The sequence below is a fragment of the Aegilops tauschii genome, chromosome 7 (assembly GCF_002575655.3).
Source record: "Aegilops tauschii subsp. strangulata cultivar AL8/78 chromosome 7, Aet v6.0, whole genome shotgun sequence".
NCBI lineage: Eukaryota > Viridiplantae > Streptophyta > Magnoliopsida > Poales > Poaceae > Aegilops > Aegilops tauschii.
The window spans coordinates 228,033,804-228,103,125 of NC_053041.3; the positions used below are offsets into that span (position 1 = coordinate 228,033,804).

Consider the following 69,322-nt stretch of genomic DNA (forward strand, 5'->3'; position numbering starts at 1 on the left):
TGACATACTTGCATGGGGGTAGATACAGGTCCAGCACCCACAGACGTGGAGAAAAATTATTCGGTAAATCTGAATGATATTAAGCTTGACCCCACATGTTTTTCTCCTCTCCCTCTTATGTACCACAGATGACAGTATACTTGTATAAATCCGTCGCTCCGGTGCCGGTGGCCCAGTCCGATGGGGGGGGGATCTTGCTGCCTCCGCTCTGATTAGTGGTAGAAATTAGGGTTTGTTAATTATCGCGCGTGCGACACTCAGTCAGATGGTGGCGCTTCTTCGAGTTTTTCTTTTGAGCTTTGATCATCCTCAAGTTCGTCCGTCTGGACGTAGTCGACGAAGCTTCGGCTTAGATTTTTGTATTTTCCTTGAGACATTGAAGTTGGAGTTTCTCGTCATGTGGCGAGATTTGGTGCCAAGTATTTCAGATATATGCAAGGGTTTATCGGAGACAACTACAACTTTAGGGTACTAGTCCTTAGGGACACATACACGAAGACTTCCCGATTGTCATTGTAGAACGAGAAGAATAGGCTGTGCAATCGCAATGCATTGATCAGTGCACCAGGCACGTATATATGAGTACAGAGGGGGGCCACAACCTCGACTATACAGAGAAAACAGGAGGTGGGCCCAATACAATATACTCAACACCCCCCCCCCCCCCCCCCCGCGCGCGCAGTTGAAGCGGCGCCAGTGACGCAGAGACTGGAACGAAACTCCTCGAAGGTGGAAGTCGGCAGTCCCTTCATCATCACATCGGCGAAGTGTTGTGCAGTCGGAACATGGATGACCCGAATACGTCCAAGGGCCAACTGCTCGCGCACAAAGTGAATGTCCAGCTCAATGTGCTTAGTCCGGCGATGATGAACGGGGTTGGCGGAGAGGTACACCGCAGAGACGTTGTCGCAGTAGACAACCGTAGCCTGGGAGACATCATGATGCAGCTCCTGAAGTAACTCTGGTAGCCAGGTGCACTCGGCAACAGCGTTAGCCACAACTCGATACTCATCCTCCGCGCTGGAGCCCGAAAACGAGGGTTGTCGCTTGGACGACCACGAGACGAGTGAAGGACCGAGGTAAACGCAGTAGCCAGAGGTGGACCGACGGGTGTCAGGGCAGCCGACCCAATCCACGTCGGAGTAGGCCACCATCTCCAGAGAAGTGGACGCCGTGAGGGTGAGTGATACGTCTCCAACGTATCTATATTTTTTTATTGTTCCATGCTATATTATATTCTGTTTTGGATGTTTAATGGGCTTTATTATACACTTTTATATTATTATTTGGACTAACCTATTAACCGGAGGCCCAGCCCAAATTGCTGTTTTTTGCCTATTTCAGTGTTTCGCAGAAAAAGAATATCAAACGGAGTCCAAACGGAATGAAACCTTCGGGAACGTGATTTTCGGAACAAACGTGATCCAGAGGACTTGGAGTCTACCTCAAGAAATCAACGTGGAGAGCACGAGGCAGGGGGCGCGCCTACCCCCCCCCCCCCCCCCCCCCCCGCCCACGCCGCGCCCTCCACCCTTGTGGGGCTCACGTTGCTCCACCGACGTACTTCTTCCTCCTATATATACCTATGTAGCCCCAAACCATCAAATGCATTCACGAAAACCTAATTCCACCACCGCAACCTTCTGTACCGGTGAGATCCCATCTTGGGGCCTTTTTTGGCGTCCTGCCGGAGGGGGCATTGATCACGGAGGGCTTCTACAACACCATAGCCTCTCCGATGATGTGTGAGTAGTTTACCTCAGACCTTCGGGTCCATAGTTATTAGCTAGATGGCTTCTTCTCTCTCTTTGGATCTCAATACAAAGTTCTCCACGATTCTCGTGGAGATCTATTCGATGTAATCTTCTTTTGCGGTGTGTTTGTCGGGACTGATGAATTGTGGGTTTATGATCAAGTTTATCTATGAACAATATTTGAATCTTCTCTGAATTCTTTTATGTATGATTGGTTATCTTTGCAAGTCTCTTCGAATTATCAGTTTGGTTTGGCCTACTAGATTGATCTTTCTTGCAATGGGAGAAGTGCTTAGCTTTGGGTTCAATCTTGCGGTGCTCGATCCCAGTGACAGTAGGGGAAACGACACGTATTGTATTGTTGCCATCGAGGATAAAAAGATGGGGTTTATATCATATTGCATGAGTTTATCCCTCTACATCATGTCATCTTGCTTAAAGCGTTACTCTATTCTTATGAACTTAATACTCTAGATGCATGTTGGATAGCGGTCAATGTGTGGAGTAATAGTAGTAGATGCAGGCAGGAGCCGGTCTACTTGTCACGGACGTGATGCCTATATACATGATCATACCTAGATATTCTAATAAGTATGCTCAATTCTATCAATTGCTTCACAGTAATTTTTTCACCCACCGTAATACTTATGCTATCTTGAGAGAAGCCACTAGTGAAACCTATGGCCCCCGGGTCTATTTTCCATCATATTAATCCTCGTCAACAAACTATTTCTATTACCGTTTATTTTGCTTTCTTTACTTTTAGTCTTTATCATAAAAATACCAAAAATATTATCTTATCATCTCTATCAGATCTCACTCTCCTAAATGACCGTGAAGGGATTGACAACCCCTTTATCGCGTTGGTTGAGAGGTTCTTATTTGTTTGTGTAGGTGCGAGGGACTTGAGCGTGGTCTCCTACTGGATTGATACCTTGGTTCTCAAAATTGAGGGAAATACTTACGCTACTTTACTGCATCACCCTTTCCTCTTCAAGGGAAAAACCAACGCAGTGCTCAAGAGGTAGCAAGAAGGATTTCTGGCGCCGTTGCTGGGGAGATTCGCGCCAAGTCAAGTCAAGATTTGATTTCCCGTCAACGAGCCATTTCTGGAGCCGTTGCCGGGGAGTCTACACAAAAGTCAACATACCAAGTACCTATCACAAACCCTTATCCCTCGCATTACATTATTTGCCATTTACCTCTCGTTTTCCTCTCCCTCACTTCACCCTTGCCGTTTTATTCACCTTCTTCCCGTATGCCTTTCTGTTTGTGTTTCCACGTGCCTTCTATTTGCTTGCATCTTTGCTTGCTGAAAACCTATTGATATGGATCCACTTAAAGTGTTCTACGTGGATCATCTTCGATCCTTATGCGCTCGTGCTGAAACCCCAACTAGCCTAGTTGATGGGAAATCTTTAAATGAGCATGCTCATTTTGTGCGTCACCGTTTGTCTGAAAAGGGTATACTCTTATGGAATCAAATAAACAAATTTTTGTGTTATGCTTAGAACCTTTGTGAAATTTGTGATATTACTTGTTGCTCTAAGAACCCTAAAAAACACCTCCCCTACCTATGTGAGTTTAATGAAAATGAAATCTTATCTTCTTATGTAAAGGGTGTTTATAGCTACTATGATATTGAACAAATTGAAGAATTTGTTGCTTTTAAGGGTTCTTTTGAAGTTGCTTCTTTGATTGAAAAGTATGATATTACTCTTTACGAATCTGAAATTTTTTGTCATACTTGAATATTGCTATGAAAACTATGCTCATAATGTCTATGTCAAAGAATTTATTGAAAGAATGACCGTTGCTTCTAAAGAAAATAATGATAAACACGAATCTATAGATAATTATGATTCCGATGATTTGATTGAAATATCCCTTGATGAGCATGATGCTTGCTATCCTTGTGGCCATGATGCCAATATTTATGAATATGAATTTGCTATAGTTCCTTACGCTAAACATGAGATCGTTGCTATCGCACCCATAGTTGGTAGTTCCTTCGGTAAAAAAACATGATTGCAATGATTTTACTATAAATTCTCTTGATGTCAATTATGCTAATAATATGCAAAACCCTAAGCTTGGGGATGCTAGTTTTGCTATGTCTACTACTTGTTGCAATGATCATGATTGGGGTGATTCTTCTTTTGATCTTGAAAATTTATTTAAGCCCCATGATGAATATGAGATTGATAATAGTGTTTGCAATAATATTGAAAGTGGGTTTGGAAGAGTGTCAACTTTAGATCCCACATATTTGGAGAATGTTCAATCTTATGAAGTTTTTGATAAAAGTGGGTTTGGAGAGGTCATGAGTTTAGTTAATGTTAATCCCACTATTTTGGAAGAGTGTCAACTTTGCATGCATGTGGATCGTGTTGAAAATATTTATTGTGATAGATATTTTGTTGAATTTGCTTATGATCCCACATGTAATTATTATGAGAGAGGAAAATATGGTTGTAGAAATTTTCATGATAATAAATTACCTCTCGTTATGTTCAGATTGCTATTGTTTCTTTCCACTTCCTTGCATATGCTAGTTTTTGGTTGCTATGATAATTTGTTTGCCTATAACATGCCTATGCATAGGAAGTATGTTAGACTTACATGTGTTTGTCACATGTTTCATGATGCTCTCTTTGTGCTTCAATTCTTGTCTTTCATGTGAGCATCGTTGAAATCTTATGCCTAGCTAGGGGCGTTAAACGATAGCGCTTGTTGGGAGGCAACCCAATTTTATTTTTAGTTTTTTGCTTTTTGCTTCTGTTTAGGAATAAATATTTGATCTAGCCTCTGTTTGGACTTGTTTTTATGTTTTAATTAGTTTTTGTGCCAAGTTAAACCTATAGGAACTTCTTGGATGTTAGTTATTTGATCTTGCTGAAAATTCCAGAAACTTTCTGTTCACGAAAACAATTGTTAAAAATCACCAGAACCTGATAAAATATTTATTACAATTGCAGCATATCAATAAACAAATTATTTAGGTCTTCATATTTTGGCTGAATTTTTTGAGTTCCAGAAGTTTGCGTTAGTTACAGATTACTACAGACGGTTATGTTTTTGACAGATTCTGGTTTTCATGTGTTGTTTGCTTATTTTGATGAATCTATGGCTAGTAAAATAGTTTATATACCATAGAGAAGTTGGAATACAGTAGGTTTAACACCAATATAAATAAATAATTAGTTCAATATAGTACCTTGAAGTGGTGTTTTGTTTTCTTTCGCTAGCGGAGCTCACGAGATTTTCTGTTAAGTTTTGTGTTGTGAAGTTTTCAAGTTTTGGGTAAAGATTTGATGGAGTATGGAACAAGGAGTGGCAAGAGCCTAAGCTTGGGGATTCCCATGTCACCCCAAGATAATCTAACGACACCAAAAAGCCAAAGCTTGGGGATGCCCCGGAAGGCATCCCCTCTTTCGTCCTCATCCATCGGTAAATTTACTTGGAGCTATATTTTTATTCACCACATGATATGTGTTTTGCTTGGAGCGTCTTGTATGATTTGAGTCTTTATTTTTTAGTTTGCCACAATCATCCTTGCTGTACACACCTTTTTGAGAGAGACACACTTGATTCGGAATTTGTTAGAATACTCTATGTGCTTCACTTATATGTGAGCTATATAGTTTTGCTCTAGTGCTTCACTTATATCTTTTAGAGCACGGCGGTGGTTATATTTTATAGAAACTATTGCTCTCTCATGCTTCACTTATATTATTTGAGAGTCCTACAAAACAGCGTGGTAATTTGCTTTAATTATGATAGGCATTCAAGATTAGTAAAAAAAATCTTATGAGTGTGTTGAATACTATGAGAAGTTTGATGCTTGATAATTGTTTTGAGATATGAAGATGGTAATATTAGAGTCATGCTAGTTGGGTAGTTGTGAATTTGAGAAATACTTGTGTTAAAGTTTGTGATTCCCGTAGCATGCACGTATGGTGAACCGTTATGTGATGAAGTCGGAGCATGATTTATTTATTGATTGTCTTCCTTATGAGTGGCGGTCGGGGACGAGCGATGGTCTTTTCCTACCAATCTATCCCCTAGGAGCATACGCGTAATACTTTGCTTTGATAACTTGTAGATTTTTGCAACAAGTATATGAGTTCTTTATGACTAATGTTGAGTCCATGGATTATACGCACTCTCATCCTTCCACCATTGCTAGCCTCTCTAATACCGTGCACCTTTCGCCGGTATCATACACCCACCATATACCTTCCTCAAAAAAGCCACCATACCTACCTATCATTGTATTTCCATAGCCATTCCGAGATATATTGCCATGCAACTTACCACCGTTCCGTTTGCTATGACACGCTTCATCATTGTCATATTGCTTTTCATGATCATGTAGTTGACATCGTATTTGTGGCAAAGCCACCATTCATAATTCTTTCATACATGTCACTCTTGATTCATTGCCTATCCCGGTACTCCGCCGGAGGCATCACATAGAGTCATATTTTTTTTCTAAGTATTGAGTTGTAATTCTTGAGTTGTAAGTAAATAAAAGTGTGATGATCATCATTATTAGAGCATTGTCCCAAGTGAGGAAAGGATGATGGAGACTATGATTCCCCCATAAGTCGGGATGAGACTCCGGACTACATAAAAAAGGCCATAAAAAAGAGAAAAGGCCAAATAGAAAAAATGATAGAAAAAGAGAGAAGGGACAATGCTAGTATCCTTTTACCACACTTGTGCTTCAAAGTAGCACCATGATCTTCATGATAGAGAGTCTCTTATGTTGTCACTTTCATATACTAGTGGGAAATTTTCATTATAGAACTTGGCTTGTATATTCCAATGATGGGCTTCCTCAAAATGCCCTAGGTCTTCGTGAGCAAGCGAGTTGGACGCACACCCACTTAGTTTCTTTTGTTGAGCTTTCATATACTTATAGCTCTAGTGCATCCGTTGCATGGCAATCCCTACTCACTCACATTGATATATATTGATGGGCATCTCCATAGCCCGTTGATACGCCTAGTTGATGTGAGACTATCTTCTCCCTTTTTGTCTCCTCCACAACCACCATTCTATTCCACATATAGTGCTATGTCCATGGCTCACGCTCATGTATTGCGTGAAGATTGAAAAGTTTGAGAACACCAAAAGTATGAAACAATTGCTTGGCTTGTCATCGGGGTTGTGCATGATTAAATACTTTGTGTGATGAAGATAGAGCATAGCCAGACTATATGATTTCGTAGGGATAACTTTCTTTGGCCATGTTATTTTGAGAAGACATAAATGCTTAGTTAGTATGCTTGAAGTATTATTATTTTTATGTCAATATTATACTTTTGTCTTGAATCTTTCGGATCTGAACATTCATACCACAATTAAGAGAATTACATTGAAAATTATGCCAAGTAGCATTCCACATCAAAAAATCTGTTTTTATAATTTACCTACTCGAGGACGAGCAGGAATTAAGCTTGGGGAAGCTTGATACGTCTCCAACGTTTCTATAATTTTTTATTGTTCCATGCTATATTATATTCTGTTTTGGATGTTTAATGGGCTTTATTATACACTTTTATATTATTTTTGGGAGTAACGTATTAACCGAAGGCCCAGCCCAAATTGCTGTTTTTTTGCCTATTTCAGTGTTTCGCAGAAAAAGAATATCAAACGGAGTCCAAACAGAATGAAACCTTCGGGAACGTGATTTTCGGAACAAAAGTGATCTAGAGGACTTGGAGTCTATGTCAAGCAATCAACATGGAGAGCACGAGGCAGGGGGCGCGCCTACCCCCCCCCCCCCAGGCGCGCCCTCCACCCTCGTGGGTCCCACGTTGCTCCACCGACGTACTTCTTCCTCCTATATATACCTACGTACCCCCAAACCATCAGAGGCATCCACGAAAACCTAATTCCACCGCCGCAACCTTCTGTACCCGTGAGATCCCATCTTTCGGCCTTTTCTGGCGTCCTGCCGGAGGGGGCATTGATCACGAAGGGCTTCTACATCAACACCATAGCCTCTCTGATGATTTGTGAGTAGTTTGCCTTAGACCTTCGGGTCCATAGTTATTAGCTAGATGGCTTCTTCTCTCTCTTTGAATCTCAATACAAAGTTCTCAACGATTCTCGTGGAGATCTATTCGATGTAATCTTCTTTTGCGGTGTGTTTGTCGGGATCGATGAATTGTGGGTTTATGATCAAGTTTATCTATGAACAATATTTGAATCTTCTCTGAATTCTTTTATGTATGATTGGTTATCTTTGCAAGTCTCTTCGAATTATCAGTTTGGTTTGGCCTACTAGATTGATCTTTCTTGCAATGGGAGAAGTGCTTAGCTTTGGGTTCAATCTTGCGGTGCTCGATCCCAGTGACAGTAGGGGAAACGACACATATTGTATTGTTTCCATCGAGGATAAAAAGATGGGGTTTATATCATATTGCATGAGTTTATCCCTCTACATCATGTCATCTTGCTTAAAGCGTTACTCCGTTCTTATGAACTTAATACTCTAGATGCATGCTGGATAGCGGTCGATGTGTGGAGTAATAGTAGTAGATGCAGGCAGGAGTCGGTCTACTTGTCACGGACGTGATGCCTATATACATGATCATACCTAGATATTCTCATAACTATGCTCAATTCTATCAATTGCTCGGCAGTAATTTGTTCACCCACCGTAATACTTATGCTATCTTGAGAGAAGCCAGTAGTGAAACCTATGGCCCCTGGGTCTATTTTCCATCATATTAATCTCCCGTCAACAAACTATTTCTATTACCGTTTATTTTGCTTTCTTTACTTTTAGTCTTTATCATAAAAATACCAAAAATATTATCTTATCATCTCTATCAGATCTCACTCTTGTAAGTGACCGTGAAGGGATTGACAACCCCTTTATCGCTTTGGTTGCGAGGTTCTTATTTGTTTGTGTAGGTGCGAGGGACTTGAGCGTGGTCTCCTACTGGATTGATACCTTGGTTCTCAAAACTGAGGGAAATACTTATGCTACTTTACTGCATCACCATTTCCTCTTCAAGGGAAAAACCAACACAGTGCTCAAGAGGTAGCAAGAAGGATTTCTGGCGCCGTTGCCGGGGAGATTCACGCCAAGTCAAGTCAAGATTTGATTTCCCGTCAACGAGCCATTTCTGGCGCCGTTGCCGGGGAGTCTACGCAAAAGTCAACATACCAAGTACCCATCACAAACCCTTATCCCTCGCATTACATTATTTGCCATTTGCCTCTCGTTTTCCTCTCCCCCACTTCACCCTTGCCGTTTTATTCGCCTTCTTCCTGTATGCTTTTATGTTTGTGTTTCCACGTGCCTTCTATTTGCTTGCATCGTTGCTTGCTAAAAATCTATTGATATGGATCCACTTAAAGTGTTCTACTTGGATCATCTTCGATCCTTATGCGCTCGTGCTGAAACCCCAACTAGCCTAGTTGATGGGAAATCTTTAGATGAGCATGCTCATTTTGTGCGTCACCGTTTGTCTGAAAAGGGTATACTCTTATGGAATCAAATAAACAAATTGTTGTGTTATGCTTGGAACCTTTGTGAAATTTGTGATATTACTTGTTGCTCTAAGAACCCTAAAAAACACCTCCCCTACCTATGTGAGTTTAATGAAAATGAAATCTTATCTTCTTATGCAAAGGGTGTTTATAGCTACTATGATATTGAACAAATTGAAGAATTTGTTGCTTTTAAGGGTTCTTTTGAAGTTGCTTCTTTGATTGAAAAGTATGATATTACTCTTTACGAACCTGAAAATTTTGTCATAATTGAATATTGCTATGAAAACTATGCTCATAATGTCTATGTCAAAGAATTTATTGAAAGAATGACCGTTGCTTCTAAATAAAATAATGATAAACATGAATCTATAGATAATTATGATTCGGATGATTTGATTGAAATATCCCTTGATGAGCATGATGCTTTCTATCCTTGTGGCCATGATACCAATATTTATGAAGATGAATTTGCTATAGTTCCTTACGCTAAACATGAGATCGTTGCTATCGCACCCATAGTTGGTAGTTCCTTCGATAAAAAAACATGATTGCAATGATTTTCCTATAAATTCTCTTGATGTCAATTATGCTAATAATATGCAAAACCCTAATCTTGGGGATGCTAGTTTTGCTATGTCTACTACTTGTTGCAATGATCATGATTGGGGTGATTCTTCTTTTGATCTTGAAAATTTATTTAAGCCCCATGATGAATATGAGATTGATAATAGTGTTTGCAATAATATTGAAAGTGGGTTTGGAAGAGTGTCAACTTTAGATCCCACATATTTGGAGAATGTTCAATCTTATGAAGTTTTTGATTAAAGTGGGTTTGGAGAGGTCATGAGTTTAGTTAATGTTAATCCCACTATTTTGGAAGAGTGTCAACTTTGCATGCATGTGGATCGTGTTGAAAATATTTATTGTGATAGATATTTTGTTGAATTTGCTTATGAGCCCACATGTAATTATTATGAGAGAGGAAAATATGGTTGTAGAAATTTTCATGATAATAAATTACCTCTCGTTATGTTCAGATTGCTATTGTTTCTTTCCACTTCCTTGCATATGCTAGTTTTTGGTTGCTATGATAATTTGTTTGCCTATAACATGCCTATGCATAGGAAGTATGTTAGACTTACATGTGTTTGTCACATGTTTCATGATGCTCTCTTTGTGCTTCAATTCTTGTCTTTCATGTGAGCATCGTTGAAATCTTATGCCTAGCTAGGGGCGTTAAACGATAGCGCTTGTTGGGAGGCAACCCAATTTTATTTTTATTTTTTTGCTTTTTGCTTCTGTTTAGGAATAAATCTTTGATCTAGCCTCTGGTTAGACTTGTTTTTATGTTTTAATTAGTGTTTGTGCCAAGTTAAACCTATAGGAACTTCTTGGATGTTAGTTATTTGATCTTGCTGAAAATTCCAGAAACTTTCTGTTCACAAAAACAAATGTTAAAAATCACCAGAACGTGATAAAATATTGATTCCAATTGCAGAAGATCAATAAACAAATTATTTAGGCCGTCCTATTTTGGCTGAATTTTTTGACTTCCATAAGTTTGCGTTAGTTACAGATTACTACAGACTGTTCTGTTTTTGACAGATTCTGTTTTTCGTGTGTTGTTTGCTTATTTTGATGAATCTATGGCTAGTAAAATAGTTTATAAACCATAGAGAAGTTGGAATACAGTAGGTTTAACACCAATATAAATAAAGAATGAGTTCAATATAGTACCCTGAAGTGGTGTTTTGTTTTCTTTCGCTAACGGAGCTCACGAGATTTTCTGTTAAGTTTTGTGTTGTGAAGTTTTCAAGTTTTGGGTAAAGATTTGATGGAGTATGGAACAAGGAGTGGCAAGATCCTAAGCTTGGGGATGCCCATTGCACCCCAAGATAATCTAACAACACCAAAAAGCCAAAGCTTGGGGATGCCCCGGAAGGCATCCCCTCTTTCGTCCTCATCCATCGGTAAATTTACTTGGAGCTATATTTTTATTCACCACATGATATGTGTTTTGCTTGGAGCGTCTTGTATGATTTGAGTCTTTATTTGTTAGTTTACCACAATCATCCTTGCTGTACACACCTTTTTGAGAGAGACACACTTGATTCGGAATTTGTTAGAATACTCTATGTGCTTCACTTATATCATTTGAGCTTATAGTTTTGCTCTAGTGCTTCACTTATATCTTTTAGAGCACGGCGGTGGTTATATTTTATAGAAACTATTGTTCTCTCATGCTTCACTTACATTATTTTTAGAGTCCTACAAAACAGCGTGGTAATTTGCTTTAATTATGATAGGCATTGAAGATTAGTAAAAAAATCTTATGAGTGTGTTGAATACTATGAGAAGTTTGATGCTTGATAATTGTTTTGAGATATGAAGATGGTAATATTAGAGTCATGCTATTTGAGTAGTTGTGAATTTGAGAAATACTTGTGTTAAAGTTTGTGATTCCCGTAGCATGCACGTATGGTGAACCGTTATGTGATGAAGTCGGGGCATGATTTATTTATTGATTGTCTTCCTTATGAGTGGCGGTCGGGGACGAGCGATGGTCTTTTCCTACCAATCTATCCCCCTAGGAGCATGCGCGTAATACTTTGCTTTGATAACTTGTAGGTTTTTTCAACAAGTATATGAGTTCTTGATGACTAATGGTTAGTCCATGGATTATACGCACTCTCATCCTTCCACCATTGCTAGCCTCTCTAATACCGCGCACCTTTCACAAGTATCATACACCCACCATATACCTTCCTCAAAACAGCCACCATACCTACCTATCATGGCATTTCCATAGCCATTCCGAGATATATTGCCATGCAACTTACCACCGTTTCGTTTGCTATGACACGCTTCATCATTGTCATATTGCTTTGCATGATCATGTAGTTGACATCGTATTTGTGGCAAAGCCACCGTTCATAATTCTTTCATACATGTCACTCTTGATTCATTGCATATCCCGGTACTCTGCCGGAGGCATCACATAGAGTCATATTTTTTTCTAAGTATTGAGTTGTAATTCTTGAGTTGTAAGTAAATAAAAGTGTGATGATCATCATTATTAGAGCATTGTCCCAAGTGAGGAAAGGATGATGGAGACTATGATTCCCCCATAAGTCGGGATGAGACTCCGGACTAAATAAAAAAAGGCCATAAAAATAGAGAAAAGGCCAAATAAAAAAATGAGAGAAAAAGAGAGAAGGGATAATGCTACTATCCTTTTACCACACTTGTGCTTCAAAGTAGCACCGTGATCTTCATGATAGAGAATCTCTTATGTTGTCACTTTCATATACTAGTGGGAAATTTTCATTATAAAACTTGGCTTGTATATTCCAATGATGGGCTTCCTCAAAATGCCCTAGGTCTTCGTGAGCAAGCGAGTTGGATGCACACCCACTTAGTTTCTTTTGTTGAGCTTTCATATACTTATAGCTCTAGTGCATCTGTTGCATGGCAATCCCTACTCACTCACATTGATATATATTGATGGGCATATCCATAGCCCGTTGATACGCCTAGTTTATGTGAGACTATCTTCTCCCTTTTTGTCTTCTACACAACCACCATTCTATTCCACATATAGTGCTATGTCCATGGCTCACGCTCATGTATTCTGTGAAGATTGAAAAGTTTGAGAACACCAAAAGTATGAAACAATTGCTTGGCTTGTCATCGGGGTTGTGCATGATTTAATACTTTGTGTGATGAAGATAGAGCATAGCCAGACTATATGATTTTGTAGGGATAACTTTCTTTGGCCATGTTATTTTGAGAAGACATAAATGCTTAGTTAGTATGCTTGAAGTATTATTATTTTTATGTCAATATTAAAATTTTGTCTTGAATCTTTCGGATCTGAACATTCATACCACAATTAAGGGAATTACATTGAAAATTATGCCAAGTAGCATTCCACATCAAAAAATCTGTTTTTATCATTTACCTACTCGAGGACGAGCAAGAATTAAGCTTGGGGATGCTTGATACGTCTCCAACGTATCTATAATTTTTGATTGTTCCATGCTATATTATATTCTGTTTTGGATGTTTAATGGGCTTTATTATAAACTTCTATATTATTTTTGGGACTAACCTATTAACCGGAGGCCCAGCCCAAATTGCTGTTTTTTTGCCTATTTCAGTGTTTCGCAGAAAAAGAATATCAAACGGAGTCCAAACGGAATGAAACCTTCGGGAACGTGATTTTCGGAACAAACGTGATCCAGAGGACTTGGAGTCTACGTCAAGCAATCAACATGGAGAGCACGAGGCCGGGGGCGCGCCTACCCCCCCCCCTCCCCGGCGCGCCCTCCACCCTCGTGGGGCCCACGTTGCTCTACCGACGTACTTCTTCCTCCTATATATACGTGCGTACCCCCAAACCATCAGAGGCATCCACGTAAACCTAATTCCACCGCCGCAACCTTCTGTACCCGTGAGATCCCATCTTGGGGCCTTTTCCGGCGTCCTGCCGGAGGGGGCATTGATCATGGAGGGCTTCTACATCAACACCATAGCCTCTCCGATGATGTGTGAGTAGTTTACCTCAGACCTTCGGGTCCATAGTTATTAGCTAGATGGCTTCTTCTCTCTCTTTGGATCTCAATACAAAGTTCTCCACGATTCTCGTGGAGATCTATTCGATGTAATCTTCTTTTGCGGTGTGTTTGTCGGGACCGATGAATTGTGGGTTTATGATCAAGTTTATCTATGAACAATATTTGAATCTTCTCTGAATTCTTTTATGTATGATTGGTTATCTTTGCAAGTCTCTTCGAATTATCAGTTTGGTTTGGCCTACTAGATTGATCTTTCTTGCAATGGGAGAAGTGCTTAGCTTTGGGTTCAATCTTGCGGTGCTCGATCCCAGTGACAGTAGGGGAAACGAAACGTATTGTATTGTTGCCATCGAGGATAAAAAGATGGGGTTTATATCATATTGCATGAGTTTATCCCTCTACATCATGTCATCTTGCTTAAAGCGTTACTCCGTTCTTATGAACTTAGTACTCTAGATGCATGCTGGATAGCGGTCGATGTGTGGAGTAATAGTAGTAGATGCAGGCAGGAGTCGGTCTACTTGTCACGGACGTGATGCCTATATACATGATCATACCTAGATATTCTCATAACTATGCTCAATTCTATCAATTGCTCGACAGTAATTTGTTCACCCACCGTAATACTTATGCTATCTTGAGAGAAGCCACTAGTGAAACCTATGGCCCCCGGGTCTATTTTCCATCATATTAATCTCGCATCAACAAACTATTGCTATTACCGTTTATTTTGCTTTCTTTACTTTTAGTCTTTATCACCAAAAATATTACCTTGTCATCTCTATCAGATCTCACTCTCGTAAGTGACCGTGAAGGGATTGACAACCCCTTTATCGCGTTGGTTGCGAGGTTCTTCTTTGTTTGTGTAGGTGCGAGGGACTTGAGCATGGTCTCCTACTGGATTGATACCTTGGTTCTCAAAACTGAGGGAAATACTTACGCTACTTTACTGCATCACCCTTTCCTCTTCAAGGGAAAAACCAACGCAGTGCTCAAGAGGTAGCAGTGAACCCAAGAGTCATCGTGCCGCGAATGTAACGGAGGATCTGCTTCACGAGAGTCCAATGGGAGTCACGAGGGGCGTGCATGTGGAGACACACCTGCTGAATAGCAATACTGTAGATCCGGTCGGGTGAGGGTCAGATAGTGAAGAGCACCGACAATGGACCGGTAGAAGGGAGCATCCGACGCTGGCGAGCCCTCAAGAGTAGAAACCTTGGCCTTCGTGTCAACAGGAGTAGCAACAGGGTGACAGTTGAGCATGCCAGCACACTCAAGGAGCTCGTGCGCATACTTCTGCTGATGAATAAAGAAGCCATCCGGTCGCCGAACAACCTCAATGCCAAGGAAATAATGGAGAGCACCCAAGTCCTTGATAGCAAACTCGTCACGCAGCCGGAGAGTAATCTGCTGAAGAAGAGCTGCGGAGGAGGCCGTCAAGATAATGTCGTCGACGTAGAGGAGCAAATATGCAGTCGTGTCACCCTGGCGATAGACAAACAGTGAGGCATCCGAGCGAGTGACGCTGAAGCCCAGTGTCTGAAGAAACCCAGGGATCTGCTGGTACCAGGCGCGAGGTGCTTGAGCCCGTAGAGAGACCGGGACAGCAAACACACATGGCCAGGAAGAGATGCGTCGACAAAACCGGTGGGCTGCTCACAATAAACCTACTCCTCAAGATGGCCGTGGAGGAAGGCGTTGGAGACATCCATCTGATGAACTGGCCAGCCTCGGGACACCGCAAGCTGGAGGACGGTGCGGATCGTGCCCGGTTTGACAACCGATGCAAACGTCTCGGTGAAGTCAACTCCAGCGCGCTGTCGAAAACCACGGACCACCCAACGAGCCTTGTAGCGCTCAAGTGTACCATCGGAGCGGGTCTTGTGGCGAAAGACCCACTTGCCGCTGATGACATTGGCGCGAGGAGGCCGGGGAACCAGTGTCCAGGTGCGGTTCCGCTGGAGAGCGTCGACTCTTCCTGCATTGCGGCAAGCCAGTGAGGATCACGGAGGGCTGCGCGAGCGGACGCGGGAAGAGGAGACAGCTCCGCGATGGAGGCGGCGAGGAGGTACTCGTCACTCGAGTACCGCAGACTCGGACGGTGAACGCCAGCTCGAGCCCGTGTGACGGGGCGAGACGGCAATGCCGGAACGTCCGGCGAGGCGGACGGCGAGGCGGCCGGCGACGGGGCCGGCGTGAAAGCTGGCGAGGTGGCCGGCGACGAGGCCGACGTGACTACTGGTGAGGCGGCCGGCGACACAGCCGGCGAGGCGGCGGTCGAGCCCGCGGCGCCCGAGCCCGCGACGCCCAAGTCGGGTGCAGCGGGTGAAGGGGGGCGCCGGCCGAGGCGTCGAGGCCGGCCGAGGAGGCGTGGTCGGCCAAGGAGGCAGGCACCGGCGTGGGGGCGCGAGGACCGCCAAAGCCCGGAGGCGGTCCGAGAGCCGAGCGAGGTCGTCCACCTGACGGAGTCGCCGAAGGGCCGGCGGTGGCCGGCGGCGACGGGGCGACAAGGGGTACCTGCTGCTGAAACGAAAACACCTTCTCATCAAAGTAAACGTGTCGGGAGGTGAAATCACGATGGGAGACGGGATCGTAGCAGCGGTAGCCCTTAGTGTTAGGTGGGTAGCCGAGAAAGATGCGGGCGACGGAGCGGGGTGCAAGCTTATGAGGCGCAGTGGCGGCGATGCTAGGATAGCAGAGACAACCGAAGATGCGACGCTCATCATAAGAGGGCGGTGCACCGAAAAGGAGGTGATGAGGTGCAAAGTTCCCGCGAGTGCGACATGGACGGATGTTAATGAGGAGTGAAGTGGTGACGAGAGCGTCAGGTCAAAAGCGCGGATGCACATTGGCGTGAAAGAGGAGAGTCCGAACGTAGTCGTTAAGAGTGCGAAGGACACGCTTAGCGCGACCGTTCTGCTACGAAGTGTACGAGCAGGTGAGACGAAAAGTCGTGCCATGTGTAGTGAGGAGAGTACGAACAGCTAGGTTGTCGAACTCCTTCCCATTATCTATCTGGAACGCAAGAATGGGACGACCAAACTGCATGAGAACATAAGAGTAGAAGGCGGCGAGAGTGGATATAACATCCGACTTGCGACGCAACGGGAAGGTCCACACATAATGCGAAAAATCATCAAGTATGACAAGATAATAAAGATAGCCCGTATTACTTGCAACAGGAGAGGTCCAAACATCACTATGAATTAACTCAAACGGGTACGATGCAACATGAGAAGATGCCCTAAACGGGAGACGAGCATGTTTGCCGAGGTGGCATGCATGACACGAGTGATCCTCGTTCTTATTACACGTGAAAGAAAAACTCCGAAGTATATGACGAAGGGTGGCGGGATTGGGATGACCCAAGCGAGCGTGCCAAAGATCCACTCCGGTGGCGATAGCGACAGGGGCAGCGGAGGTGGTGGAGGTGGCGGAGTGAACCGGGTAGAGCTCGTCAGGGCTGTCACATCGGTGGAGTACCATCCCGGTGAGGGCGTCCTTAACAGAAAAACCACATTCGTCAAACTCAACGGTAACAGGATTTTCACGTGTAAGAGAACGAACAGAAACAAGATTTTTAATAAGCTCAGGAGAAACTAAGACGTTAGACATGGATATTGGAGTGGAATTAGACGAAAAATATGCATGTCCTATGTGAGTAATGGGAAGGGAGGAACCGTCACCGACGGTGATGCGAGCGGAAGTGTGGACGGGATAGGAGGTGTGGAGGTTACCGGGATAGGCGACCATATGCGCGGTAGCTCCAGTGTCCATATACCAGTCACCGCTGCCGATGTAGGTGGACGGTGATGGGGCGGTGTGAAGAGCCGCCAGAAGAGCCGGGTCCCACGGCGCCGGCGGGAGAGCATGCGGCTGCAGCGCGGCCGTCAGGGGCAGCAGCGGCAGCCCGCCTGGCTGCGGCTGCTGGCTGTAGGAGAGGGGGCCGTAGGGCGCCGCGTAGGGCTTCGGTGCGGCGTAGAATGCCTGGTGAGACGGTGGCCGGGCACCGAGAATACCTGGGGCAGGGGCACGTGGAACCGGCATGGAGTAGGCGTGCACAACGCCGGTCCATGGGTTCTGGCCGGCGTACCATGGGGCCGGCTCATAGGGCTGCTGGGGCGGGCGGGCTGCTCCTCCCTGAGGCCCACGCCCCCTGCTGCTTGCGGCCCCCGCGGCGGCCGCCGCGACGGCCCCCCCATTGGCGGCCGGCTGGGGCGGCTGGAAGGGGGCGACCGGGGCGGGCGGGAAGGTAGTCGGGAAGGCGGGCGCCGGCTGCTGGGCCGGGGCGGGGCGTGGCCCCCGCGGGTGCCGGCAACAAGGGCGGTATGGGTCGTGCGAGTCCGCGCCATCTGCATCCGGCGCTCCTCCAGCTTGAGGTACGGCACCACCTTAGCGAAGGTAGGCTCCGGGATGAGGGTGAGGTTGGAGGCGGCGTTCCCAAAATCCTCGTTGAGGCCGACGGTGAGGGTGCTGATGAGGAGCTCATCGCCAACCGTCTCCTCGAGATCGCGGAGCTCATCGGCAAGCTTCTTGAGGCGCATGCAGAAATCGTCGATGGACGAGTCAAGCTGCTGGCACCCGTAAAACTCGCCGTGTAGGAGAACCTTGCGCTGCAGCTTGTTGTCGGTGAAGAGGCCATTGAGCTTGGTCTAGACGGCGCAGGCGTCGTCGTCATCAGCCACCACGGTGTGGAAGAGGTCGTCGGAGATGGTGAGGTAGAACCAGCGGATGATGGTGGCGTCGATGATCATCCACTCCTCGTCATGAATCATGATGCTCGAGTCCACGGTGCCGTCGACGTGGCCGTGGAGGAGGTACTCGCGAAATGCCAAGGAGAAGTACCGCTTCCAAGCGGAGTAGGTGGCGGTGGACTGATCAAGCTTTACCGGGACGCGCTCATAGATGTTGAGGTCGCGGATGAGCGTGACATCGGGACCGGCGAACGGGTTACTGCCGGAAGAGATGGAGGAGCTCATGATGTGATTGAGGAGGTGGAGGCGGCTCGGGTTTTGGCGCAGGCTAGGAAGAGGCAGCGGTGGCGTGTGTAGCGGTTAGAGAGAGCGGCAGCAGCTCTAGCGATCCAGCAACTAATGATCATGAGAGGCAGCGGCGGTTAGAAGACGTGGGATCGGGCGACGACTGCTGGGCCAGAAGTAGCGATGGTTTGGATCGGGACACTGCGACGGGACGTGGGATCGGGAGGCGGCGGCGATCGCTAGCGAGGCTGCGAGCGTGGGATCGGGATGTTGCGGGAGGCGAGTGTGGGATCGGGATGCGCTAGCGACGCGAGAGGTAGGAGGCGAGCGGGCGCTGGGTTGGGATCGGGATGCTGCGGCGGCTGCAGAGGAATACAGCGGCGACACAAACTGCGGCGGTGGCGGCGGCCAGAAGGCGCGGCGGCGGCGGCTGGGAGCGGAAGACTAGGTTTAGGATCGGGGGACGGAATTTGATACCATGTAGAACGAGAAAATTAGGCTGTGCAATCGCAATGCATTGATCGGTGCACCAGGCATGTATATATGAGTACAGAGGGGGGCCACAACCTCGACTATACAGAGAAAACTGGAGGTGGGCCCAATACACAATATACACGTACACAATATACTCAACAGTCATCGACAATATCAAGCCAGCTCCGGTAGGAGAGCAGCGATAGCAGCGTGTCGTCGGCTTGCTCTGAAAGCAGTAGTGGTAGTTCGGTGGTCCAAAATTTCAATGTAATTTTATCATATTTGAGATACTGTACTTTTAATGAAATTTTATAATAGATCTGGTCTTTTTTTTTCGAAGGAAAGAAAAAATCGTGCCCCCGCCACGACTGTGTATCTCTCCCTTTCCTTTTGACGACGTCCGGGTTGATGGAGGCGCTTTCGTCTCCACTTTTTTACCTGCCGGCCGGCCGGTTGCCGCGCGCGCCTCGCCGAGAGAGAGCTTTCCTCCTCTTTCGCTCACCGTCTTTCACCGCTATGCAAGTATGCATGCAACTGCAGCCGGTCCCATCCATGGCATCCTTTGGCCCCCATCTTTGTCTGCTTCTCCTTAACTAAATTGGTCTCCATCTTAGCCGCTCTGCATCTACTGTAGCCAGACACCGGGGTCGCCGTTGCATTTGCATGGGTAACTACTGGAAACCAAAATCAAGAAAATCTCACCATCTCTCCTTCTACTGTGGCCTAGGGCTCCATGCATAGACCAAATCTTTGTGTTGGCTAATTTAATCCAACTGGCTTCTGGTACACCAAACGGCTCCTGTAAGCTGCAAACGGAACACACGCATCATGCATGACCATGCACGTAATAATGAATGGGTTAGCTGAAGCTCCGACGAGACGCCTGACGAGGGAAGGCATGCGATGCGCAGCGCAGTGGTTGCGGTGGTTGCGGGCCTATTAATTGTTTTCACTCAAAAATGGGCCAAGGGTGGCAGCAACACTCCAACCTAATCCCCAGCTGCTCGCCCTGTCCCCCGCCCACGCCCACGCCCACCTAATCATGCACACTCTTTCTCCCATACTTTGATCCATTTTTTTCTGAGATTTTTTTCTGTCTGAATCATGGTTTGCTCATATTGATTTTCTTCTTGTTCCATAAACTAAGAAAGATGATGATTACAATTTTTTTCTTTTCTAAAAATTAGGTCATGGCTGAATTTCGAAATATACACATCACACTAGTGAGATTGGGTGCCGGCCACTGTCCATCTTGCAGCTGCTGTACCGTCACCAAAACCTCTCACTATAGACATCTTAACCCTATCATTGCGTCCACTTCGCCATGACATCCCACTGTGTATAGCCGTTCGCCTTTCTCTGTTCTTTTAATGGAGGAATCGGCAGGGGGGGAGGGAGACACACTGATAGGCGCCACTGCTCCTCCATTTTCTCTTCTTTTCTTCTTCCTCCTCGCTCCCTTTTAACCTTTTCCGGGAGTTTTACCGCCCTTTCACCGCACCGTATCTTCCCGCAGGGCTGCCGCATTCGCTTTCCCTTTGCTTCTTTGGCCTCCGTCCGTGGGTCAGCCCACCTCACCTCGTCCTTTGGCTAATCCTTGGCTGCTCCTCTCATTGAGTCTTAAATACCATCTCCTGCATGCATATGGCTCATGATTATCTCCCTATGCCTATATACAACTGCCAGCATTAGTGCGTCCTCTGCTCATCATTTCTGTTGAGCTTAGCTCCATTGGCTCTTGCTTGTCTCTACCACCGTTGTCCAGCAAAACTCTGCATTTTTCCTTCCAATTTTCCTTCCCTTCCCTTTGTCTTCTCTGTTTAGTGGAGCAGTAGCTGGAGCTGGGAGGGAGATAGAGAAGGTTTCTCATCAGTCATTACCCGGACCAGGCTGATCAATAATTGGCAGCTTGTAGTACACAGCAGTAACTCATGATGTACGAGCTTGGTAAGTTCATTAGCCGAGTGATTAGATGGCTTCCTCCTTCTCCTCACCTAGCTATGGAGAACTGGATACTGATTGCAGTACGTGCTTTGGACTCGATGGTTGGCAGGTTCTTGGTGACTCAAGCACGGGCTAAGCAGAAGCAGCAGCCAAGGAGAAGGAGAACTCAGCATTAGCCATGGAGACACCAAAGGTTGGCCACTCGTCTTCTCGCCTGCAACACCGCCACACCCGAAGGTTAGTATGCACACGAAGCAATCTTTTCAGCATGGTCATCATCAAATTTGTTCTTCTAGCAGTCCTCCAGGGTAAGCTCTTTCTTGCGGCGAGATGATAACTGGTAAAAAGGTATAAAGAGCAGTTTCGACAGAGCATGCATATATGCAGGACAATTCTGGCCGTTTTGATCAATATTTACGTATTTTCTGCCAATCTTACATCTAGATGGTTGTATTAGCATCATAATATTACCGAAGCTGTGTCGTAGCAACGCTGATGTTTTCCCCTTCTTTTCTGAATGTAAAGGGGGGTACCAATGTAGACAGTTGTACTTGCACATCATTTTCCAGCACCGCATATGTTTCCTAATACTCTTGCAGTCTTGCAAGTCCTTTTGACCAACAGAACATTTGATTTTTCTTTTTCTTTTATTTTCTTTTCTTTTTCAAATGACAGAACATTATGTCTTTCAATACAAAAGATATCCAGTTTTTGCATTTATTTACTTCTCTCTTTTTTGGACAAACAGTTACTTTAAATGAATATCTGCCTGATTAAGTATTGTTCTAACTTCATTTCTTATATTTTCAGTGTTGCAAGCACACATGGAAATCTATCGGACATAACACCGCGATTCTCGTATAACAAACCTGTGGGTAATCTAGGCTCCCCTTTTGTTTTTGCTCTTACTGATGAATTTTCTATGTTGTACTATTGTACATAAAAAAAGTTCAGATTCTACGTTCTTGCTAAGTTATTTTTCTCTGTCATGCTTCCATGATCGTGCAGACAACCAATCAGGATAATATTCCCCATAGGAGATACTCACTTAACCTAGCAGAGCAGTTTCAAGACCACCCCATGATTACTACAGCAGAACCAAATGAAAAGGCTATGTCGAAGGTTTGTTCCAGATACAAATAAACTATTTCATGATCTCAACGGCCTAATCGTTTCCAAAAGCTGAAGTAAAGCTGTTCAATGCAGGTCTTGTATCAATACTTTATAAAGCTATCATCATCTTACCTTTTCTCACTAGCTTAAGTTTATCACCTTTATCAACAAAATGATGTTTGTCATATCTAGGGAGTTGTAACCAAGGCCATGAGCCATGATTATGCTTTCTTTTTCCCCCCTTTAAATTGCCTATCTTCTATACTCAGGAACAGTATGTCAGCTTTCAACTTTAAATAGTACAGAAGAAAATTAATAGTAAGTTAATTATACACGCTTGCTATGCTGCCTTTTAACCAAGTTATGATTGTTCTTGTGGGGAATGCAGCCCGTTGCAGAATTGGTTTGGGAGATAGCAGCCCTTGAGGAGGAAGTCGTACGGAGGGAACTGCATTTGCTTTCGCTCTACAGGGCGACATTTGATCAATACCTGGGCATCTCCCCTCGTGTTTCTGGTCAGGTACACACTCTGCCTGCCACCTTCGAAGGATTTCAATGTTGGGACTTTATAATGCATAGAAGTTCAGATAGCAGACCGTGTACTAAGGCTATAAAGTTTATGGTCAGATGGGTCAAGAAACGCACCGTCAAGGCAGCAGAAAGAAAGTTGATGAAGGTGCTCTCCGGTTGAGAGATATCAAGGAGTCAGCATCCTACAACTTGCCAACAGTTTCAGATCGTAGACATGTATGGACGGCTTTTCTTCTTCGTTCATTCAGTATTCACCATCAAAGCTAGTCAGCTTAATCCCGCAAACCCATGCCAATGTTATCTAAACTTTTTTTTTTCTTTCTTTGAGAATACAAGCTTTAGCTTTTTCTGATGAAACCTCCCAAAGTGAGATAATCTGATGCAGCTTTCATATCATTGAAGTATTCACAGGGACTGCCAAGATCAACTTCAGGGCATTCTTGTCTTGCAAATTTCTTGAGTGCTTCTATTGCTGAATATGTGCCCAGGATTGCATGCAAGCTTTCGGAGGACATTCTAAGATGCATTTCCGCGGTGTACTGCAAACTCGCGAGCAGCCCATCACAGGATGTTGATTCCGAGACTTTGTCAACTCCTTCCTTCTCTTCTGCATCGAGTACCTTTTCTCTAAAGCACCGTGTCGATAGTTGGAGCCCCCGACTCAGCTGCAATGTTGACGCAAGCTCTGAAAAATATGGTACATTGAATGAGAATAATGACCAGTACAGTGGCATGATAATTTTTCCAAGGATAAATATTGATGCAGACAAGTTCGATTATGCCTCTAAAATGCTTGAAACAATCAGGTGAGCAACTCTGCAAATGAATATGGAACACAATAAACAACTCTTCATCTCAACATCGCATTTTGTCTTGGTCTCAGAGCATTGATAAAGCGGCTTGAGAAAATCGACCCTACAAAGATGGCACATGAGGAGCAGCTCTGTTTTTGGATCAACATCCACAACGCTTTAGTGATGCATGTAAGTTCAACATTGATAACAACTCTTACCTTACATATGTTCATGTTAACCTCGGAAAATATCTCTACTCTTATAAAAAACAGAGTTGGTGATGATGGTGTGCCTGCCATCCTGCAATATAGGCCGTCCGATTTAAATCTGACGGATAGGAAGGAAACTATGGCAATTTTGTAAAAAGATACCCACACCCCTCTCCACATTTGCAAATAGGGCCTTCCCTCGTTCATCCTTTTCTCTTACAAGATAAACTACTCATACAAATGCATCTTGATGTTCCGTGCAACGCACGGGCATCTTGCTAGTTCATGTCTAACCCGTAATGGCTTTTGAAATATGACAGGCTTTTATGGCTTATGGACTTCAGGACAAACGCATGAAAAGCTCAGACATGATTCTGAAGGTATACAATTAACAAAATTTGAATGGCTCTATTGTCATCATTTGTCATATTTGAACTTCTCTTAACATTACTTGAGGAATATGTTTGTCAGGCTGCATATGACGTGGGCGGGCATTCAGTAAACTCCCAAATTATTCAGAACTCAATTCTTGGATGTCAATCCCATCGTCCTTCCCTGGTATGGCATGCACCTACATTGCAGTTTCCATTAGCAATACAAACACAATCAAATTTTAAAATGAAAAGGCGCTAACAAGCTAATGGCCATACAGTGGGTTCGCACGCTATTTACTCCCACGAAGAAATCAGCATCAGGAAGCTCCACTCATCCATATGCTCTTCGTCAGCCAGAGCCGCTTGCTCACTTTAGTCTTTCCACTGGAGCATTTTCAGATCCACCTGTAAGTTTTACAGCTAATGCTAACATTTTAACTGCAAAATGAACACATTACTCTAACTGTAGGAAATCTCTGCATTTGACTGTACACTGATCACATTATTCTTACTGTACAAAATCTCTGCAGGTAAGGTTGTACACAGCCAAGAAACTGGATCATCAACTGGATCAAGCCAAGACTGAGTTTATTAGAGCTAATGTCATGGTCAGGAAGCAGATCATTTTTCTTCCCAAAATTCTCCACTACTATGCAAAGGATGCTACACTGGAGTTGCCTGGTCTGATTGAGATGGTATGCAAGAGTATGCCTGAAGCCCAGCAAAAAGAAATAAATAAATGTCTTAGGAGGAGGATAGATAAGTGTGTTGAATGGTTGCCCTATAAGTCTTCTTTCAGATACACTGTACACAGGAATTTGGCTGAGTAGGCACTGTATTTTGCTTTCCCAAATTGTGCTTGTAAGTAATGAACTGGAAATCATTAACTTGTGTGTGTGTGTGTGTGTGACTGTGTAATTAGGTTACTATGATAGCATTTTAGGGGAGTAAAGTTATGCATTTGAAATGAATAGAACATGACAGATGGAAAATTCACACGCTTTGCTTGGAAGAAATATGAAAATACATACTCAAGCCACTTGTTGAAAGAGGCAGTTGCACTGAACATTCAGAAAACATCCAGTTAAAGCAAAATGCTTGTATTCTCAATGCCCAAAATGTTCAAGAAACAACACGGCCAATGGTACAAAAATAAAACGTTCACCTGAATATAAAACATGCTACATGGGAACTGAAGAGACAGAAGATCAGACCCTAAGCTACTGGGATCAAACCAAATTTCATGGCAAACTTCTTCTGATTACAGTCAAGCATCTCACTGAGACTGCACCTTGAGTTCATCTGCTTGAGTATCTTGTGGCGGTACTCCAGGCTCCTCTTGAGACCATGGTGAAAGAATTGGGGGTAATCCACCACCTCGCCCTTGTCCCGCCCCATTTCTTCAACCAGGAACTTCACCCTTGGCTCCAAGCAATGCTTGATACTCTTGATGAGAACAGGAGGGTATCCAGCCACCAATTTCATGATCTGATCCTTGCTGAATCCAGCGCTCTGCAGGAACACCAAATTGGGCCGCAGAGTCTTGTCGACATCTCGCGACAGTATGCTAGGGAAATTCATGATGACCCTCTGGAGATATGACCCCTGCAACCCGACTGCCGACTTGAGGAACTCGGCAGTAGGACGTAGCCGCTTGTCGATGCTGTATCCCATGATGTACGGCTCCTTGGTCAGGATCTTGCCAATCATGACCTCCCTGTCGATGCCAAGGCCGACGAGGAAGTCGACCGTCTGGGAGAACTTGGCCTGGATGCTGTAGCTGATGAGGCGCGGGTTGACCATGAGCAGCTTGGCGAGCTGCTTCTCGGAGATGGCCAGCGTCTGGAAGAAGGCGAGGAGAGGACAGAGCTTCTCCTCCACGCTGTGGAACGTTATCGGCGGGAACTTGATGATGGCCTGCGCGATCTCCCCGGGCTTGGCCTGCAGCGTGGTGAGGCATTGGACCGTGGGGATGAGCTTCTCGTTGACGGACATGGTGAGCACCTTGGGGCACTTGGTCACCACGTACCGCAGCTTCCGGTGCTCGATCTTGACGTCGTTGAGGAGGTAGTCCCAGACGCCGGAGGCCTCGCCGGCGTCGAGGTTCGGCAGGTTCCTGCACCGCTTCGACATGCGCCTGATGGCCTCCTCGTCGAACCCTTTCTCCCCGAGCCACTGCGTCAGGCTCTTCTTGGCATCGCCGCCAACGCTGGCCATTGCAGGGCTGATCTCTGCACAAGAACTGAAATGCGATGAAGCATCATACATGCAATGCCAGGCTATCAGTTTGGAATCCTGGTGCACTCATTCAGCTAAGAAACATGGCAGTGAAGCAATTCGTCGAACACCGACAGTGCAGGTGACTAAGGAATCAAATCAAACAAGAAGGTTCAGTTGGTTCATATTATCATACGCACACACTGATCTGATGGTACGAAAAAGGCGTAATCCATAGCAGTGCTAAAGGGGAGCAGTCGCAAAATTATAGACATTTGCTGTCAACAGATGGTTTTTCTTCCCCCCAAATCTACGTCATGGTGGGAATTGGGTACTACGGTACCATAATCGAACACAGCGGAGGGAGATATTTGATGAGGATGTAACCCACCTTGTGGATCCAGATCGAGGCGGGATGCAGAAGAAGACGGAGATGTGAAGTGTGACCGCGGAAGAGGAGGATAAGAGAGGATGAGGAAGCCCTGCCTGAGCCTGGACTGGAGCGAGTGCGCTAGAAGTCTAAAAATGGCTTATCTTGCGTTTTGCATCAATCGACGGCATGTGTGTGTGATTTGGATTTAACCAGTTTGGGCCGAGGAGCTCTTCCACGTTTCCTGGGCCGGCCCAATGGCTAGGTACTGTAGCTACATGTCTACTGTAGTTGTGTCTAAAAACCCCTGTCTACTGTAGTCTATAGCGAGTGTTTTCTTTTTCCTAAAACATGGGAGGAAATATATTTTTGGAATAAAACATTTTCTTAAATTTGAGAACATTTTTAAAGTGTTTTTGAATATTATTTAAACACACACTTTTTTAAAAAAATGAATGTTTTTAAAGAGTAAAGTGCATTTTTCATTGCTCAACTTGTCGTGAAGTGTGGCTTTCATCCCTCAACTTTTTCGGGCGCAACATTTGTCCCTCAGCTCTATTTCTGACAGCGATATTTCTCAGTCCCTGACAGCGATATTTCTCAGTCAAACCCGGTTGGAACAAGGGCTTTGCTCTGACAATGATTTCTTGCAAACAATGATGCCATCTTTTAGGGTTTGCTCCGATGACTATTACTCTCCACTGGTGTTTTGATGTCTTCCCCTTCGGGGCTGCAGTCGGCCTACATGAGCGAGACACGGAGATGCACCCTTTAATGGCAGCGACCACCGGTCCACCGCCACCGGCAAAACAGAGGTCGTCGGTGACAAAGGTATGGTCTACGGGGTCCACAAGGCTTCCCCGAGCATGGGCATAGGCTCGGCGGCAACAACGGTGTCGTCGTTTGCCAAACATTGCGGTGGAAGCGAAGTCCCTGTTCTAGACCACCTTGACCATGAGCTAAAAGGATGAAACATGGCACGCAATGCAACATGGAGTACATGTCATTTCCTTGTCGTTCATGACTGTCTGCAGAGTGGGAGTGAATTGCAAAAAACATCGACACTTCAGGCTAGGTTTGCAGGTACCACACATATACGAAATTGTGCCAAAAAACACTAAATTTTTTCATAATTTTTTGCAAAAAACACTAGTTGCTTGTTTGGACCGTTTTAAGTGCGTTTATGACAAGGGGGGCCCGCATCCGTCGACGTGGCAGCACTGTTCACACGGCAACGCCGTTAGACGGCGTTACACGCCGCTGGCGCACCGGTTCTAGCCGGGCCGCTTAGTCTTCGAGCCGTACCCCGCCCAGTCCGCTCCTCTCACTCTCTTTTCCTCCCCCGCACTCTCTCCTCTCAGTCATGGCGACGGCTGGCGGCGCAGGCGGCGACTGCGGCGGGTCTGCCAGCGTTGGAGACGATGGTCCACCTGTGGGAGATATATGCGGGAGCTCAAACCCTAGCTGGCCGTCGGATACGAGCAGCCCCAGCCAGAGCCCCCAGCACTGTCTCGAATATGCGGCGGCAAGAGCTTGGGCCAGGGCAGTGAAGGAGAACCCGTCGGAGAGTCACCAGATTGCCTCGTCATTCGGCGGCGTCTAGTGAGTTTCCTCTTCCCTCTTCCCTCTTCCCTCTTCCTGTAGATCGATTCTAGGGTTAGGTTTTTTGGCACTGTTAATTGGTGCTCTCTTAATTGTGATTTAGTTGCAGTTGATTTGTAGTTAACAGAGTAGCTAGTTGACAGAGTAGTTAACAAAGTAGCTAGTTGATGATGTAGTCAGCAGAGTAGTTAGCAGGGTACTGTACTTGGAGAGATCAGTTTGCATTGGTTTGACAGTGAAGTTGACTGGTTTTCAGAACTTGACAGTGGTTTTCAGAAGGTGTTTGTTGTTTTCAGAGTGTACTGTACTGTATTGTAGCAATTATAATGTTGATTACTCTGTTTTAGTGCTCTGTTTTAGGAATTATGCATTTTTTTACAGTACATTGGTGCTCTGTTTTAGGAATTATGCATTTTTTACAGTACATTGATGCTCTGTTTTAGTGCTCTGTTAATTAAGCTATTTTAATTATTTGTGTGTAGTTTGAGCGATGATGTTTGGGAAGTTAGAATGCACTTCCATGACAGAGACAACTTGGAGAGATCAGTTTGCATTTCAGACATAACATATTATAATTTGGTTGCCCTAATAGAGACAGAGGGATATGGGCTTAATGATTTCATGTATTTTGTGAGGGATCCTGGTGTGGGGATTACAGGAATGGATGAATTTTGTGATGATGATAAGGTGGATGAAATGCTTGACCATATTGCTAACAATGATCAGCATGTAGTGAACTTGACAGTGGTTAGGGGCACTGATCCAAGACCTGCAGATTTGAACTCAGGCTATCTGGTTGAGGAGCAGGTTCCTTTGAGCCATATAGGAGAGAACCCTGTGTATGTAGTAAATCCTTCTGGTGTTATCTTAAGATCACCACCAAAAAGTATAATACAGAGTCAGCCAGAGCCATTGCAGTTCTACACTACACAGCAGAGCACAAACCATGATCTGGATACAAATGCTGCCATGGACCAATCCAATGCAGCAGATCAGGATGAACTGGAGACATTAATGGAGTTGAAGAGGAGAACAAAGATTGCCAAATTTAGGAAACATAAGATTGCAGCTGAGCATGTAAATAAGGTTAAGCAGAAGCTACCAATTCTTCTAACTGAAGATGATTCAGATCTGGATGCAGATGAGGACTATCTTCAGAGGCTTAATGAGATGAGGAAGCAAAGAGAGGATCCACTCATTCATTTTGATGGAGACACTGATGTGGATGAACTGTATGATGAAGATGAGGAAGGGCAACATGTGGAGGTGGAGCAAGAGGAGCAGGTGCACCAAGAGGAGCAGGTGGAGCAAGATGGGCAGGTGGAGCGGCAAGAGGTGCCTACAAAGAAGAAGAAGAAAGCTAGAAAAGGGCCAACAGAGAGGTCACATTCTAGCTTGGAACAGAGATTTGAGGATGTTTGGGCACCAACATCAGATTCAGCATAACTGGAAGATTCATACATAATCATAACTAATAAGTACCATATTACACGATAGTGCTTAATACTAAATAGGTACATTACATAACCATAATTCAGATATTACTAGATCATTCATCTAATAGTAGTCATTACATAACCATAATTATAGTACTCATCATCCCATAACCATGCTGGTGGTACTAATAAGCAGCATATTACATTATACTGCTCATTCATCTAAGATGGCTTTGATCCCATTCAGCTTCAGCTTGGTCTGCTCGGCAACCTTCTCAAGCTCATCAATGTGGGCTTGCAACTTAATCTTCTCTTCAGCAAGCTTCAACTTCATGTTCCTAATGACATTGGCTTGAGCAACTGTCAGGTTCTTGAGCATGTCATACTTCTCCTGCAGCTTGCTCTCATCAGGTTTGTTCTGCATCTTACCTCTCTCCATCTGAGCCCTCTGCTCCTGGGCATCCAAAAGGCCGTTGACATCTTCAACCAACCTCTCATAACTTGCCTGCAGCTTGATCTTCTGTTGTGTCAGATTGTGAACAACAAATGAGCTTTCCAGATTGTCCTCAATCTTGCTCCTCCTGCACTCTTCATACTTATCCCACAACTTGGTCAATGCATTCTCCATTGTAGCTGGCCAAAATGGATCAACCCATTCAATTAGCCCACAGTTTCTTCCCTCCTGTAATTTTAGTGTTAAACAGGTATAAAGTAACACAATGCTACAAAGTAACAAATGGTGTAAAGTGCTCACTAATCCACATGCTATAAAGTAACAAACAGGTATAAAGTAACAGAATGAGTTAAACAAACATGTATGAGCTAGTTATATGACACAATGAGTTAAACAATTACAATGCTCACTAATCCACATGCTATAAAGTAACAGAACCCTATGCACATACTGGCATATAAACAATAACCTCCCTAACCCACTACCATCACAGAAAATACATAACTAATTAGCAACCTACCTAACAGGCCAGATCTGCTGACAACACTCTGCACATGCTCACATATAAACAATGACCTCACTGAGCAACTAGCACACCAGATCTGCTAACTATAAAATCAGTACTAAACAGTGACCAGATTAGCATAAATTTGGCACATACCTTCACAGCACAAGCAAAGAACCTCCTGCCAGTATGGATGCCCTGAAGCAACACGCCTCTCTGCTGGCAGGGAGTGTTCATTGCACAAAACATCAGGTTCAATGCCCTCGAAATCGGAGTCATCGATGGTCTCAGGGATCTGGAGGTGCAAAGGAAAGGCAACAAAACTTCAGATCAAGCTCAACAGAAAAATCCCCAAATCGCAACCCTAACCCTAGCTTGAGCTCGAGCAACTCACCTTGATGATGCCCTCGTCTGAAGCTGAGTCGGCGTACTGGTGAGAGTTCTCGCTGCTGTCATCATCAGACCAGGAAACCATGGCGACGCGGCGGCGACGGCGGTCGGAGATGTGGGAGGGGGCGGCGGCGGCGAACGAGCGGGAGCAGAGAGAGGGAGAAGGACGGGAGAGAGTGAGGGCTGGGGGTGGGGCCTGCATCGCTTCGGGGTGTTTGACCCCCCCCCCCCCCCGGCTCGAACCGGTGCGCCAGCGGCGTGTAACGCCGTCTAACAGCGTTGCCGTGTGAACAGTGCTGACACGTCGACGGATGCGGGCCCCCCTTGTCATAAACGGGCCCCCCTTGTCATAAACGCACTTAAAACAGTCCAAACAAGCAACTAGTGTTTTTTGCAAAAAATTATGAAAAAAATTAGTGCTTTTTGACACAATTTCGTATATGTGTGGTACCTGCAAACCTAGCCTGAAGTGTCGATATTTTTTTCAATTCACTCGCAGAGTGGCAATAGAATGCCCAAAGCAGAACTTAAGACAACAAAGGGAACGCATTCTTCTCATGTACTAGTACTAGTAATAGCTGAAATGCTTCTAGAGCAGGCACCACCACGGCCTCATCTTCTTCCCTCCGGGAACGGGATCGATCCTGTCCGCTCATCCGCATCACGCGGCGCCCTCGCGCAGATAGCCGTGCGCTTTGAGCGACTCCACCGAGTCGTCGAACATCTCCTCCACGCCTCTGAACTCGAGCCCCAGCTTCCGGATCTTAGACGTGTTGTAGCCATACGTCTGCTCCCCGTGAATGTTGGGTAAACTGCACACAGAGTTTCAGAATGATGATATGTGCTAACAAACTAAGGCTGACATTGTTCAGATGATCAACAGCGATGATGATGTATATGCTTCCGGCGTGGTGGCCGGTGACCGACCTCTTCGGGATGGGGAACGAAGGGAACCGTTTCGCGAGCAACGCGACCAGCTCGTCGCTGCCCAGAACCGCCGAGTTGCAGATGTACCTCCCCTTGGCACCGGCGGTTTCGTAGACCAGGATGTGGCAGCTCGCGACGTCGTCGATGTGGACGTACCCCATCCTCCCGAAGATGGTGAATTTCTCCGTCTCCCCTGCGGCATGGTTCAAATTCAGGACCTTATTAAGTGTGTCATGGAGAGGGTAGCGGCATAACTTCAGGCTGGCATCTCCTAGACATGAACAAATCAGACCAGCAGAAATGCTAACATACCTTTAAACAAGCCAAGGACATCTGAAGCAGTGGGGCCTAACACAGGGGAGAGGTTAGGGCCGATGACAAACGTCGGAAGGACGGCGACGAGATCGATGTTGTTCTCCTTGGCAAACTCCCAGGCTGATTTCTCAGCGAGGATCTTCGCGACAGCGTACCATATCTGCCAGGCACGTCGAGAAGAAAACCAACCCACTCTTTCTTCAGGGAAGTGTTTGGAAAGAAAGTACATCAGCATAAAAACGAAGCATGGTATTCATTAACCTGGATGCTTTCGCAGAACTCCACGGAGCTCCATGATGTTTCATCCAGCAGCACGTTGGGGGGGAACTCAGCTTCATCTCTCAGCCTCACGGTCGACGACGACGACGTGAGGACAACCCTTTTGAGAAATGGGTTCTTCTTGCAGGATCTCAGCACGTTCAGAGTGCCGTTTATCGCTGAATCAAGCATTTCTTCCTGCAATGGAAGTGGCATCACATGCTGTCAATTGAGACCCACCACCACAGGACATCTTTTACCTTCTAACACGGGAAAGAAGAAGATGGGCAGTGAAGTGATCATAGTTAGTATAGCATGCCTTGGAATCAGCATTGGTGATGATAGGCGATGCAGTGTGGAAGATGCCCTCGCAGGCCATCACGGCATCGTCGAAGCTCCCTTCTTCCAAGAGGTCAGCCCTCACGAGCTCCAGCCTCTCCTTAGCACCTGCTAAGTTCCACAGGTGTGCTACCTTCTTCTGATTGCCTATCCAATTAGCAAATAAAATATATCCGTCACATTGCTATCACTTTCAACAATTGCGCATTATCAAGAAGAAACAAGAACGAGTTCCATCATTAGCAGCAACGAGAGGAATAAGAGAGTGGATCATTAGAGTGAGAGGAGAAGGACCTGGGTCTCTGACTGTCCCTAGAACATGATACCCTGACTCGAGAAGTCGCTTGACAAGCCAAGAGGCAACAAAGCCAGAGGCTCCAGTGACACACACCTTGCCCTTGGAAGTATTCGCCATTCTCTGAAGCTGGAAGTGCTCCTGAAATTTGACACATCAACTTATATATGACACATGAAGTATCTATTGTACAAGTAGAACAAGCAGAAAGGCATACTGGTATGTCACCCCCTTTTGGTGATTCTGTTTGGCAGGTAGAGAGTAGGTTAGGAGGTTCACAGCTTCCACGCTCCAGTGCTTGGTCATAGTACATTACACAAGATCGCATTTTAAAAGCCCAGGAAAACCTGCTGTCAAAAATATATAAAAGAACACCAGAAACCAGTCTACTGAGGTACAGCTTTACCAAAAGTCTTGCCAAAAAGAATATACATCCACTGATTTATTTGTAACAGTTTGCTCATCCAATTTCTGCAAGATGTGATGGCAAAGCAGAAGAAGCTTTATTCATGGATATATTATTCTGATTACATTTTGACTGATAACCCGTCGCTGTAAATCAATCAAAAACCAGCACAACAAAAGAATTACAGTCTTAATGTACACAAAAATGAGGGAGGAAGAAAATTCCTCAGAGTTCAGAGTATGCAAAACAGGTGGTATACACTCAATTTACACTACTCCTGTTTGGAGTAGATCCCAGATGCCGATAGCTTAGAGGAACAATGAGGTAGGCATATTCGCCGGGAGGAGGGTTCTGCTACGGGGCAAAACTTTACCAAGTGTACCAAAGCACAGCCATGTCTAAAAGTCCACTATCCAATTCATGTCTCAGGGGAGAGGCCAAAAGAAGATGCCATCTCTGCCAAGTGCTGCCATGTTGAATTCGTTATGAATGCTATAGGAACTACAGGCTGAAATATATATTCGTCGCTATCCGGTTGGAGGTTATACAATGTTTTGAGTTCCAGCGCTTTAGATTCCGCGGCTTCAGCTTCTTTGCGTAATATCTCCACTTCCTCACCGTCATCTGTTTCAGTTGCAGCAGTCAATTCTGCTCTAGCAGCAGAGGAGTCCAGACGGAGCCTTTTGTAACTTGCCATGGCTGACTCTTGTTCTTTGAGCACAATAAGCCCTTCGCATTCCTGTATCTTGTCAGTGGTTGCTGCGATATCCTTTTCTATAACCTCCAGATCAGTACCAGCTTTCTCCAATTTAGCACGGAGTTCTTCCTTCTCAGAATTCAGTGTTTTTGCCTCTGCAGCTATTCTCCCTGCTTCCTTAAAGTTCCTTGCAGCAGCAGCAACCTTCTTTTCAGCCTCTAGTTCAGGGCCTCTTTTGTCAATAAAGCTCAGCTTCTGCTTACATGTAGCCATCTCTTGCTGTATGCATGCTCTCTTTGAAGATATCTCCTGCAGACCCATCAATTAAGAAATATTCAGAATGAGGATCTTATCAGCACCGAAAAATATCTCAGTATATACCCAATGTTCTTTATCAGCAAAAAGAAATCATTTAAAGAATAGATGTTGTACCTGAAGACTAGTTCTAGCATCAGTTGTTTGTTGCCTGAGCATTTGGATGTCTTGTGAAATTTCCTCCTCCATTTTTAATAACCCAATTCTATCCTGCCTTGACTTCAAGATTGATGATGCAAGCTTCCTTCTGATTTCAACTGATTGTTGGCAAGCTTTTGCTTCAGAAGAACAAGCATTGATGATTTCCCGTAAGTCTGAGTCTTTCTGCTCTGCTGAAGAGATACAGTTGTCGATTTCATTCTTTTTTAAGGCAAGTGCCTCAGTATCTTGATCAATTTTAGTTTGGGATTCCTGCAAGGAATTGATCTTCATGTCAATATCTGACTGGGAGCCATGAAATCTGGAGACCACCGCACCGATCCTTTCTTGAACCTCCTGCATCTGAGCATTGTTTTCAGCTATCTCTGCTTCTTTCAACCTCACCAACTCCAGGAGCTCAGCTAATTCCACTGCAAGGGTTTCTCCTTTCTTACTTAGAATGTCCTTTTCTCTCTTATCGTCTTCAATTAAATGCTCTACTGAACCTTCTAGCCCTGAACGTGCTGCTAAAACCAATTCTGTTTCAACCTCCGTCTCTAGCTTCTTTATTTGTAGTAACTCCATTGATGTTTGCCACCCTTCTATTTCTTTCGACGACATTTCTTCTGCTTGTTTGCTTACAGAATCAGCATGCTCAGTGGCATCCTAAGAAAGACAGAGCTTGAATATTAATGAGCTAGAAGAACAGAAACTGAAATGTAGTGAATCCTTTAGAGGTTCATAATTAGTTGTTGTCAAAAATTGTCGCAACATAGATTACTACATCTATTTAACTATCACTGTATTCAGGTAGATATCATATAGTTGCCAGTAAATTTCATAAGGGGAATAACTCTTAACAGACAAACCATTCTCTGGTTCAGGTAAACATGGACACTGGTGTCCTTCGTAATCATATAGAACTGCTAAAATTTATTCGTTTGGGTTAGTCTAAAACTTCAAATCATCCTTCTCTTTCACAACTTTCATGCTGTTCGAACATTTCAGTACCTTTTAGATACTTATTATTACATTGGAGTATTATGCCAATGGACTGTAATAGTGCCATCAACACAATACATGTATTACGATATCATCAAATCAGACATTATATAAGCATAGTAGTCCCACTAATGTTATCCAATAAAAAAAATATCAGTAGATACTTAGTGTAAAAACATGTTTGAGTAGCTCTCTAGAAAGACTAGGGTTGATGCAATGAAAGCCTATTTATGTCAAAGTGTTATTTAAAAGGATGCCTGAATTCAAGGAAGTACATCTAACATTGACATTACAGTTTTATGCAAGCTGAGTAAAAGAACGCACAGCTGATTTACCTTTGCAAACTGCTCAAGAAGGGCAGCAGCTTCCTCCTCCACGGCTATGCGGGACTCAAGCACATCCTGCAACTCCAAATCCACCGAATCATAATCAAGCTCCGCATCACGCAGCGCAGTCAACAACCGATCTTTGTCCTTCTCCAGAGCGGCAAGGGAGTCACTGATCCTCTCGGCCCTCTCAAAATCCTCGGCTTCGCATGCCTCCTCCAGCTCCCTCTCCAAATCCTTGTGCTTGGATGCCGCCGAACCGACATCCTCTGCAACCTTCCTCTGCCTACCCGCCAGCTGCCTCCTCTTGGCTGCGACAGCAGCGGCGCTCTGCTGGATTGAATCAAGCTTACTAGATATTTGAGATCTAAGAAGAGCCAACCTCTCCTCGATCCCCACTACTGCAACTACAGCCTCTCCAGCATCCTTGCCACCATCTTCTTCTTTCGCCTCCTGTTTCGCATCCAAAGAATTGACGCTGATTGCATCCAGAGAATTGGCATCCGGATCCACCACAGCTGCATCTCTCTCATCGTCATTGCCTAGTTGGTCAAGGTACTGGATGGGGATAGGGGGAATAGCGTCATATGTAGAAGCATCGGAGAGGCTACTACTACTACTGGTAGTACGAAGTACAGTAGCCGTAGCAGCGGCGGCGGCGGGGGCGGCGGTGTTAGCGATTGGCACGGTAGGCGGCAGAGCGGGGGCGGTTTGAGGCGAGCGGCCGTACCCGATGCGCACGGCCCTCTTCTTCTTCCGGAGCGACGAGGAGGACGGCTGGCGCGAGAGGGCAGCGGCGGCGGGGGGAGGCGTGACCGCGACCGGCGAGGCGGGGCGGTGGTTCTGATCTTGGGCTTGGGGCTGGGGGTGTTGGTCCTGGTCTAGTGGAGGCTGAGGGGCGAGCAGGGTGAGATCGGAGAAGAGGTCCTCGTCCAGAGGCTGGGAAGTGGCGCTGGACTCGGCGTCGGAGGCGGCGGCGGCGGGAGGGGGCGTGGGCGGCTTGGGGGGTTCGGGTGCCTCCTCGGCCTCGGCGGCTGCGGGGTCAGCGGGGGCGAAGAGGACCATGCCCTCGAAGAGCGAGTCGCCGCCGTCGCCCCACCCGCCGTCCTGCGACGCCATCGGTTCGGCGGCGAGCTCCCGGGGAATCTGCTGCGGCTGACGGGACGCGGGAGGGGGAGGACGCGGAGTGGACCTGTGCGTTAACGGGTGCTGCTCTAGACTCTCAACTCTAGCGGATCATAATACTCTGCTTTGGCTCCGATGCAGGGGAAACTCGGGCTGAACTTTTGTCGCGTGCGAGAGGATTAGACGAAGACGCCAGCTGATTGCATGATCCTCCCCACACGGCAATCCATGTGCCGAGGCTCGACTCAAACCGCAAAGTGTGTCATCATCGTTATCAAGAACTCATAAACAACATCCCAAAAAAGAACTCATAAACAACCATGTGACATACTATGTGGTAAGCAATCCAAACTTGATAAAAAAACAGAGACAAAACACACACAGGTTTTTAGAGGGTGTTTGTTTCAAGGGACTTATTGGTTTAGGGACTTAAAAAAGTCCATATAAGTCCCATCTAAACCAAACAGGAGGGACTTGGACTTATTGGGGTCATTTGGGACTTATCAAAAAAGACTCTCAGGGAGGAACTTATTGGGACTTATCGATCTGGACGCACCTACCCCGCATCGCCCCGCACGAACCCCGCCCCGCTCGTTCCCCTCCTCCTCGCCTCGCTCCTTCCCTGCCTCGCCCCAATCGCCGCCGCCGCCGGCACCCTCAATCGCCGCCGCCATGGCCGATGAGGAGGACGAGATCCCCTTCTTCTCTCAATTCCCCTCGTCTCAACAGACATCCGAAGGCTCATCCGCCGGTGCAAATCTCGGGAGGGGAATGGGTTTCTTGGATCTCAACAGCAACGTCAACGGCTTCCCGGAGTTGGGCTCGTACCAGCAACTCCTCTTCGACCAGTCGGCCGGTCATGGCCTTCCTCCGGTTGGACCTGGTCGTGGGAGGCCCGTGCCCCAGGGCGGAGGAGGCCGAGCACGGTCTCTGAGCATGGGAGGCCGAGCCGGCTCTCACCTGCGTCCGTTCGTCGCCCCGGGCGCAACTGCCGTTGAGGGAGGCGTGATAGGGCGTGGGAGGACCGTGTCGCAGGTCACCGGACGCGGTGTAGGTCGAGCCCATGGGTCCTCATTGGGCGGCAATAGAGGAAAAGCTGCGGGGAAGCAACGTGTGTCGTCAACAAGTGTTAATCGTTTGTATGAACAAGTGTTATTTCGGTTGTCACTATTCTGTAATTCGTTTGTATGAAAAAGGGTTATGTGAACAAGTGTTTTATCAACTTATAAATCCCTGTAAACAAACAGGCAGGGACTCGGGACTTATAAGTCGATGTAAACAAACAGGTAGGGACTTATGACTTATAAGTTGGGACTTAAAAAGGTCCTATGACTTATTAAACAAACAGGGCCTAAGTCCCTGTAAACAAACAGGCAGGGACTCGGGACTTATAAGTCGATGTAAACAAACAGGTAGGGACTTATGACTTATAAGTTGGGACTTAAAAAAGTCCTATGACTTATTAAACAAACAGGGCCTTAATATCTGTCCGTCGCTCGGGAGGATTGGGGCAACGTGTGATTCACTAGAAAGAGAAGTATAACACTGAAGATAACACGACTTTACATGAGAAGTGCAGGGCTGCACGCAGCGCATCCACGGCTGGTACTGCTTCGCGATTTGGACCAGCTGCAAGTGCTACTTGGCGTATAGAGCGGCCAAAGCGAGCGCTGTGTTTCGTATTGCTATATTCGGTGTATCGCGCACTGACCGGCGACTGACGCACACCTGCGGAGCACTTTGCGCGCGCAGGATGAAGGACACAATATTACCGTTGCGACGAACAAATGTGTAATGTAAACACTTTACCCCAAATGCATGTATTTAAGGCCCATGCACCAGCCGTTGTCCCAGTACCGATTGTTTTGGACGTTCTCGTTCAAACAAGCACACAAGCACAGCTAGTTGCCGTGATCCATCGACGCCGCCGTGCCAAGGTGTCCCAGAGCTCATCTTCTGCGCGTCGTCTCCGCAGCCCCCCGCCACTGCTGCCATTGATCCTGTGCCCGAGGTGCGCCGAGACGAGGACTAGATGTCCCATTGACATTTTGCCTGCTCTTGCCGTAACGAATCCCAAAGCCGACCTCCCATGAATATAGATTATAGAATTCATACGCCTCTACCAGCGAATCAAAAATAGTGCCAAGCACCGGGTTGACGCCCACATCAGTCCCCCTATCAGCGAATCCTCTAATAGCAGCTTCCAATGGCGGAACACGGTCAGCTACTACAGCCCTCTCGTCTGGCGCACGAGGACCTCTTGGCCTGCGTTTCGAAAAGCACAAACAACATAGTTATGAAAAATAACTACCACGGATAGCAGAATAAAAAGACCACAAACTGCTGCAACATAGGTTCATAATTACAAAAATCGATTTAGGATCCTTTTTCGGCATGATTGATTCAGACTTTATTCTTCCCCATATCATACATTCAGACTGCTGGAAAAAAAGCCACCAAACTTCTACGAATTGGACTGCACTAAGTACATCCTCCCCCTTGCATTGTTTGAACACTCAATAATGCCAACATGCCAATGGATAACCAGTTTAGGGACTGAAAATTTTGGACAAAGTAACTTATCCATACAATTCAACTGGTTCCCAGCAGCAGCAATTCAATCATTATCTGTCAACGGAACTTAAACCCTTTTTTTATGCAGTGGCAATGATAATTTTCACCAAACGAACGATGCGGTACGGCTTAAGGATAGCTACTAAGAACTTTTCAGCCAGGAATGATTGAGCGCCAGTCTTTATCCCCAATTTGGCCAAACTAGTGAAACTTCTCTCATCAGCTCGTACGAATGCGATCAAGTAAATACAGATTTGCCCAAGGCGACAGCACAATTAGCATGTACCTCCGCTTCCAGCCTACGCGGATGGTGGTGTTAGCCAAAGCCGGGCCGCTGTGACGTAGGGACTGCATTGTGCAGCTCGAGACGACGGCCGGCGACTCGTCGCCACGCCCCCAGAACTGAATGTCGTGCACGAATCCGCCGCGCCACTGCGGCCGCCCGACTCGACGGACCGCCTCCAGAGCTGAAGGTGTTGCAGGACGCCCCGGAAAACTTGCCATCAGCCAAGCCCACCCCTTGATCCAACTGACGCACGCCCGGCGAGACCGGTCCGACGGCCGAATCGGACGAGCCAGCGGCCGAATCGGGCACAGCGTCGCCGCCCCCGCCCAAAACGCACGGCGCCTCATGCGCCACTGCATCCCTAGCAGCCAAGATCGATCTGTAGCACCGGCGACCGGGGCGAGCTCGCTAGATTAGATTTTTGACCAAGAACAACTAAATAGGAAGGGATTCACTAACCCAGATACCAACGCCTCCGGCGTCGTCGCTCCGGGGATCGGCATGAGCAGATCCAGGCGGAACAGGAAGCACACCGGCTGCTGTCGCGGCACCACTTGTTCTTCGCCCAGCCGGGAAAGGGACTCGTGCGAGAAGAAGCACATTAGCCTAATCTTTTGCCGTCACCAGTCCAGTCCGTATATAGCTTTAGTCAGCGTCGCCGGTCCCGCTGGACAGGAAACCAACGCCCCCACATTGTACGTCCTGCGCAGCACGCCCACTTTTGCGTGTCGGATAAGTACCACGGCTACTCCACGAGGCCGACGTGCGGCAGGGTATTTGCATGTATCACGCGTTGTATCTCCACTTTACTCATTTTGTTAATCAAACTGCACGCATCACCACGCCGCGCGCGACCGGCCGGATAACTGCGTGCAGTTCGTCCACTCTAGACTTTACATCGTCAATGAAGATGCGACTCAAACAACATAGCGATCTTTAGGTCGTCGAGATGGCACGACCCACGCAACACCAAAACAACCAACTACGACCTAAAGCTTGATAGGCAAGCGCCTGCGACCCAAATCTTAGTGATCCAAAAGCGATACACGAAAAGTAAACACCTATGGCATGGGGCAACGAGCTGCGCCGAACCTCATCCGCAAAAAAAAAAAACAGTCACAAGTAAAAGGTGTGTTTATCCCTTTTCTTAGGAAGAGTGTATTTTATGTTGTACTAGATGATATGTACAAGCAAGTAGTTCGTGAGTTTTTTGCAAGACTTACATGTAATATATGACATATAGTGCATACCTATGAAATAAAATTTAGAACTCCACTCCTCCAGCATAGAGTGCATACGAGTTCATAGAAATATCCAGCGTGTTGCGTCGTAATTCGATAGTATTTTGCGTATTATATAGAATAATAAATTCATTTCTTATGATTTAAATATGTGAGAAATTTATGTAGCGCTAAAAAATAAAAATAAAACTTGACATAATAGTAGTTTAGATATCACAACTGAAAGCAATGGGATTTAAAATGTTCTTATAGTGTACTGATGCATGTTGCATGATATAGGTCTCTCGTGTCTTCATCGGGTAGTTGTTAACGGACCAAGAAAATCCTAATCTTGATGATGTGAATCACTGTGAGAGCAAAAATAGCTTGCAAATGGGTTTGCCCATATAAGAGCATCTCCGGCCGTTGGCCCCAAGGCGGCGATTTTACGCGCCCCCAGGGGCGAGCCGGTGCTAAAATCGGCGCGGGGGCGAGCGGGTTCGCAGCCGCTCACCCCAGAGTCGCCCCAGACGCTTTTTTTATTTTAAAAAAAATATGAATTCGGCAAAGTTCAGCTAAAATTCGGCAAACTTGACATTAATATTCAACATGTTCGGTTTTTTACATAAATTATTAAAAAAAGGCATCTACGTGGCGAAGAAGTCGATCAGCGAGGCGAAGTCGCCGACGTCGCCGCCGTCCTCGTCGTCGTCATCGGTCTTCTCCTTCTTGATGGCGCGGCCGCCCCTGCTGGACGTCTGCCCGGCGTCTCCATGGCGGACCGGCAGTGGCGGCGCGTCGTCGTCGTCGTTGCTGTCGTCGAGGACGACGATGCCCCCCTCGTCCCGGCCACGGCGACGAGCTGCGAACTGCGCTAAGGCGGCGCACTGGCGCTCCCTCTCCGTCTGCAGCCAATCGTCGTGCGCCCATTTGAGGGCCGCGTCGTCGTCGAGCGCCTCCTCCTTGACGGCGGGGAGGTCCGGCTCGGGCTTGACGGCGGCGAGCCCCGGCTCCGTCTTCGGCTTGACGAAACGCGGAGGAGCCGAGGAGGAGGCACGCCGGCCGCCCTCGTTGATGGCGATGCCGGCGCTGCGGGTGCGCCGGCCGAGTGGTGTTGTTGGGAATCGTAGCATAATTTAAAATTTTCCTACGCTCACCAAGATGCATCTATGGAGTCTACTAGCAACGAGGGGAAAGGAGTGCATCTACATACCCTTGTAGATCGCGAGCAGAAGCGTTCCAATGAACGTGGATGACGGAGTCGTACTCGCCGTGATCCAAATCACCGATGACCGAGTGCCGAACGGACGGCACCTCCGCGTTCAACACACGTACGGTGCAGCGACGTCTCCTCCTTCTTGATCCAGCAAGGGGGAAGGAGAGGTTGATGGAGATCCAGCAGCACGACGGCGTGGTGGTGGATGTAGCGGGTCTCTGGCAGGGCTTCGCCAAGCTTCTGCGAGAGAGAGAGAGGTGTTGTAGGGGAGGAGGGAGGCGCCCAAGGCTGTAATGTTGCTGCCCTCCCTCCCCCCCACTATTTATAGGACCCCTGGGGGGGCGCCAGCCCTTGGGAGATCAGATCTCCAAGGGGGGCGGCGGCCAAGGGGGGGAAAGGGTTGCCTTGCCCCCCAAGGCAAGGGGGAACCCCCCACCCTAGGGTTCCCAACCCTAGGCGCATGGGGGGAGGCCCATGGGGGGCGCCCAGCCCACTAGGGGCTGGTTCCCGTCCACTTTCAGCCCACGTGGCCCTCCGGGATAGGTGGCCCCACCCGGTGGACCCCCGGGACCCTTCCGGTGGTCCCGGTACAATACCGGTAACCCCCGAAACTTTCCCGGTGGCCGAAACTTGACTTCCTATATATAATTCTTCACCTCCGGACCATTCCGGAACCTCTCGTGACATCCAGGATCTCATCCGGGACTCCGAACAACTTTCGGGTTTCCGCATACATATATCTCTACAACCCTAGCGTCACCGAACCTTAAGTGTGTAGACCCTACGGGTTCGGGAGACATGCAGACATGACCGAGACGCCTCTCCGGTCAATAACCAACAGCGGGATCTGGATACCCATGTTGGCTCCCACATGTTCCACGATGATCTCATCGGATGAACCACGGTGTCGAGGATTCAATCAATCCCGTATGCAATTCCCTTTGTCAAACGGTATGTTACTTGCCCGAGATTCGATCATCGGTATCCCAATACCTTGTTCAATCTCGTTACCGGCAAGTCTCTTTACTCGTACCGCAATGCATGATCCCGTGACTAACGCCTTAGTCACATTGAGCTCATTATGATGATGCATTACCGAGTGGGCCCAGAGATACCTCTCCGTCACACGGAGTGACAAATCCCAGTCTTGATCCGTGCCAACCCAACAGACACTTTCGGAGATACCCGTAGTGCACCTTTATAGTCACCCAGTTACGTTGTGACGTTTGGCACACCCAAAGCACTCCTACGGTATCCGGGAGTTGCACGATCTCATGGTCTAAGAAAAAGATACTTGACATTGGAAAAGCTCTAGCAAACGAAACTACACGATCTTTTATGCTATGCTTAGGATTGGGTCTTGTCCATCACATCATTCTCCTAATGATGTGATCCCGTTATCAATGACATCCAATGTCCATAGTCAGGAAACCATGACTATCCGTTGATCAACGAGCTAGTCAACTAGAGGCTTACTAGGGACATGGTGTTGTCTATGTATCCACACATGTATCTGAGTTTCCTATCAATACAATTCTAGCATGGATAATAAACGATTATCATGAATAAGGAAATATATTAATAACCAATTTATTATTGCCTCTAGGGCATATTTCCAACAGTCTCCCACTTGCACTAGAGTCAATAATCTAGTTCACATCACCATGTGATTAACACTCACTGGTCACATCACCATGTGACCAACATCTAAAGAGTTTACTAGAGTCAACAATCTAGTTCACATCACTATGTGATTATCACTCAATGTGTTCTGGTTTGGTCATGTTATGCTTGTGAGAGAGGTTATTAGTCAACGGGTCTAAACCTTTCAGAACCGTGTGCTTTACGAATATCTATGTCATCTTGTGGATGCTACCACGCGCTATTTGGAGCCATTTCAAATAATTTCTCTACTATACGAATCCGGTTTACTACTCAGAGTCATCCGGATTAGTGTCAAAGTTCGCATCGACGTAACCCTTTACGACGAACTCCTTTCCACCTCCATAATCGAGAAAATTCCTTAATCCACTAGGTACTAAGGATAAGTTCGACCGCTGTCATGAGATCCTTTCCCGGATCACCATTGTACCCTCTTGACCAACTCATGGCAAGGCACACTACATGTGCGGTACACAGCATAGCATACTATAGAGCCTACGTCTAAAGCATAGGGGACGACCTTCGTCTTTTCTCTATCTTCTGCTGTGGTCAGGTCTTGAATCTCACTCAATACTCACACCTTGTAACACAGCCAAGAACTCCTTCTTTGCTGATCTATTTTGAACTCTTTCAAAATCATGTCAAGGTGTGCTGTCTTTTGAAAGTATCATCAGGCGTCTTGATCTATCTCTATGGATCTTGATGCCCAATATGTAAGCAGCTTTATCCAGGTCTTCCTTTGAAAAACTCCTTTCAAACAACCCTTTATGCTTTCCAGAAATTTTACATCATTTCGGATCAACAATATGTCATTCACATATACTTATCAGAAATGTTGTAGCGCTCCCACTCACTTTATTGTAAATACAAGTTTCTAACAAACTTTGTATAAACCCAAAAACTTTGATCACTCCATCAAAGCGTATATTCTGACTCCGAGATGCTTGCTCTAATCCATGGAAGGATCGCTGGAGCTAGCATACCTTTTAGCATCCTTAGGATCGACAAAACCTTTCTGATTGTATCACATACAACCTTTCCTTACGAAAACTGGTAAGGAAACTTGTTTTGACATCCATCTGCCAGATTTCATAAATGTAGCTAATGCTAACATGATTCCGACGGACCTAAGCATCGCTACGGATGAGAAAAACTCATCGTAGTCAACTCCTTGAACTTGTGAAAATTCTCTTTGCCACAAGTCGAGCTTCATAGACGGTAACATTACCGTCCATGTCCGTCTTCTTCTTAAAGATCCATTTATCTCAATGGCTTGCCGATCATCGGGCAAGTCCACCAAAGTCCATGCTTTGTTCTGATACATGGATTCTATCTCGGATTTCATGGCCTCGAGCCATTCGTCGGAATATGGGCCCACCATCGCTTCTCCATAGCTCGTAGGTTCATTGTTGTCTAGCAACATGACTTCCAAGACAGGATCACGCATTACTCTGAAGTAGTGTGCATCCTCGTCCTACGAGGTTTGGTAGTGACTTGATCCGAAGTTTCATGATCACTATCATAAGCTTCCACTTCAATTGGTGTAGGTGCCACAGGAACAACTTCCTGTGCCCTGCTACACACTAGTTGAAGCGACGGTTCAATAACCTTATCAAGTCTCCACCATCCTCCCACTCAATTCTTTCGAGAGAAACTTTTCCTCGAGAAAGGACTCGTTTCTAGAAGCAATTACTTTTGCTTCCAGATCTGAAATAGGAGGTATACCCAACTGTTTTTGGGTATTCTATGAAGATGCATTTATCCGCTTTGGGTTCGAGCTTATCAGCCTGAAACTTTTTCACATAAGCATCGCAGCCCCAAACTTTTAAGAAACGACAACTTAGGTTTCTCTAAACGGTGTCGTCTCAACGGAATTGCGTGGTGCCCCTTTTTAAAGTGAATGCGGTTGTCTCTAATGCCTAACCCATAAACGATAGTGGTAATTCGATAAGAGACATCATGGTACGCACCATATCCAATAGGGTGCAGTTATGATGTTCGGACACACCATCACACTATGGTGTTCCAGGCGGTGTTAATTGTGAAACACTTTCCACAATGTCTTAATTGTGTGCCAAACTCGTAACTCAGATATCTCTATGATCATATCATAGACATTTTATCCTCTTGTCACGACGATCTTCAACTTCACTCTGAAATTACTTGAACCTTTCAATAATTCAGACTAGTGTTTCATCAAGTAAATACACTCAGCATCTACTCAAATCATCTGTGAAGTAAGAACATAACGATATCCACTGCATGCCTCAGCACTCATTGGACTGCGTACATCAAAATGTATTACTTCCAATAAGTTGCTCTCTTGTTCCATCTCACTGAAAACGATGACTTTCAGTCATTTTGCCCATGTGGTATGATTTGCATGTCTCAAGTGATTCATAATCAAGTGAGTCCAAATGATCCATCTGTATGGAGTTTCTTCATGCATATATACCAATGGACATGGTTCGCATGTCTCAATCTTTTCAAAAACGAGTAAGTCCAAAGATCCACCTACATGGAGCTTCTTCATGCGTTCTGCACCAATATGACTCAAGTGGCAGTGCCACAAGTATGTGGTACTATCATTACTATCTTATATCTTTTGGCATGAACATGTGTATCACTACTATCGAGATTCATTTTAGGTGCAAGACCATTGAAGGTATTATTCAAATAAACAGAGTAACCATTATTCTCCTTAAATGAATAACCGTTTTGCGGTAAACATAATCCAATCATGTTCAACGCAAACACCAAATCTCGATGGTAGAGGGAGCATGCGATGCTTGATCACATCAACCTTGGAAACACTTCCAACACATATCGTCATCTCACCTTTAGCTAGTCTCCTCCTTATTCCGCAGCTTTTATTTCGAGTTACTAACACTTAGCAACCGAACCGGTATCTAATACCCTGGTGCTGCTAGGAGTACTAGTAAAGTACACATTCATGTAACGTATATCCAATATACTTCTGTCGACCTTGCCTGCCTTCTCATCTACCAAGTATCTAGGGTAGTACTGCTTCAGTGGCCGTTCCTCTCATTACAGAAGCACTTAGTCTCAGGTTTGGGTTCAACCTTGGGATTCTTCACTAGAGCAGCAAACGACTTGCTGTTTCATGAAGTATCCCTTTTGCCCTTGCCCTTCTTAAACTAGTGGTTTTACTAACCATCAACAATTGATGCTCCTTCTTGATTTCTACTCTCGCGATGTCAAACATCGCGAATAGCTCAAGGATCATCATAACTATCCTTGATATGTTATAGTTCATCACGAAGCTCTACTAGCTTGGTGGCAGTGACTATGGAGAACTATCACTATCTCATCTGGGAGATTAACTCCCACTCGATTCAAGCGATTGTGGCATTCAGACAATCTGAGCACATGCTCAACGATTGAGCTTTTCTCCCTCAGTTTGCAGGCTTAAGAAACTTGTCAGAGGTCTCATACCTCTTGACGTAGGCACTAGTCTGAAATCCCAATTTCAGTCTTCGGAACATCTCACATGTTCTGCGACGTTTCAAAAACGTCTTTGGTGCCACAATTCTAAACCGCACTGAACTATCACGTAGTCATCAAAACGTGTATGTCAGATGTTTCGTAACATCTACAGACGACGCTGAGGTTCAGCACACCGAGCGGTGCATTAAGGACATAAGCCTTCTGTGCAGCAATGAGGACAATCCTCAGTTTACGGACCCAGTCCGCATAATTGCTACTACCAACTTTCAACTAAATTTTCTCTAGGAACATATCTTAACCAGTAGAACTAAAGCGCAAGCTATGACATAATTTGCAAATACCTTTTTGACTATGTTCATGATAATGAAGTTCATCTGATTATGAACTCCCACTCAGATAGACATCCCTCTAGTCATCTAAGTGAAACATGATCCGAGTTTAACTAGGCCGTGTCCGATCATCACGTGAGACGGACTAGTCAAGATCGGTGAACATCTCCATGTTGATCGTATCTTCTATACGACTCATGCTCGACCTTTCGGTCCTCCGTGTTCCGAGGCCATGTCTGTACATGCTAGGCTCGTCAAGTCAACCTAAGTGTATTGCGTGTGTTCCGAGGCCATGTCTGTACATGCTAGGCTCGTCAACACCCGTTGTATTTGAACGTTAGAATCTATCACACCCGATCATCACGTGGTGCTTCGAAACAACGAACCTTCGCAACGGTGCACAGTTAGGGTGAACACTTTCTTGAAATTATTATAAGGGATCATCTTACTTACTACCGTCGTTCTAAGCAAATAAGATGCAAAAACATGATAAACATCACATGGAATCAAATAGTGACATGATATGGCCAATATCATCATGCTCCTTTGATCTCCATCTTCGGGGCACCATGATCATCTTCGTCACCGGCATGACACCATGATCTCCATCATCATGATCTCCATCATTGTGTCTTCATGAATTCGTCACGCCAACGATTACTTCTACTTCTATGGCTAACGCGTTTAGCAACAAAGTAAAGTAATTTACATGGCGTTATTCAATGACACGCAGGTCATGCAAAATAATAAAGACAACTCCTATGGCTCCTGCCGGTTGTCATACTCATCGACATGCAAGTCGTCATTCCTATTACAAGAATGTGATCAATCTCATACATCACATATATCATTCATCACATCTTCTGGCCATATCACATCACATAGCACTTGCTGCAAAAACAAGTTAGACGTCCTCTAATTGTTGTTGCAAGTTTTTACGTGGTTTGTAGGTTTCTAGCAAGAACGTTTTCTTACCTACGTATGACCACAACGTGATTTGCCAATTTCTATTTACCCTTCATAAGGACCCTTTTCATCGAATCCGTTCCGACTAAAGTAGGAGAGACAGACACCCGCTAGCCACCTTATGCATCTAGTGCATGTCAGTCGGTGGAACCTGTCTCACGTAAGCGTACGTGTAAGGTCGGTCCGGGCCGCTTCATCCTACAATGCCGCCGAAACAAGAAACGACTAGTAGCGGCAAGAAGAATTGGCAAACTCAACGCCCACAACTGCTTTGTGTTCTACTCGTGCATAGTAACTACGCATAGACCTGGCTCTGATACCACTGTTGGGAATCGTAGCATAATTTAAAATTTTCCTACGCTCACCAAGATGCATCTATGGAGTCTACTAGCAACGAGGGGAAAGGAGTGCATCTACATACCCTTGTAGATCGCGAGCGGAAGCGTTCCAATGAACGTGGATGACGGAGTCGTACTCGCCGTGATCCAAATCACCGATGACCGAGTGCCGAACGGACGGCACCTCCGCGTTCAACACACGTACGGTGCAGCGACGTCTCCTCCTTCTTGATCCAGCAAGGGGGAAGGAGAGGTTGATGGAGATCTAGCAGCACGACGGCGTGGTGGTGGATGTAGCGGGTCTTTGGCAGGGCTTCGCCAAGCTTCTGCGAGAGAGAGAGGTGTTGTAGGGGAGGAGGGAGGCGCCCAAGGCTGTAATGTTGCTGCCCTCCCTCCCCCCCACTATTTATAGGACCCCTGGGGGGCGCCAGCCCTTGGGAGATCAGATCTCCAAGGGGGGCGGCGGCCAAGGGGGGGAAAGGGTTGCCTTGCCCCCCAAGGCAAGGGGGAACCCCCCACCCTAGGGTTCCCAACCCTAGGCGCATGGGGGGGAGGCCCATGGGGGGCGCCCAGCCCACTAGGGGCTGGTTCCCTTCCACTTTCAGCCCACGGGGCCCTCAGGGATAGGTGGCCCCACCCGGTGGACCCCCGGGACCCTTCCGGTGGTCCCGGTACAATACCGGTAACCCCCGAAACTTTCCCGGTGGCCGAAACTTGACTTCCTATATATAATTCTTCACCTCCGGACCATTCCGGAACCTCTCGTGACGTCCGGGATCTCATCCGGGACTCCGAACAACTTTCGGGTTTCCGCATACATATATCTCTACAACCCTAGCGTCACCGAACCTTAAGTGTGTAGACCCTACGGGTTCGGGAGACATGCAGACATGACCGAGACGCCTCTCCGGTCAATAACCAACAGCGGGATCTGGATACCCATGTTGGCTCCCACATGTTCCACGATGATCTCATCGGATGAACCACGGTGTGGTGGATTCAATCAATCCCGTATGCAATTCCCTTTGTCAAACGGTATGTTACTTGCCCGAGATTCGATCGTCGGTATCCCAATACCTTGTTCAATCTCGTTACTGGCAAGTCTCTTTACTCGTACCGCAATGCATGATCCCGTGACTAACGCCTTAGTCACATTGAGCTCATTATGATGATGCATTAGCGAGTGGGCCCAGAGATACCTCTCCGTCACACGGAGTGACAAATCCCAGTCTTGATCCGTGCCAACCCAACAGACACTTTCGGAGATACCCGTAGTGCACCTTTATAGTCACCCAGTTACGTTGTGACGTTTGGCACACCCAAAGCACTCCTACGGTATCCGGAAGTTGCACGATCTCATGGTCTAAGGAAAAGATACTTGACATTGGAAAAGCTCTAGCAAACGAAACTACACGATCTTTTATGCTATGCTTAGGACTGGGTCTTGTCCATCACATCATTCTCCTAATGATGTGATCCCGTTATCAATGACATCCAATGTCCATAGTCAGGAAACCATGACTATCCGTTGATCAACGAGCTAGTCAACTAGAGGCTTACTAGGGACATGGTGTTGTCTATGTATCCACACATGTATCTGAGTTTCCTATCAATACAATTCTAGCATGGATAATAAACGATTATCATGAATAAGGAAATATATTAATAACCAATTTATTATTGCCTCTAGGGCATATTTCCAACAGGTGTCTCCGCGGCGGGCTCTGCCTTGACGCCGAGGAGCGCCGGCGAGCCAGAAGAGTGGAAGGAGGAGCGGGAGGAGGATGAAGAGTGGGAGGAGGAGGAGCCGCCGAACCTCCTGGGCACCCACGGCCCGGTGCTCCGGCGAGGGGCCGGCACGGCCGCCGGCGCGGTGGGTTGTTGCCGCCCTCGAGGTGCGCTATCACCTCGTGCAGGGTTCGGCCGAGGACGCCCCACCAGAGGCAACGCCCGTCGTTGTTCTTCACGCCGCCGACCACCGGCACCCCGTTCGTGGACGCCAGCCGCTGCGCCTGCGGCCGCTTGAAGTAGTCCGCCCACGCGGCGTTGTTGTCGGCGGCGTACTGGGGCAGGGCGCGCTGCTCCTCCGACAAGGACGACCGCATGCGGTCGACCTCGGCGGCGAAGAAGCCAGCGCGCATCGACGTCGGGCACGGGGGGGATGGGGTCGCCGCCGTTGCTGAGCTTCCACCCCGTCGGCCCGACACGCATGTCCGGCGGCGCCGGGATGTTCGCCTCGAAGAGCAGCCACGATTCGCACTCCTGGAGAGAGCGGCGGCCGAAGCCGTTGGCCGCCGCGGCGTCGCCGGGGAAGCGTTCCGCCATGGAGAGAAGGAGGGGAAGGGGAGGGAAGGGGAGAGCGGCAGTGCTCGGCGGCGGAAGGGAGGGACGGCGGCTGGTTTGGGCTCGGTGGACTGGGTGGCCAGCGGCGAGGGAAGCCTTTGGTTTTTATAGCCCCAGGCGACGTGTGAACGCGTGCTGGAAGGGGAGGCGTCGTCGCGCCAGGCCGCCCGTGACGCGCCGCCCGTGAGGAATCAATGGCAAGGCTGACCGGCGGCAGCCTTGCCATTGATCCCCGCGGGAAACCGAGGCGTTCTGGGAAAGACGAGGCGCGTGCCACTGACTCGGCGTTTTCGCGCCAAAACCGAATTGGTGCCGGCGGCCCCAGGCCGAACCCGGCGCGCTGGAGATGCTCTAAGACATATGGACTCCACTATTCCAATTGTATTCTTTTGATTTTGTAACACCACTTTGAATTGCATGGATTTGAAACGTAGGTAGGAAAAAACGCAGGATTTAGATGTCACGTAGCATGGAATCATAAAATGATTTTCAAACACATGAATTCTGCAGTATATGCCTTTGAATGGTGCACAGGAAAAAGAAACACGTGGATTTTAGAGGATTGAGGAGAGAGGGTAGAGAGAGATAGAGTGAAAGTGCATTGGACTTCTAAAAGCAAAAAAGAAAATAAGGTTGGAGCTCGTATTCATATTTCCATGGAATGTGTATATAGGAATGGATTCCATAGGAATTTTAAAACCTCGATCATGTGATCCAAAGGGCTTCCTTACGGAAAAAGAAAACTTAGGATTCGAATCTCCTAAAATCATATGATCCAAAGAGGCCCTTAGAAACATTGAGGGCCTCTTTGATTTCCAGAATTTCAAAACATGGGAATTAGGTAGGATTGCATGTCCAAAGTAGTGGATTGTGAAAACACATAAATTTGTAGAAATGTGTGTATGATTCTGCAGAACTGGATGTTTGGCTCGCATAAATAGGAAAAACACAAGAATCCTAAAAAACATGGTTAAATTAAGGTAAAAAAACATATGTAAAGGTAAGGTGAAGTTAATATTATGCTACTTATGACATTTGTCTTGTTCTTTGTGCATATCAATGTAAAATTGAGGTTTGAGTGGATTGTCAACCTTTTGTTTTTCCTATGAAACTTTGATCCAAAGAAAAATTGCTCCATTCATATAGTCCATTCGTTTGAATTACATGCATGAATAGTGTCACCATAGAAAAATTTCTCAGTTGTGAGTTGTTCCCACACACAAACATCACCGAACAAATTCTAATACAATAATTGAGTCGACACTATGTATATTTAACTTATCATACAAATTCCAAAAAAAAAACTCCAACATAGAAGTATTCGCGGACGAATTTATTTGTCCATTGAATTGAAATTTTGTACTCCCTCCGATCCATGTTACTTGTTGGTTTAGTACAAAGTTATATTTTTTGCGTCAAAAGGTGTTGCCTCTATCCCTCTTTGTGTGAGGTTGAAGCCACTAACCTCTCTCTATATTTCAAAAATAGAAGAAATTTTTTGCTTCTCAAACTGTTGTTGTAATTGTATTTGAGCTTGAAACTCTTCAACCTGTTGTTGCATCCGTTCGGCTAGATCTGCTTGGATCTTATCCATGAATTCTCTCATAGCTCTAACTTTCTTCTCAAGTTGTCTAGATCGGGTCTGAGTTCCTTCATTTACCATGATCAAACTCCGATAGTCTAGTTGAGCAAAGGCTCATGACAATGCCATAGTTGTACTAACTCTGTACTAAACCAACAAGTAATATGGATCGGAGGGAATAAATGGTATATATCTATTGCATCAGTTCACTGAAAACATTCGAAGTTCTTGAAAAGCCCTTAGTTGTGCCATTGCTTTTTTGTTTGTGGTTGCTTGGGGGAATGGTAGCATCAATCATGAAAACACCACATATTCCCCATGGATTGTCGTGCCAAAAATTTCATATGCCACTTTGCGCTTAACTACGGAAAAGTAATATTTGAGTCTTATCTATTGATGAGAACACATATATCATGCCAATAGTCATCCATATCCATATTCATGACTCGTTCTCCATATGATGTGATCAACACCGCGTCACTTTTTTTCTTTCCTTCTCTTTTCATGTGACGCTTCCTATGGTTTCTATTTTTTTGGACCCCGGTAAGTACCACACGTGTGGCACGAAGCAACTTGAACTAAACGCCCCCATCACCACAGATCGCGCCATGTCACCGCATGCATGCACAAATTACGAAACTGATGATGCTAGCGGGAATCTTTTGGGTTTTCAGTTTTTAAAATGTTTTATCTCTTAAATTAAAAATCTGATTAAAAAACTGTTTTCACCATTAAATCCGCCGTGGCGACATATACAAAACTAGATCCCATATTAATATGTTTTGACGACTTTTTAGATGGGTTAAAAGTTGTCATGTCTATTGTACCGAAGTTGCCATGATATGTTTCAATTACTTTTCTCTTCTACGTTTAAAGTAAATTTTGACATGTTATAGAAAAGGGATTAAGAAACTAAACTTGCCATGATGAATTACTAAAATTTATCATGATCCATGAAATAATTTTGACATGGTTCATAATTAAAAAGAAATCCATCGTCAATTACTTGAAAAATGCATGGTCAAGACTCAAATTTGACATGAACCATAAATTAAATTTCCATGGTGAATTATTTAAATTTGCCATGATACATGCACAAAACCTGCCATAGTTCATACAAAAAAAATTTGCCATGGTGAAAATAAAAAATTGCCATGATGAATTACTAAAAATTGCCATGATCCATGAAGTAAATTTGTCGTGGTTAATTAATATAATTGCCATGATCAATTAATAAAATTTTCCATGAAAAGTAGTTGAAATGCAATGGTTGCTTTAACTAGAAGAAAAAGAATAGATGAAACATATCATGGCAACTTTTGGCCCCCAAAAAAGTCATCGAAACATATCAATATAGGATCTAGTTTTGAAGATCTCGTCGAGACGGATTTAATGATGAAAACGAATTTTAATCAATTTTTTATTTAGGAGATAAAATATTTTTAAGTTCAAAAAACCAAAAAGATTCCGCTGATGTCATATGATTGACGTAGCAAAATGGATGATAATGAAGGCGTTTGGCCCATGTTGCTTTATGCCACACGTAAGGCACTTATCATTTCGTATTTTTTTATCTTTTTCCCATTGCACATTGCATGCCCATCAGCCCATGCAATCCTGTAAAATTTTCCAGCTCCTTCTGGTATTCATCAAATCAAACAGGGGCCCTAAAAATGTACAGTTTTCTGCATTCTAAACAGGACATCAACTTCTTTGCACAGAACGACTGTTCATCGCGCAATTGGCAAAAAAGAACAGTCACAACAGAAAGCAGAGACATGTAAACCTCAATGTCAGCAAGAGACCTCAGCTCAGGAATAACAACACCAAATCATGTACAACAATTGTGACCTGCTGCTGCTGTAACAGCAGCCTTAACACAACTGTACACAATAGACAGACAATGCGCGGCTGCTACACAACCGGAGAAATAGTGAGGTTATATCTGACTGATTCGGACTCATCCGTCTCCTCTACTACCACAGGTACAAATGATGCACCATGCACAAGCGATATTACATGAAATAATTAATGGTACACGAAATCTGGTGTCAGCCATCAAGGCACCGGATCCCTTTGCGCACCTGGTGGAGCCGTCGGCATTGGGAAGTTGAACGAACAATAGGTTCCGCCAAACTGGGGAGCCTCCACATATGGACTCTAGCACAACAACAAAAAATGAGTTCTCAGTGTCTTGTGTGGGAGGAGGGAAAAATAGGTCAGGTAAGAGTTTTAACTATGGCCAAGGTTAGTTTGAAAAGTCAAAACAAGAAACAACTCTGGCCCAAGTCCAATACAATTCCACTGAGTCAAAATGACAATGTATTTACAATGGGAGAAAGGAACAGCTGTTTTCAGGAATTTCACAGGAGATGAAAATTTAGGGGCAACTACCTGGGTAAGAGGAGGGTTAGGAATGGGATTGAATGATGGCTCCCGTTTTGGTGACGAATCAGGGGAGCTACCGGCATTGTCATCCATGTTATCTATATTCTTCATGTGCGAACCTTCCCCCTCGCCACTGTTGAGCTTAACACCCTATTATGGAGAAGAAATAAAGCTCATTAACTGAAATGACATTACCGACACGTGAATTAGACAAATGAACGAGCAATACCTGGAAAATTTTCCCTAAAGTTTTCAGTCCTTTGGCACGAAGACGCAGGTCATCCTTCCTGGCCAAGGGGTCCTGAAGCACCTGGTATCAACACAATGTTACAAATCACTGCTAATCAGCTTTTAAGTACTGAAGAATACAAGGCACATAACATGCATGAAAAGGTTGCAGGTAAGCTGGGACAGACCATCTGGCAGACATGTGATATGGTGGCTTCTATGTCAGCAACATTAAGCTTCCACAAGGAATCAACCATAACTTTTTTGTGGTTCTGCATGTACACTTCAAGTTCTTCCTCTGTGGTCTGGCCCTCAGCACCCATCTGTTTCTTCAAGTCTTCTTGCAGCTGCATAAGAGCTATTGCACCTGCAATATACCGCAAGAAAACCGAGTTTTATCACCAACATGATACTAGCATTCATGTGCTAGCATGAACACTCACGACCCAAAGAAGCACTGTATCACGTATGCAATCGCGATAAGCCATATCAAAACAAGCTCACAAAATATTGATGAGACACTTTTACCTGCTGCAGCTGTTACTTGGGATTTGATAAAATGGCCTTTGTCTCTGAACCATTCTGCTACAAACGGAACCCCCAAATATATTGCCTTCTTTCCAAGTTCTTTTGCAGCTTGTCTTGAATATACATAGCCAATAGTGTTCAGCATAACAAGCCCATATGCTGCAGGACAACGACAACAGGACAAAAAGAGGGAGGAACTTCAGATTACAGATATCAAGGGCCCATCCAACAGAGCATACAGGAGAATACAAACAGAAAAATGTATTAAAGCAAAAGCATTAGACAGTTACAAAAAGGTTCAGGAAACACATTCTAGTCTACCTATAGCATTGTCATGTACTTCAGTAAGAGAAGAGCAAATTAGGACTATGGAGTACTCCTACAGACCAGCTTAGATCTTCCATGCATCCTTTGCTTCAGACAAGACGTCAACAATGATGTAATTCATTAAATATTATTTTTAGTTAGCAGATAAGAGGGACTATAAAGTTTGATTGTCTTTAGTTAAGCCAAATGCGAAACAGCTGTTACCCCTGCCAACTTACCCCATCGAAAAAACAGTAACTGCTTTTTCCAGACGATTCTAAGAATGCCATCACATACACTATGCTCATGAACACATCAAATAAGATAATCACACAGTGAACCATCGAAATTGCAGCTCCTTCAAACGCATCAACTGTCGGCTAAATTCTTACAGCAATAGGCAGGACAACCAAGGGAAAAGGATCCAGAGTTCAAGGAGGAAGGGTGCAAACCTGCATCACTAAGTCTGGACACCTCGGCCTCAGCAAGCCGAACGAATTCCTCTTTATTTCCTTGAACATAAAGGTGCAGACGGTTTTTAAGTATCTCTGCAAGTTTCTCCTCTCTTTCTTTTTGAACAGCCTGCGGTTGTAGTTTACCATTCAGCAGATTAGTGGTCGAAAGAGTATAAAATGCAATGAAAATGGATGGAAATCTGATCAACAACCAAACTAATGGTCATGGAGTCGGTGCATATTAGTAAATGATCATAGAATTTATCTAGACTAAACCTGCATTTTGTCTTGCAACTTTTTTGTGTCGATCTGTTCATCATCGTCAAAATTATCAAGTGAAGCCATTGACGCCATTGCCAATTGACCAATATAATCCTCAAAAAGCTCACTACCGAATAGCATTGCGAAAATTGCTGCTGGATCAATTATCCCATCCCTGTAGAATGTTGACAAGCAAGTTAGTTAGAATATGATTATCATAAGATTATTTACAATATGAGGTGAAACTTTTTTTTTTCAAAAATTGCATCTTTTGGAGTGAAGAAAATTAGTTGCCTCTAGTCCTTTACAAAAGCCCCGACTAACAGTACTCATGCTGCTTTGCCATAAGTGTCAAGTCCACAGCCCTAAAGTTTCGAGTAGGTTTCAAAACCTCTAGATAATTTGTCAATGGAAATCAAACATACGTTGAGATGCCAGATTTCCCATGTGCATCATAAGCTTGGCGCTGAGTGGGGTCACTAAGCACTTGGTATGCCTCCCCTAGTTCCTGCAATCATAATTTCTCCGTGTAAACAGCAGTCTTATACTAAAGAAAAATAGGCACACATCATAATATTCTTTCTCATAAAGTCAATAGAATCAATTCTCATTTTAAAACTACCATGAGAAATACATAATACGAACTACAGCAGCTATGGAGTAACGATGTTGATTAACTAATTATATAACAAATTTTTCTATAACAATGTACTTACAGCTAAGTACTCCCTCCGTCCCACAATATAAGAACATTTTTGACACTAGTGTAGTGTCAAAAACGTTCTTATATTATGGGACGGAGGGAGTAGTACGTAGTGAGAACAGTTCTTTAAAATATATTAAAAAATCATGTGGCATGTGATTAGCATAACATCATAGTTTCACAGTTATTTACGAACATAAGGTTACATTTTTTACTGCTTGCAGGCTCAGACCAGTTTGCTTCTTGAAATGGTTAATCTGCCTATTTAGGTTCAAATGCCCTAGCTAGATTTTCCTGAAGAATATAGCAATACTAGTAAGAGCATCAAACCTTCATGACTGCATCAGAATCTGAACTAGAATAAATATATGGGTCAGTGAAAAGTTCGTATTGATGAGTGCAGCTTCAGTTGCTCAGTGTATGATTTCCTTAAAAGTGAGGAACCTACACCAGCAGCCGCCCAAGGAGACGAGCCGCACGTACAATAACTAGCACCCAACTCTTTCATGCATGTTTCTAACCAAAAAAACCCTTTCATGCATGAGAATATATAACTAACTGATGAAAGCCATAATTACTGAAGAGTGTAAGCAATATCCTGAGCTACATTACCATGTTTTGTTGTTAAGCAGTTCACAATTTCACATGGTTGGGCCAGTTGAAGCTTGGCAGAAGCTTCTTTCGCATCGCCCAAGACAATATGCAGGGTTGAATGTGCGAAAGCATTTTTAGGTGAACTGGCGTGGCTTTTGATTTCTCAAATTGCATAATGTGAAAGCACACATATATTTGTGAAATCTACTATTTTTAGAGTAGCAACAAAAAAATATAGTTTGACGGATGGCAATTCACACTTGACTGGCCAGTGGTCGGCGGTGTTCTAGAAAAAAAACAGGTCTCAACTCTCAAAGCAACATGTTACTAGATGGTACATAAGGTTCACTATTTGCTCATAGGGAAGTATAGAGTAGCTATGACACAAAAATTACTGATTCATTAAATATTTATGCCAAGAAGTAAATCAAAAGTGCTATTTAACATTGTTTGTTGCAATTGTTTATTTCAATTATCTCCTTAATTCGATGAATGTGTCCTCGAGACGAGACAAGCACTTAAAAGAGTCGTTGATCGGCAAAGGAAGGCAAAACACCATTGGCACCAACAGACTAGTCAAACAAGAACACCTGCCTTCAAGACTCGTCTGGAGGCAGCTAGCATTATCCAAAGTTTTTTGCGTTTTGGCACCAAGATGTAAGCCTATAATCGGGTTGAATCGAGGATTCCACTATCGGATGAGTGTCCTGGTTGCTTGGCACAGCAGCTCAGATGTGAGCTGAGCGAAAGGTGGGCGGATTGGTAAAGGAGCAAAGGCAAAACACTTTACCTGGAACTTCCCTGCGGCCTGGGGGTCATTAGGGTTCTTGTCTGGGTGGACCTGCCTCGCCTGCAACACCACCAGCAGCAGCAGCAGAAGGAATCAGATACTAAAAAAAATGTATCAAAGCGAGCAGACGCGAGGAGGAGCGGGAGGGCTACCTTGATGTAATAGGCCTTCTTGATCTCGGACTCGCTGGCTGTGGGGATCACGCCGAGCACGTCGTAGTAGCCCGTCTCCTTAACCATGGCCGGCGACTCTCCCCGGAGCTTCGATCTGCCCCCTCCTCCTCTTCCCGATTCGGTTGCCGGCGGTGGACGGATCCACCAACTGGCCGACTGTTCGGTCGACGGGGGAGACGGGGTGCGCCGGACGGCGACGGCGGGGGCGGCGGCGGTGGGGGGAGAGGACGGAGGAGCTGGCTGGTGGTCGACTGGTCGGGCTTTAGGATTTCGGCCACCTGCAAAGCGCGTGGTGTCGGACAGAACTTGTTACTTTGCTGGGAATCTACCGCGATTCCACGTCCGGCAGCCAAGATGGATTTGGGTCTGGTCAGGTCAGGTCAGTGGGTTGCTGCAGTCAGAGTCGTCGACCGTATCAACTACCTCGGCCTGAATCACCCCGGAGAAGTCTGCCAGACGATGTCAAACAAACTACCTTATCGTCTATTGTGAGGATTGTTGAATTTTTTTTCCCTTAACCTTGCCATCAGGTTTTTTTTTTCTTTCTGGAGTCTTTGCCTCGCATTGATATTCAGTAATGCCAAACAAAGTCTGACATCAACGCCTGAAGAAAATCGGTTTAGGACATCGTTTTGATCATCTGTCTCGCGTCCAGAAACCCCCTCGCGTCGCCCTCCCTCCTAGGGCGACTCGGGCGGCCAGAAACCTAGCCGCCGCCGCCGCAAACTCCCTCCTCCTCTCCCTCCGCCGCCGCCGGAAGACGCCGCCGGGCTAAGCCCGGAGGCCGACGGCGGTGGCGGGGGATCTCCTCTCTCGCGCGTCTTCGGGGTGAGGCGGACCCCAAGGCGTGTGGTGGCGCGACCAATCTGGGATCTGCGGCGCGGCGGATGGCTGCAGGCGGCAGGAGGCCTGCCCGTCCTCGACGACGACGGCTTGGCGCGGCGGAGCCAGGGCTGCGGGCGCTGTGGATGGCCCTTCGGGCGGCGGCGACGGCTGCGGTTGGCGGCGGCCGGCTTGGCTGCGGTGGCGTGCATGCTGCCTTCAGATCGGCGACGGCGGCGTGGAGGGCCTGGTGGTCTCGTCGGCGGCACCTCCGATCAGATCTATTCTGACCGGTGCAGCCGGCGGTGGTGGTCATCTCTTCCGTCAGAGGTGGTCGGCCTGAGGCTGGGTGTTCGGATCTCGGGATCCGTCATCTGGTACCAGCTGCGAGTCGGGGAGACGTAGTTGCCGGTGAAAACCGAGCCGGCGGCGGGCGATGGCGGCGTTCCACGTCGTTACCTTGATGAAGGCATCGTCATGTGACTACCGTCGACCCACTCGTATTGCTCCGGGAGAAACCCAAGGATCTGGTGTTCCAGACCGGACGATAGCGGCACTGCGGTGTCGTTTCTCTCTTGGGAGCATCGTTTTGTGGAGCAGCGCTGGAAGTCAGAGGCAGGAGGTGGAGCGGCTTCGTCTTGCACGGAGCTTCGGTGGAGATGTCAAGTCATGCCTGACCGACAGGTGCTACGCTTGGTCATGCCTGGTCGGCAGGTGCTACGCACGACAGATCCTCTAAGAGCTTCAAGCTGTGTCGGCTGGTGGTACTTGGCAGCATGACGCTGAGGTGTATCAGTGGCGACCGCGACGTGTTCAGTTGTTTGCGCGCAGGGAGGAGGTGCCGTTGGGCGCCGTGGTGGCATCGACGATAGCTGGATCGAGCAAGGTTGATGCATCAGTACGGTTCTGAAGATGGAGCGGTGGCAGCTGGCGGCCTCTGAGGGCACGCCGGACCAGTGTGTGCCCCAGACCCGGCAAGTGGCTAGGTTGGGGTCTCAGGTCTTAGATATTAGGCTTGGCTGCGATGTCTGTTTGGTATTAGGCCCAGGCTATCTGCGCCCCTTCATCAACTGGATAGGTGTAGCGACAGCTTGTTGCTTAGACGGCGGCTTTAGTCTTACAGTTGTATGACTTTGTAAGGTCTTGTGAGAATAATTAATAAAGTGGCCGTATGCATCGCCCAGATGCAGAGGCCGGGGTCATCCTCCTTTTCTAAAAAAAATACAGACTCTCTGTGCCAACCACACACAACATAAACATGAGCGTGCATCGTTAAAGATTAAGCTCGATGGCCTAGTTAGAGGATGGGAGCGGTGGCCCTCCTCCCCTCCGCCCCACCACCCTCCCAGCCTCATCATAGGCAGGCTACTCTAGCCCCTCACATCTACGTCGAGAGAGTAAATTGCTCAAAGCCATCACATTTGTGGCTAGAGTATTTTAAAACCATCGTTTTTGTCAAAAATCACAAAAAACCACCGACTCCGCGGCAAATGAGTAACAAATTGCACTAATTCAAAACTGAGACGCGTCTAACAATAGAACTGACGGGTTGGCCCCACATGTCAGGCTGATTTGGCATGCCTAGCTGGATAATATGTTGGGGTGGAAGGTGACCCCACCTGTCAGCCTTCCATATCCTTTAAACTGTTTTTATTTTTCTTATTCCTCCTCCTTTTCTTCTATATCTCCCTCTCTGAAAAGGTTCTCGCTCTCGCTCCACCATGGTCGCTGGCAGGCAGAGCCCCTTGAGAAGCCTCGCCACCGGTTCCATTCTCCCCTCCCCTCTTGGCCCCGACACCGCCACTCGCCCACTCCATGGCCGCCCACCAAGACCCGCCGGGCAATGCCGGGCACGGCAGCTCGTGCCCTCCTCCTGCAGTGCCGTGCACCGCCTCCCTGCAGCATCACGTGGTGGCGGATCGAGTATTGCAGGCAGAAAACGGACGCGGAAGCCAGCAGATCAACCGGATCGGGAGCCGCGGCGCCGACCTGCTGCTGACCAGGGCTGATCGATTCATCTGCGTACGTCCATGCTGCGGGTGACTCTCGCGGCGGGCTCCCGCCTCGCGCTCGACCTCCCTCGCCTCCCTACTCTCTAGATCCGGTTGTTCCCCACATCGTCGGAGTCCAAGTCACCGCCGCTCGAGCAGCCGTCCTGCGCGACATCATCCCGCGCGAGGAGACGCTCCGCCCAAGCCGCTCGCCAGCATCTCGCAGCTGGGTACGACCGCGTTCGCCGCCGCCAGTCGTCGAGGAGCGCCCCCGAGCTCCACCATCCTGCAGCAGCATCAAGCTCAAGCCGCCGACGGATAGGAAGAGGGAGAGAGGGGAAGAGATATGTGAGGAGGAAGACGGAGGTGTAGGGCTGACATGTGGGCCCTTTGCCACCTCAGCATATTATCCAGCTAGGCATGCCAAATTAGCCTAACATGTGGGGCCAACCCGTCAGTTCCGCTGTTAGAGGCGTCTCAATTTTGAATTAGTGCAATTTATTACTCATTTGCCGCGGAGTCGATGGCTTTTTGTGATTTTTGGCAAAAGCGGTGGTTTTGGAGTACTCTAGCCACAAATGTGGTGACTTTGAGCAATATACTCACATCGAGAGGGGACTGGAGTCCTCGTGGCTTGGACTTCACGGACAGTCCCCTCACCTTCTCATCCCCGTCCCCAACCCTAGTTGCCATGGCTGCTCAACCTAGAGCACCATTCAAGGAGACCCTGCTCGTCGTACCTTTTGTCTGTGGAGCTTCAGCTGCCAGCGCCAGCTCCCTCCTCCTTCGTTGTCGTCCATACCTTCACTGCCTCGGTCTTAACGCCACCCAAGATGGTCGTGATCTCAGCATTAATGGAATTTGGTCTATTTTGGGCTAGCCCAATAGCCATTTTCAGAATTCCTAATAAACCCTAGAGGTCCACTTAGCCCATTCATGCAAGGCAATGTTGGAAATATGCCCTAGAGGCAATAATATTGTATTATTATATTTCCATTATTCATAGTTAAGAGTTTATATTCCATGCTATAACTGATATGATCCTGGAATATGTGATTTAGTGGAAAACTCATATGCACGTGTGGAATTATAAACGGTAAACAATAGGTTCCCGGTCTCGCCTCTAAGACCGGCTCAAGTGTTGTTGGTGAACATGTTTTCTGGATCTTAGGATATCGTTAAGTGGAACGATAGTCCTAAAAACAACATTGAGGGTATGACGTGCTACCTCTTGAGCATGCGTTGGTTTTCCCTTAAAGAGGAAAGGGTGATGCAGCAAAGTAGCGTAAGTATTTCCCTCAGTTTTTGAGAACCAAGGTATCAATCCAGTAGGAGACTACACGCAAGTCCCTCGTACCTGCACAAACAATCAAGAACCTTGCAACCAACACGATAAAGGGGTTGTCAATCCCTTCACGGCCACTTGCAAAAGTGAGATCTGATAGAGATAATAAGATAAATATTTTTGGTATTTTTGTTGTATAGATTGAAAAATAAAGATTGCAAAAATAAACGGCGATAGAAATAGCTAGTTGACGGGAGATTAATATGATGGAAGATAGACCCGGGGCCATAGGTTTCACTAGTGGCTTCTCTCAAGATAGCATAATCTACGGTGGGTGAACAAATTACTGTCGAGCAATTGATAGAAAAGTGCATAGTTATGAGAATATCTAGGCATGATCATGTATATAGGCATCACGTCCGTGACAAGTAGACCGAAACGATTCTGCATCTACTACTATTACTCCACACATCGACCGCTATCCAGCATGCATCTAGAGTATTAAGTTCATAAGAACAGAGTAACGCATTAAGCAAAATGACATGATGTAGAGGGATAAACTCAAGCAATATGATATAAACCCCATCTTTTTATCCTCGATGGCAACAATACAATACGTGCCTTGCTGCCCCTGCTGTCACTGGGAAAGGACACCGCAAGATTGAACCCAAAGCTAAGCACTTCTCCCATTGCAAGAAAGATCAATCTAGTAGGCCAAACCAAACTGATAATTCGAAGAGACTTGCAAAGATATTAAATCATGCATATAAGAATTCAAAGAAGAATCAAATATTGTTCATAGATAATCTTGATCATAAACCCACAATTCATCGGATCTCAACAAACACACCGCAAAAAGAATTACATCGAATAGATCTCCAAGAGAATCGAGAACTTTGTATTGAGATCCAAAGAGAGAGAAGAAGCCATCTAGCTAATAACTATGGACCCGAAGGTCTGTGGTAAACTACTCACACATCATCGGAGAGGCTATGGTGTTGATGTAGAAGCCATCCGTGATCGATTCCCCCTCCGGCGGAGCGCCGGAAAAGGCCCCAAGATGGGATCTCACGGGTACAGAAGGTTACGGTGGTGGAAATAGGGTTTCGTGGTGCTCTCGGATGTTTTCAGGGTATATGAGTATATATAGGCGAAAGAAGTAGGTCGGTGGAGCCACGAGGGGCCCACGAGGGTGGGGGGCATGCCTACCCCCCTTGGCGCGCCTCCCTACATCGTGGCCGCCTCGTTGCTTCCTTGATGTCCACTCCAAGTCTCCTGGATTGCGTTTGTTCCAGAAATGATCCTCGCGAAGGTTTCATTCCGTTTGGATTCCGTTTGATATTCCTTTTCTGCGAAACACTGAAATAGGCAAAAACAACAACAATTTGCACTGGGCCTTCGGTTAATAGGTTAGTCTCAAAAATAATATAGAAGTGCATAATAAAGCCCATTAAACATCCAAAACAGATAATATAATAGCATGGAACAATAAAAAAAATTATAGATACGTTGGAGACGTATCATGACGTTAGAAGAACGATCATATTGAATCGACCCAATACTTGTCTGTTATACTATGTGATCATATCGTCTGAAATCATCTGTTATAACATGGAGTGTTAGCATGTGTTTTAGTTCCTCAGACCATGAGAGTGTCTCGGTCACTTCCTACCGGATGGTGGGCTTTGGGGTTGCTCAAACGTCATATGTAACAAGGTGATCATAACGACAATTTTCAGGCTCACCGGAAAGTTTGACAAGTGACGGGACAACTCGAGAGTGGGATTTGCTCCTTCGACGATGGAGAGATATTCTTAGGGCCCTCTCGGTGTGAAGGCATCCATCATCGTCTGGCCAGACACAGGTGACTACACCACAGGGATGCCAGAACACGTCAACGAGAAAGAAGAACAAAACTGGTAACGAGAGCAACGATATAGTGAGCATGGTGATGACTCAAGAGGATACTGATGCACACCAGGTTTTGTAAAGTATCGCGAAGCAAAGGTAACATCACATGATAACCAAAGGTTCACTCAAACATCATTCGTGTAATCATAAGGACCAATATGGATGCCCACGGTTCCGCTATCGGTCATTGAACAAAGGGGTTCCGTTCATGTCTATGGTTACCGAACCTACGGGGTCACAAGCTTAAGGTAATCACGATCTGCTGTGTGTTAGTAGGATGGGAGTGATGATAATATATTTGTGAGCTGTTTTACTAATATCCGGAATAGTTGCGAGAGGTTCCGAAAGCGTTTCGGGGTCACCAGAAGGGTTTCAGTGAATATCGGGTAATACCGGGTATTGCCGATTAATATATATAGGTGGAAAATGTTTCCAGATATGTTAAATTATATATATTATGCTCTAAAAATGCTTAGAACAAAAATATATTTAATTTTATATCAATGGGCCAAATAAGGCCAAGAGGTGGAGAAGGAGTTGGGCCACAAGGGCCCAACAAGGGAGGCGCCCCCCCTTCCTAAGGCCTTGTTCGGTTAATCCCCACCATAAGGGGATTGGAGGGGTTTGATGTGGATTTTGACTTGCTGGGAATTTAATCCCTACGAATCTGCTCCAAACCCCTTGAAACCCTATGGAACCGAACAAGGCCTAAAGGGGGGCCGAATCCTACTTGGAGGGGGAGTTGTACTCCCCCCCTTGGCCGGCGCCCCAAGTGGGCTCTTTCCCCCTTGGTGGCAGCCCATCTCCCCCCAATCCTATATATACTAGAGGATTTCCACCCTATGATGACACAAGTTTTGGAGCTTCCTCTAGTTGATCTAGTGCACATTCTAGTTGGTCCTTGTTGACTAATTAGAGCGAGCCCTAGCCACCTCTAATCCTCATATTTATAAGGGCACTGATAAGCGCCAGTGCGCCGGCCCAAACTTGGGCCGGTCGCACCCCGCCCGTTCGATTATTCGCTTCGAGCCGTTCATATCTGATTCCTTCGTCCCTAACCTTCCGCCCCCACACAACAAAAACAAAAGTAGGCTCCAAGCGCAGCGTGGCTGCCCACCTCCACCGTCTCAGGCCGTCCTTCCCAGTTCACTTCCTCGCCTACGCCATCTTCGGTCGTCCTTCCCTATCCACATCCTTGCCTCCCCCCATAGATCATTGTAGCTTGCCTCCGCCATGGTTGGAAGCATCTCTGTTTCAGGGGTACATCAATTTTTTTTGGCTAGTTGTAGCTCACCTTCTCACCCCCCAGCCATGGCCCGCCGTCTTTGTCGGTTGCATCTCACCGCCATCGCATCTCGCCGCTGGAAGAAAGCCGAAGCAACTTCCATCTGTTGGTCCCCATCGTTGTTGAAGGAAAAAAAGGCGTCGGTCACAGCTATCCTAATTACCGGTTCCAGCAAAAGACCGACAATGCATCTCCCCATCATGTAGCTACCATCGCTGATTTGTAGCAAAAAATAGATGGGTTTCCAGCTGAAAGAACATGCGGTGCCCCCATGTTTGGTTTTGGTAATTGATGACAATCTCTATGGACTAATGGTTGCCTTGAGTTATATTTGAAGGATTTGTCCATAGGCAGTTCTTGAAGTCCATGTGTTGGTTTCAAGGAGTTTATGTGGTGACCAAGGTGTTATTAAGGAATTATCCAAAGATTGGTCATGTGAGAGTAGAGCTTATTGCAAGCATGTCTTGAAGAAGAAGATTGTGTGATCATTCATGTTTACCTTCAAGACATCATCCAAATGAAGAGAGTTGGAAAGAGTCAAGGTTGATCAAGACTAAGTCAAGAGTGTATCAAGTTGATCAACACACAAAGCGCACAAGATGTACCGAGAGGGATCAAGCGATCCCATGGTGTGGTAAGCATTGTCAATTACGCTTTGTGTACTAACCCATGATCTTTGTGAGAGTTCTTTGTGGGGTTAGGTTGCGGTGTGCAAGTTCAAGTGAAGCATCATGAAGAGATCAAATGCTTGAAGCTTGCCGTCCATCTTGGTGACAATGGACTTGTGAAGATGTGCGGAAGAGTGGCTCACCCATAGTGGAGTATGGGGGAGCAATCAACTAGTCTTCATCGAGCCAACACAACCAAGAAAGGTGGTCCAACTTGAGGGAGTCAAGATCGTCATCATCTAGCTCAAGTGGACCATGTGCAAGGCAAAGGTTTGCTCTTGATAGGTTTTCTATTTTACCGGTCATGCATGATGGTAGTTGGGAGACCGGGTTATAGGATCGATTGCCGTACTATCAAGGGGGGCTCTCGATGAGTAGCTTGATCGTATCGTTCATAGAGAGCTCAAACCATTGCATCCTTGCATCATCTTTGTTGGTTCTTGTTTGGTTCTTCTCTTTGTGAGTTTTGGAGCTTATGGTCATCTTGATGACAAGCTCGAGTTCATCGAAAACGGAGTTCACTCGCATCTTCTATGATGTTTTCGATGTTGGAGGTTATGCCGGTTCTTCTCGGTTGGAGGTTTCACTCCTCTATTTGTTGGCATACCTCCCCTGCCTCTTCTTACTATAACCAGTCGCTGTTTTGATGCTACTCATCGTCTTGTATCCAACAAGCTTGAGTTTGCTCAATTCGGAGCTCATATGAAGAAGTTATGGCAGTTCTGGTTTTCTCCCTGCGGTAGTACCGCGGCCAGAGCGGCAGTACCGCTTATCGCCCCAAGCGGTAGTACCGCTGTCCAAAGCGGTAGTACCGCCTATGGCCATAAGCGGTAGTACGGCTATGGTTCCGCGCTGGTACCGCCTCGATTTTGGGTCTTGCATTTTTCGTGTCGGGTTTAGCAGTAGTTGCACGACAGTAAGGCTCGGCAGTTCCGCCTATAAGCGGTAGTACCGCCCCGATGGGCGGTAGTACCGCCTGTAAGCGGTAGTACCGCTCCGGTCGGGCGGTAGTACCGCTACTGCATTTTTGGTCCCGTGTTCTGCTCCTCCAGCGGTAGTACCGCTGGGGTGCGCGGTAGTACCGCTTGTGAGCGGTACTACCGCCCCAAGGTTCATGTTTGGTTGCTCTTTTTCCTGCTTCTTCCGCCAGAGCGGTAGTACCGCTCGTGCAGCGGTAGTACCGCTCGTGTGCGGGCTGAGCACATAACGGTTGGATTTTCCCCCTTGTATAAAAGGGGGTCTTCTTCCCCAATGAACCTTATCCTTTGAGCTCGTGTTCTTCCCCCATTGTTGACCTTCTTCGAGCTTGCTAACTCTCAATCCCTCCATGGATTCTTGCTAGTTTTTTGAGGGAAAAGAGAGAGGAGATCTAGATCCACATTTCCACCAATCACTTTCTCCTCTATGTGAGGGGAACCCCTTGGATCTAGATCTTGGAGTTCTTGGTGTTCTCCTTCTTGTTCTTCCTCTCATTTTCCTCCCTAGCATTAGTTGCTTCGGTGGGATTTGAGAGAGAAGGACTTGGGCACTCCGTGTGCCCTTGCCATTGCATTTGGTGCATCGGTTTGA

The 69,322-nt window shown here is 46.2% G+C and overlaps 7 protein-coding genes across 10 annotated transcripts; 1 reads left to right on the forward strand and 6 right to left on the reverse strand.

The window, feature by feature from the left end:
• Positions 1-20,646: 20,646 nt before the first annotated feature.
• Positions 20,647-25,169, forward strand: LOC109785619 (uncharacterized). Of its 3 annotated transcripts, none has more exons than XM_020344214.4 (12): positions 20,647-21,246; positions 21,353-21,480; positions 22,054-22,114; positions 22,252-22,365; positions 22,745-22,876; positions 22,984-23,103; positions 23,299-23,693; positions 23,771-23,870; positions 24,211-24,270; positions 24,362-24,448; positions 24,543-24,671; positions 24,795-25,169. In XM_020344214.4, the coding sequence occupies exons 2-12, from the start codon at positions 21,422-21,424 to the stop codon at positions 25,092-25,094; spliced, it is 1,557 nt and encodes a 518-aa protein (XP_020199803.1). In that variant the 5' UTR covers positions 20,647-21,246; positions 21,353-21,421; the 3' UTR covers positions 25,095-25,169. The 3 variants fall into 3 exon arrangements, with proteins under 3 accessions (XP_020199803.1, XP_020199802.1, XP_040251988.1); XM_020344213.4 differs by having other exon boundaries at positions 20,655-21,246; positions 23,290-23,693; XM_040396054.3 differs by lacking the exon at positions 20,647-21,246 and having other exon boundaries at positions 22,054-22,118; positions 23,290-23,693.
• A 179-nt stretch (positions 25,170-25,348) lies between these two features.
• On the reverse strand, positions 25,349-27,027 carry LOC109785620 (transcription termination factor MTERF6, chloroplastic/mitochondrial). Of its 2 annotated transcripts, none has more exons than XM_020344216.4 (2): positions 26,873-27,027; positions 25,349-26,506 (listed from the first exon to the last, which is right to left on the reverse strand). In XM_020344216.4, exon 2 carries the CDS (start codon positions 26,479-26,481, stop codon positions 25,480-25,482), a length of 1,002 nt encoding a protein of 333 aa, XP_020199805.1. In that variant the 5' UTR covers positions 26,482-26,506; positions 26,873-27,027; the 3' UTR covers positions 25,349-25,479. The 2 variants fall into 2 exon arrangements, with proteins under 2 accessions (XP_020199805.1, XP_020199804.1); XM_020344215.3 differs by having other exon boundaries at positions 25,349-26,495; positions 26,873-27,016.
• Positions 27,028-30,103: 3,076 nt separating this feature from the next.
• On the reverse strand, positions 30,104-31,323 carry LOC141027058 (uncharacterized). Its single transcript, XM_073503977.1, has 3 exons — positions 31,243-31,323; positions 31,005-31,143; positions 30,104-30,522 (listed from the first exon to the last, which is right to left on the reverse strand). Exons 1-3 carry the CDS (start codon positions 31,321-31,323, stop codon positions 30,104-30,106), a joined length of 639 nt encoding a protein of 212 aa, XP_073360078.1.
• A 288-nt stretch (positions 31,324-31,611) lies between these two features.
• On the reverse strand, positions 31,612-33,561 carry LOC109785615 (tetraketide alpha-pyrone reductase 1). The gene is made up of 6 exons (XM_073506019.1): positions 33,372-33,561; positions 33,058-33,224; positions 32,742-32,936; positions 32,478-32,640; positions 32,166-32,358; positions 31,612-32,050 (listed from the first exon to the last, which is right to left on the reverse strand). Exons 1-6 carry the CDS (start codon positions 33,490-33,492, stop codon positions 31,900-31,902), a joined length of 990 nt encoding a protein of 329 aa, XP_073362120.1. The 5' UTR covers positions 33,493-33,561; the 3' UTR covers positions 31,612-31,899.
• A 292-nt stretch (positions 33,562-33,853) lies between these two features.
• Positions 33,854-37,665, reverse strand: LOC109785618 (uncharacterized). The gene is made up of 3 exons (XM_020344212.4): positions 36,266-37,665; positions 34,908-35,594; positions 33,854-34,784 (listed from the first exon to the last, which is right to left on the reverse strand). Exons 1-3 carry the CDS (start codon positions 37,373-37,375, stop codon positions 34,197-34,199), a joined length of 2,385 nt encoding a protein of 794 aa, XP_020199801.1. The 5' UTR covers positions 37,376-37,665; the 3' UTR covers positions 33,854-34,196.
• Positions 37,666-39,151: 1,486 nt separating this feature from the next.
• Positions 39,152-40,877, reverse strand: LOC109785617 (uncharacterized). Its single transcript, XM_020344210.3, has 3 exons — positions 40,701-40,877; positions 40,242-40,620; positions 39,152-39,646 (listed from the first exon to the last, which is right to left on the reverse strand). Exons 2-3 carry the CDS (start codon positions 40,598-40,600, stop codon positions 39,331-39,333), a joined length of 675 nt encoding a protein of 224 aa, XP_020199799.1. The 5' UTR covers positions 40,601-40,620; positions 40,701-40,877; the 3' UTR covers positions 39,152-39,330.
• Positions 40,878-55,146: 14,269 nt separating this feature from the next.
• Positions 55,147-60,246, reverse strand: LOC109785616 (chaperone protein dnaJ 10). The gene is made up of 10 exons (XM_020344207.4): positions 59,771-60,246; positions 59,619-59,678; positions 57,957-58,039; positions 57,547-57,706; positions 57,268-57,397; positions 56,510-56,668; positions 56,170-56,348; positions 55,983-56,063; positions 55,760-55,903; positions 55,147-55,525 (listed from the first exon to the last, which is right to left on the reverse strand). The coding sequence occupies exons 1-10, from the start codon at positions 59,855-59,857 to the stop codon at positions 55,424-55,426; spliced, it is 1,185 nt and encodes a 394-aa protein (XP_020199796.1). The 5' UTR covers positions 59,858-60,246; the 3' UTR covers positions 55,147-55,423.
• Between the last annotated feature and the right edge of the window lie 9,076 nt (positions 60,247-69,322).

Excerpts from the sequence above, each read along its gene's own strand:
- LOC109785619 (XM_020344213.4), top strand. The coding sequence starts at position 21,422 with ATGGAGACACCAAAGGTTGGCCACTCGTCTTCTCGCCTGCAACACCGC. Across the intron at positions 22,115-22,251 it reads GATTCTCGTATAACAAACCT|ACAACCAATCAGGATAATAT; the intron begins GTGGGTAATCTA and ends ATGATCGTGCAG. Across the intron at positions 23,104-23,289 it reads CAGTTTCAGATCGTAGACAT|TATTCACAGGGACTGCCAAG; the intron begins GTATGGACGGCT and ends ATATCATTGAAG.
- LOC109785620 (XM_020344216.4), bottom strand. The coding sequence starts at position 26,481 with ATGGCCAGCGTTGGCGGCGATGCCAAGAAGAGCCTGACGCAGTGGCTC.
- LOC141027058 (XM_073503977.1), bottom strand. The coding sequence starts at position 31,323 with ATGGTTTCCTGGTCTGATGATGACAGCAGCGAGAACTCTCACCAGTAC. Across the intron at positions 31,144-31,242 it reads CAGACGAGGGCATCATCAAG|ATCCCTGAGACCATCGATGA; the intron begins GTGAGTTGCTCG and ends TTGCACCTCCAG. Across the intron at positions 30,523-31,004 it reads TCTTTGCTTGTGCTGTGAAG|CTACAATGGAGAATGCATTG; the intron begins GTATGTGCCAAA and ends CATTTTGGCCAG.
- LOC109785615 (XM_073506019.1), bottom strand. The coding sequence starts at position 33,492 with ATGGCGAATACTTCCAAGGGCAAGGTGTGTGTCACTGGAGCCTCTGGC. Across the intron at positions 33,225-33,371 it reads AGGGACAGTCAGAGACCCAG|GCAATCAGAAGAAGGTAGCA; the intron begins GTCCTTCTCCTC and ends CTAATTGGATAG. Across the intron at positions 32,641-32,741 it reads AGTTCTGCGAAAGCATCCAG|ATATGGTACGCTGTCGCGAA; the intron begins GTTAATGAATAC and ends CGTGCCTGGCAG.
- LOC109785618 (XM_020344212.4), bottom strand. The coding sequence starts at position 37,375 with ATGGCGTCGCAGGACGGCGGGTGGGGCGACGGCGGCGACTCGCTCTTC. Across the intron at positions 35,595-36,265 it reads TTCTTGAGCAGTTTGCAAAG|GATGCCACTGAGCATGCTGA; the intron begins GTAAATCAGCTG and ends TGTCTTTCTTAG. Across the intron at positions 34,785-34,907 it reads ATGCTAGAACTAGTCTTCAG|GAGATATCTTCAAAGAGAGC; the intron begins GTACAACATCTA and ends ATGGGTCTGCAG.
- LOC109785617 (XM_020344210.3), bottom strand. The coding sequence starts at position 40,600 with ATGCAGTGGCGCATGAGGCGCCGTGCGTTTTGGGCGGGGGCGGCGACG. Across the intron at positions 39,647-40,241 it reads CGCGTAGGCTGGAAGCGGAG|GCCAAGAGGTCCTCGTGCGC; the intron begins GTACATGCTAAT and ends TTCGAAACGCAG.
- LOC109785616 (XM_020344207.4), bottom strand. The coding sequence starts at position 59,857 with ATGGTTAAGGAGACGGGCTACTACGACGTGCTCGGCGTGATCCCCACA. Across the intron at positions 58,040-59,618 it reads AGGCCGCAGGGAAGTTCCAG|GAACTAGGGGAGGCATACCA; the intron begins GTAAAGTGTTTT and ends TTATGATTGCAG. Across the intron at positions 55,526-55,759 it reads CTAACCCTCCTCTTACCCAG|AGTCCATATGTGGAGGCTCC; the intron begins GTAGTTGCCCCT and ends TTGTTGTGCTAG.